The sequence below is a fragment of the Myxine glutinosa genome, chromosome 1 (genome assembly GCF_964187855.1).
Source record: "Myxine glutinosa chromosome 1, kmMyxGlut1.1, whole genome shotgun sequence".
Classification (NCBI taxonomy): Eukaryota; Metazoa; Chordata; class Myxini; order Myxiniformes; family Myxinidae; genus Myxine; species Myxine glutinosa.
Window position 1 is genome coordinate 57,879,500 of NC_136261.1, and position 72,089 is coordinate 57,951,588.

The window sequence follows — 72,089 nt, forward strand, 5'->3', positions numbered from 1 at the left end:
AGATAGACAGTGTAAAAGGTTCACTAAACATACCACGCGGATGCAGCCCAGTGAGCATGTCCCGTACCCAAGTACCACACATCGCACTCAGCAGGATGATCCGCGGGTATGTGGGTGTATGTGGGTGTATGTTGGTGTCTGATGTAAGTCAGGTGTAGATGGGTGTGTTGTGGAATTTGTAGTGGGGGACTCAGGACTCCAATGACCGGACACAGGTTTACAAAAGGTCTGGTTTATTATTCACTTCATTCCATTTACCAAATAATACCGCATTATTCAATGGCTGAGATTAACTCTTTTCCATGGTCCTTTTCGTTCGGCTGATGTTCTTCCGCAGCGCCGTACTCGTTCATTCCATCGTTCCGTCGGGCAGGGCTTCTGAGGACAAGTCTACTTTACTCAACGTTTGCTCTCGTTTATATCGCCAAACTGGACTTAATCTCCTCTCCGCTAATGCCCCGAGGTCATGCCTGTACCAAGTCCTGGTATCAGCTCGCTCCCCTCCTGCTGTGATTTCCATTTACACAGCAGGGGGGGGTGCTCTAGCCTGGGGCCTTGACCAGGTGTTTCAAGAGATTACCATGTTCATACACATTCTGACACTCATTTACAAACTCGTCTTTAACAGAGTTTGCATGTAAAATGTATCTGCTTTGTTACCAGGTTAATTAATAAGTTACCAGTGCCAATTAATAAGTTACACTGAGTTACATTTCCACAATTCCCTCATTTTTTTGTTTTTGTTTATATTAACCATTAATCTAAACATCATTATAAGTAAACAATCAATCACTACTAGTAAACATCATTACAAGTATAAGTAAATAATCAATCACTTTGGTAATCAAATTCCCTTAGGCATACACCGTCATCCTGCAAGAATCACAAAACATTTCGTTGGTCATTGACTCCTTCCATATTGTTCAATCTATTGCATTTGCATCACAAATATATTTTCAAAACAACACTTCACCATCACCAAGATACAACAATTTCACTTCATTTTCAAGTTTTGTAAAGCATCTGCACCATCTGGCAAAAACGTTTGCCTCCACACAAATGTTGACTTTGTTTGAAAGGAAGGGCTGATCACTTGTGTTTGAATCCAGGTATGAAACATTTTCTCCTAATGTCTTCATAGCTCCTGCACGACTTCGTGTAGGATTTCGCTGTTGTGGTAACACTGCGGAGTCATAGACTGACCCTTCTCTCCATGTAGCATTCTTGCCACTTTTTTGCTGTGAACCATAATGATTCCTTGAACAAGGCCTTCACCCAGTTGTAGTCGACTTGCCTCCTCCCTCATTGTGAGTGGGCAGCAAGTATTGGTGTGACGTTGATTGGCCAGCAAGATGTGGAACAGGGATGCCGGATGCATCCACACTGATGTTGGGACCATGGTGTTCAGGTCATTCATGGTCCTTACCAGGAGCAACCAGCAGAATCGTGCACAGCTGTTGTGACAAGGGCACAGCCGTTTTTTGCAGCTCCATGCTGGTTCCCCGGACGTTGGTGAAGTAATAACATATGTCCCCGCATTTCACAGAGGTTGCAGGTAAAATGTCGTTGTCCTGCAACTTCTGATGTGGTGAATGTTCGAAGTCTTCGAACAAGAGTAAGTGATCGCCTTTCTTTCATATGTTGCAGTGTGATCCAGGCAAATGGTCACATAAATTTCCTTGGTGAAGGTAAGCATTCATCTCCAAGTTACACGGGAGAATGTCTTCATCATTCTTTGAGAAAGAGGGTGTATGCCACGATTAACTTCATTTTTTTAGCCACAAATTTTCTTTCTCGAACTTCTTCCCAATTCCGTTAGCAATCCCTCCAAAATGTGATCTCGTCTTATCCTTATGCTCAGTCATATCTGAATCTGCTTTCCGCACACACTGAATCAGATAGGGTACATCTTACCATGAAATCAGCATAATCATGTATATCTTCCGACAGTTTCACATTCAACAATTTGTTGTTTTTCCTTAACACAAAAAGTTATATTCATTTATATGCGTCACACAAATAATATTCAATCAGGTATGTATTTTATTACTAAACTAAGAATAGCATTGTATATGATTACAATCACAAACGGGAATACCTAATTCCCAACAACAATTTTCCCAAACCAACAAATTAAGCATAATGTATTATTACCATAATTCCTCTCCACTTTTTCTTTTCCCTCTTTTTTTCCTAACAGTGTGTCACTCGTGGTGATATGAGTTCATTGATATTGTAATTGACACAACTCATAACATTGTCGTTATGCCATTATCTTAATTCTACTGTTTATGTCGCCATAAAAGTCTTCCTTTTCTGGTTCCACATTTCTTTCCTCATTTGTCACTTCATGCGTTATCATCGTGTTGTTGGTTACCTTATTCAAACACACCGTCACTAAGGCTTTCAAGCAAGCCACCACTAAAACAATTGCCAATATAACTACTAAACCAACAAACAAGTCTGCTACTCCTTGTATATATTCATACCTATGACATAGTTATATGTCGATGACATTTAACATTATATACCAAACTAACAAGCTTCCTAAAAGGTAAATAAAGAAAATCCCTTAATATGTAACATAATCAGATTATTTGTCTTACCCTGATCCCCCTATCTCCCGGGGTTGAACTCAATCCCCTGATCATGAGTGTAGTTGTGATACATTTTTTTTCACTCATGCTGTATTAATATCAGCAGGTAATTGTATGTCATGTAGGCAAATAAATGTCACTATTCCAAGTAGGAATATCACATGTTGAAAATGTAATGTTTATCAATGCAAGGGGTGTTAAAATGTAATTCAAATGACTGTAAATCACGACTATCATTTATCTACCACTGAATGTTCTGCTGGGCTGCTAGGTGCAGCCTCATTTTCTGTGGGATCGTCCACCTTAGCCCCATGTGCTTGTTTGCAATGAGGGGCATGAATCCAACTTTCTATTTTGGGTCCATCTTTTTTTTCTATTCTTATCAATCTCCTATGGTTTATCATTTCGTTCCAAGATACCGCAACCAAAGGTTTTAACCAAAGCTCTACCAAACTATTTCCAATTTGAACAAAAAATGCCAGTGAAACAATGATTCGAAGAATTAACTTCAAGGGGTCAATAAATTTATTCTATAGCCAGATCTAATTTTCCCATCCAATAGTTTGCCTTGCCACATGTCATATTATAACACCTTAATAAACCTTCGAAAAAATGTTTCCCATCTCAACAAATTTCCTTTTTTACAAATAGCCATGTGTAACTTACGTATTTAACTACAATTTCCTCTCAATTTGTTTGGCCTAACTGGCCGCAAAAGTGGCTGCCAGCATGCAGTACCGTTTTTTATCTACCAAGGAAGTGTTCCACACAAGACCTCTACCAAAATGTTGTTTGTAAAAACAAATCTGGGATTTCTGATTACATGGATGCACACTCTCAGGACATTTTCAGGCTGCTGTTAACAATCCACTACGATGACTTAATTCCTTTACCCACAATCAAATAATTAGTACAAATTGAGGATATTATCCCTATCACATTCTTTTATAGATTCATTATGTTGGATCTAATTTTTCCCAATAATTTTCCACTGCTGTAAGGCGGAACAATAGCTCTCATAAGTCTTAGTAATATCGTACTTAATTTGCCCAGCAGAGAATAATTTATTTACTATCCTTTCTCATCTGTTAACCAGTGACTTTGTTTAAACTCCAGAACTGAAAACCCACAATAGTTCAAACCAGCAAAATTTTCTTTACTATTTTCCCATATCATCTATGCCTAAAACACATCCATACATACAGCACAATTTATATGCTGATAAAATTCAAGTTTATATATATAAAATCCATGAGCAGAGTATTCTGGGAAGTCAGTGTAAGACCTCTCCCAAATTTGGATGATTTTGTACTTCCTCATTTCCTTTTATGAAGCTCATATCCATAAATAGATGTTATTCTCATATACATTCTATCAAAAAATGGAATCCCAAAATTACTCACAATTTTACTATTAATTAATGGCTGCTCATAACCCAGCACATCAAATTTTTATATTCCATTTCCCTTGACAAAAGAGATAATGTTCATAATCAAATTATATTTCTATTTTATTTTATGGATTCTCTGGATATTCAATCCCATCCACATATCCCAATCCCATCCACAAATAACTATCCATTTCCAGACAGGCACACTGTCGGTGTCAACAATCTTGTAAGATTGATACACAAAAACACACACACACATGCATTATGCATATTTGTTTGCGTTGGAACCATTATTTACAGATCAAGATGGGTGTCAATTTTATTTTAATTTCATAAAATTTGTCCTTCAATTTTATAAATGCTAATACACAAATAGATCAAAAAGTTTATTCTTAGAAAAACCCCTATAATGTCACATTGAAATTACCCTTTCAGTTCCCACCATAATTTATCCTAATTTGACTACACATCCATTTGCATGTCAGTCGACCACTGACCTATCAATCATGCGGAACACTCGTCCGAAATTCCCACCTGATCATCATGTGACTCTTGTCACTTAGTTTCAAAAATTTGCAAAGCAATTGTTCCAACTTTGTAAATTTAAAATTGTGTGCCCAACATAAAAGATCCAATTTCGGCATTTGGTCAATTATTACTAATTTGTTTATAAGCAAAAGAAAGAATGAATAATTCTTGCTCCGAAAACTTTTCAGACCCAAGAATCATCGACAGTTATTCATGTTTGTCCAGTAATCGAATCTGTTGAGGCCAATCATCATTTGGGATTTGCAGCAATGAAGGCCTAATCATTGTCTGAGGTATCGGTCAGCACTGGTACCCTTGATCTTGGTTTACCCTATTAACTTGTCTTCCTTTTGGTATACGGACATCCTCTTTTCCAATGTCCCATCCGTCCACACTTGAAACACCGGTTTCTGTCGTTGTCTGATCTGTGCACCTGTGCATTTGTATTGCTGGGCTGCATCTCTACATCCCTGAGTTGCCACTGCAATCTCTCGTTGTCTCCTGAAACACGAAAAAATTCTCTGTACCGTCCTTTTTGGGGAGACAACTGGAAATCAGATGGGACAACTGTGACTTTCATTCCTAATTTCGAGGGCAGTTGTGCATTTTTCTCCTCCACTGTATCCTGTATCCTTTTTATTTTAAGTTCTAGTTCCGTTATCCGTTCTTGCTGTTCCCGTTTTCTGGATTCACCATCCCAAAGATGGAATGCAAGCCAGTCTACCGTTAGATTCTGTCTCTTCCTGGCTTTCAATCTTTGTTCCAATCTTTCCAATCGACTTCGCTCAAATGTACCATCTCTTGGAAACTCCTCATCATGTCCCTTTGTCCACAAATACCAATTCTCGACCTGCCTTATAGCTTCTGCACCATAACGGTCGTACATATGATGTGTACAAGTACCTTTTTGTGGAATCTCTGGTTGTCCTTGTGTATTCTTGCAGGCTCCATTTCCCATTCTGCCTTTTATCAAAGTAGCGTTGGATGTGTTGTAGTTTGTTCCTCTAAAGCTTCGCTCGTACCTCCAGGAAGGGTCTCTCCACCTGTTCGCACGGTGATTTCCAGAGAATCTCCCTCAGCCGTGGCTTTTGCACAATCCAATCTCACAGATCAGTATTTGCAGATGAGCCGGAGGGTCAGTATGAAATGGGTGAATCCTCAGGTGTCCGCTCTGTTGACGGGGAAATCACACAATGGTAACCGCACATATATATCTGTATATAAACTCACCACCTTGCTCAATATTCCCAGGTTGTCTCCACATTGTTAATATCACGCAAAGATATCAAAGCTTCTTTCTTGAGACCGCATTTTCATCAATCAAACAATCAATATATTCAATTCAATTTATTCAGTTAAATTTATTCAATTAAATTCAATCAATTAGATTCAATCTCAATTAATTCATCAATATTCATCAATAAATTAAATTAATCATTTTGGATGACTCCTTGCATAAGCCCTTTCCCCAATGATGTCAGGACAGGTCCATCCATTGACCGTCACCTCTGGTTCATACCTCATGTTAATTGATGAATCACCGTCCTGTCCTAGGGTCATATCTGACATATTTCCCCATTTTGCCTGGTCTCCACAAATTTTCTTTGCAACCACTAAAGGCAACTCATCCTTCATTCGTGAGACAGCCAAAATGGATGGCAGATATTAAAGTTCATTGGGAAAAATATCTCATCATTTTTCTTTTAATAGTATCCAAAATCTCTTGGCAATATAAATTTCGTAAAACTCCTGAAATAAGACTGTAAAATTTCTTCAATCATGCTAAATTTTGAAACTCCATCGCTTGTAATACCCAATTTATCCCATAGGGCTTGAAAGTTCTTTCCCAAGTTCATGCAGCATTCTGCATTTGAACCCTATGATATCATTCATAATAATCATCATGATTTTATAGTCATGGTCCTATCATAATCATCTATTTAAAACGAACATTTCCTTTATCACCACAGCTATGTGGTATAATCAACAATAGAATAAAACTGTACATAGCAACAGGCTACCTCATGGCCACTTAGTATACCTATTGACAATAAGTCATAACAATATCGAATAATCATTGAACAATTCAAAAATCGCTTCCACTGCTCCAGCCGCAGCATTCGTCATTTTGTCTGCTCGTCCGCATGACCAAAACGAAATAAAGGGAGCTCAACCATTACACAGCGCTTTTAATGGCGCATGTCATAGAAACTCAACGCAATTTCGACTCGGCCAGAAAACGAGCAAATTTTGCAGGATGTTAACTGGAATTAGTCGTGAAAATATATCCAAAATACTCAAAAATAGACACCCACAAAAATAAACAACAAACCCAAACAAACCCAAGGTCGACCATATTACACAATAAATTACATCATTTCAGCATCGTATTGATTGCTGAAATATTCCAGGGTTTATACACACCTCAAAAGAGGTATGCGTGGTGTTGCCCCCTCCCACGTTTATTCCAGGGTTTATACACACCTTAAAAGAGGTATGCGTGGTGTTGCCCCCTCCCACTTTTAATTCCTCATTAAATTCCTCATTAAATTACTTATTAAATTACTCATTAAATTACTCATTAAATTACTCATTAAATTACTCATTAAATTACTCATTAAATTACTCATTAAATTACTCATTAAATTACTCATTAAATTACTTATTAAATTACTCATTAAATTACTCATTAAATTACTCATTAAATTACTCATTAAATTACTCATTAAATTACTTATTAAATTACTCATTAAATTACTCATTAAATTACTCATTAAATTACTCATTAAATTACTCATTAAATTACTTATTAAATTACTCATTAAATTACTCATTAAATTACTTACATAGTTTCAGCATTGTATTGATTGCTGAAATATTCCAGGGTTTATACACACCTTAAAAGAGGTATGCGTGGTGTTGCCCCCTCCCACGTTTATTCCAGGGTTTATACACACCTTAAAAGAGGTATGCGTGGTGTTGCCCCCTCCCACTTTTAATTCCTCATTAAATCGTTTCCATTTAAAAAACATCGCTTTTACTGCTCCAGTCGCAGCATTTGTCACTTTGTTTGCTCATCCGCATGACCAAAACGAAATAAAGGGAGCTCAACCATTACACAGCGCTTTTAATGGCGCATGCCATAGAAACTCAACGCAATTTCGACTCGGCCAGCAAACGAGCAAATTGTGCAGGATGTTAACTGGAATTAGTCGTGAAAAATATATCCAAAATACACAAAAATACACAAAAATACACTCCCACACAAATAAACAACATTTATTCCGTTCAACAGAACAAACATTTCCTCTATCATGACACGCATGTCTTCAAAATTATATGACCAAGAGAAAAAGTAAAATTAATTAAAACTGCGGGCAGTGATGATCCGGGGACCATACCGCTCCATCCTGATTGGACGAGTGCGTGCTAGAGTCGTTAACAACGACAGTCCAGATCCGATTGTTCAAAATTTCAACTCAATCGATCGAAAAATGAACGCAGGGATGCATTTTAAAGGTGCAGTGGCACTAACTGAGTTGCCACGAATATGGCCACGAAATTGCCAATATGGCCATCACAAAATATTTTCCTTAATCAATTGGCTCATAGCATAACCAATCATATCATTCAACTTCTTCCTGAGTGTGAAGAATATCCAATCATATCATTCAACTTCTTCCTGAGTGTGAAGAATATCCAATCATATCATTCAACTTCTTTCATAAGTGTGAAGAATATCCAATCATATCATTCAACTTCTTCCATAAGTGTGAAGAATATCCAATCATATCATTCAACTTCTTCCTGAGTGTGAAGAATATCCAATCATATCATTCAACTTCTTTCATAAGTGTGAAGAATATCCAATCATATCATTCAACTTCTTCCTGAGTGTGAAGAATATCCAATCATATCATTCAACTTCTTCCTGAGTGTGAAGAATATCCAATCATATCATTCAACCTCTTCCTGAGTGTGAAGAATATCCAATCATATCATTCAACTTCTTCCTAAGTGTGAAGAATATCCAATCATATCATTCAACTTCTTCCATAAGTGTGAAGAATATCCAATCATATCATTCAACTTCTTCCTGAGTGTGAAGAATATCCAATCATATCATTCAACTTCTTCCTGAGTGTGAAGAATATCCAATCATATCATTCAACTTCTTCCAGAAGTGTGAAGAATATCCAATCATATCATTCAACTTCTTCCTGAGTGTGAAGAATATCCAATCATATCATTCAACCTCTTCCTGAGTGTGAAGAATATCCAATCATATCATTCAACTTCTTCCTAAGTGTGAAGAATATCCAATCATATCATTCAACTTCTTCCATAAGTGTGAAGAATATCCAATCATATCATTCAACTTCTTCCTGAGTGTGAAGAATATCCAATCATATCATTCAACCTCTTCCTGAGTGTGAAGAATATCCAATCATATCATTCAACCTCTTCCTGAGTGTGAAGAATATCCAATCATATCATTCAACTTCTTCCTAAGTGTGAAGAATATCCAATCATATCATTCAACTTCTTCCATAAGTGTGAAGAATATCCAATCATATCATTCAACTTCTTCCTGAGTGTGAAGAATATCCAATCATATCATTCAAACTCTTCCTGAGTGTGAAGAATATCCAATCATATCATTCAACTTCTTCCTGAGTGTGAAGAATATTCAATCATATCATTCAACTTCTTCCATAAGTGTGAAGAATATCCAATCATATCATTCAACTTCTTCCTGAGTGTGAAGAATATCCAATCATATCATTCAACCTCTTCCTGAGTGTGAAGAATATCCAATCATATCATTCAACTTCTTCCTGAGTGTGAAGAATATTCAATCATATCATTCAACTTCTTCCATAAGTGTGAAGAATATCCAATCATATCATTCAACTTCTTCCTGAGTGTGAAGAATATCCAATCATATCATTCAACTTCTTTCATAAGTGTGAAGAATATCCAATCATATCATTCAACTTCTTCCATAAGTGTGAAGAATATCCAATCATATCATTCAACTTCTTCCTGAGTGTGAAGAATATCCAATCATATCATTCAACCTCTTCCTGAGTGTGAAGAATATCCAATCATATCATTCAACCTCTTCCTGAGTGTGAAGAATATCCAATCATATCATTCAACTTCTTCCTAAGTGTGAAGAATATCCAATCATGTCATTCAACTTCTTCCATAAGTGTGAAGAATATCCAATCATATCATTCAACTTCTTCCTGAGTGTGAAGAATATCCAATCATATCATTCAACCTCTTCCTGAGTGTGAAGAATATCCAATCATATCATTCAACTTCTTCCTGAGTGTGAAGAATATTCAATCATATCATTCAACTTCTTCCATAAGTGTGAAGAATATCCAATCATATCATTCAACTTCTTCCTGAGTGTGAAGAATATCCAATCATATCATTCAACTTCTTTCATAAGTGTGAAGAATATCCAATCATATCATTCAACTTCTTCCATAAGTGTGAAGAATATCCAATCATATCATTCAACTTCTTCCATAAGTGTGAAGAATATCCAATCACATCATTCAACTTCTTCCTGAGTGTGAAGAATATCCAATCATATCATTCAACTTCTTCCTGAGTGTGAAGAATATCCAATCATATCATTCAACCTCTTCCTGAGTGTGAAGAATATCCAATCATATCATTCAACTTCTTCCTGAGTGTGAAGAATATTCAATCATATCATTCAACTTCTTCCATAAGTGTGAAGAATATCCAATCATATCATTCAACTTCTTCCTGAGTGTGAAGAATATCCAATCATATCATTCAACCTCTTCCTGAGTGTGAAGAATATCCAATCATATCATTCAACTTCTTCCTGAGTGTGAAGAATATTCAATCATATCATTCAACTTCTTCCATAAGTGTGAAGAATATCCAATCATATCATTCAACTTCTTCCTGAGTGTCCTTGTGTATTCTTGAAAGTAATTAATTCCGTAACTCAATATTACCTCTATTTATATATACTAGGGCGTGCCCGCACGTACGTGCTTGCCCGTACGTGCTTGCAAAAAAACACACGTGCAAGCAACAACAAAAACTTTGAAACCATTGGCAGTTACGACCACAGAACCCCCCTCCTATTTACATGCAATGGTTTGGTCCATTCGCAAAGCCAAAACGAACGACCACAGAACCCCCCTCCTATTTACATGCAATGGTTTGGTCCATTCGCAAAGCCAAAACGAACGACCACAGAACCCTCGCCATTAATATCTATTGTAAGCGTGCCAAATCAATAAGTATCAATTTTTTCTATGAGCCGCGACCAGAGAGTGGTTGCTACTCACAAAACACTCGTCGCTAGCTGTTCCATTGTCTGCCGATTCCCACTCTGCTGTTTTTGTCTCATAATCTCCAAACAAGAACAGTACACATTTCCTGTAATTATCTCTCATAATCAGGATAAATTTGGAACAGCCCTTAAACTAACACCAAGCAGATCAATTTTTTATATTTAGGTTGAGGTTTCACACAAACTGGTTAACTAAATAATACAGAATTATTATTATTATTATATCTCCGCCTTGGTGAACAGTTTATGTTTTGTATCCCACTGATAGGCCGGATCTGGATTCGGACCTGAACCAAAATCCAATCATTTCGTCGTGTCACCCATGCTATTTATCTGGCAAATTTCGTCAAAAAAAAAACAGCACCGGTTTTGTTTCACCCAAGCGTCCTGCAAAAACGCTTTGCTTCTCGCAAAACGTCCGCCAATGGGAAGTAAAGGGAGGGAAAAAAACGGGAGCAAGAGACAGGGTGCCGGAATGGACATGAGGGACAATGAGGGACAGTGAGGGAGTGTTGGTATGCAATTTTGATCCAATCGCCATCTTTCATAGTAATTCTGGACCGGCATTAGGTGGGATTGTCTGTCATGAATTTATTTGTTGATCGAACGAGTTTTAATTTGTCTAAATCCGACCAGTCGTTTCCAAAGATATACGCCTTTTTGTCGCAATACCATATTGGAAATGAGGTAAAATATATATATATAAATATAATTCCCTTTCCCGGTTCCCTGTCGCTCGCCGAGCGCCGAGCAAGTTGCTCGCTCGACGAGCAAGTCGAGTGTTTTGAACAAGTGCAAAAAAAAAGAAGTACTTTATACGTGTCGTGTGCGGGTGGGTAAACGAGTGTACCGGCCTTACACGTCCTGGAAGCAAGTGGTCGCAAGGTGCACACTTGCTCCGTTTGCTTCCAGGTCACAGTAAGGCCCTTTAATAACCAGCGCAAAAATACGTATTTACAGAAATCATTTAGAAAAAAAACGAATAAATTGCTACAGTCGTTTATCGAAATCCCATTCGTGATGGCTCACGCCACCTATATCGCGGCATCGGTGCGCAAAGAAGCCCCAGACCACCTGCTCCCCCATGTATGTACACATAACTTCCAAGTTCGTAAATCATATTGGACAAAACAAGACACACTCACCTTTTACTTACTTGTACAATTGATCTCAGCGGTGCCTCCAGATTGTTGTGGAATTTGTAGTGGGGGACTCAGGACTCCAATGACCGGACACAGGTTTACAAAAGGTCTGGTTTATTATTCACTTCATTCCATTTACCAAATAATACCGCATTATTCAATGGCTGAGATTAACTCTTTTCCATGGTCCTTTTCGTTCGGCTGATGTTCTTCCGCAGCGCCGTACTCGTTCATTCCATCGTTCCGTCGGGCAGGGCTTCTGAGGACAAGTCTACTTTACTCAACGTTTGCTCTCGTTTATATCGCCAAACTGGACTTAATCTCCTCTCCGCTAATGCCCCGAGGTCATGCCTGTACCAAGTCCTGGTATCAGCTCGCTCCCCTCCTGCTGTGATTTCCATTTACACAGCAGGGGGGGGGGGTGCTCTAGCCTGGGGCCTTGACCAGGTGTTTCAAGAGATTACCATGTTCATACACATTCTGACACTCATTTACAAACTCGTCTTTAACAGAGTTTGCATGTAAAATGTATCTGCTTTGTTACCAGGTTAATTAATAAGTTACCAGTGCCAATTAATAAGTTACACTGAGTTACATTTCCACAGGTGTATGAGGTGAGACCGTAGAGGCATGAAGATCGAATAGCGCGTCAAATCCACAACGAAGACCTCTGGTTCCACCGGGGTCCACACCCAGGAAGATCTCCCGACCCACCCTTGGAGCACAGAGGTGCGGCCAGGACTCCCCCCTGACGGGAGCTCGCCCAAGCTTCCCCAGGGAAATCCTTGTAGATCTTCGGCGCTCAATCGATATTCATGTTCATGAGGTCTCTTACATGCTGGTGATCTGGGGAAGACACAACATCGTCAGTATCAGGTGGCTCAAACCTATGGCCATAAAACAAAGCATAACGGTCCAAAGGAGGGAGAGCAACTTCCTTTGGGTCAAAGTCGAGATCGTCCGAGGCGATGCTGCTTCCATCGCTGCTATCCCTGGACGAATTCGTAAAACAATCAGATTCGGAACTCAGAGTATCTCCACGATCGAGCTCCTCTCCATCCGGGCTTGGGTTTGCGGTTGGGTCCAAATCCCGGACTGGGTCAGTGGCGTTTGACTCACTGTGAGCTTGTGAGACATAAAGGTGAGCTCGTGAAACATAAAGAGGCAAGGCCTGCATTGAGACATAAACATCAGTCGGGGACCCTTGCAAGTGGCCCACATCATCATTGGTAACATCATCAACGTTATTCTCAGATGGCGTAGGCCTGCGGCGTCGGCGGCCAGCAATAGTCATAGCCTTACACATCGAGAAGAGACGAGAGGAGTCCCTTAGGAACTCGTTGACGTCTGCATGCGACGTGTTGGGGCCCAGAGTAATCGGCCTCCTGGCAGCCTGAAATGCTTTGAGGTCCGCAAAAGTGTAATCAACATCATTATCGGTAATATCAACAATGGAAGAACAATCTTCGGAAGCGGAGATCTCATTGTCGCGGCCCAGTGGCTCGTTCGGGTCGTCGTTCCAGGATCCGCGGTCTGCAGTCACGTCGACGGCCGGTGTGTCATCTGGACCTGCGATCAGCTTGTCGATCATCACCATGGCCTTTTCTGTTGTCGTCTTCAGTGTCCATCCTGTGGAAAACTTTCTCACACACGCAAGGACTAAAGCCTTGATTATTACACAACTAACCACGATTCCAAGAACTATTGCCAAGGCGGTCAATACCCACTTTACTATCGTACCTGTCCACCCTTTGAACCAGTCAGTAAGCCACTGGTGGGAGGCTTCTCGATCCATTCGATCCCTTGTCAATATATGAGCACTTTCCCTTAACCTTATAATAGCAGCACTGACCCCCTGTGAAGGATCAGGAATAAAAGTGCAACATCTACCCTCAATTATCCCACATACCCCTCCTCGTTCTGCCAGTAGCATATCTAACGCAACCCTATTTTGCATAACCATTGTACGCAGGTGGACAACTGTGTCCAACATTTCGTCATGTGCCGTAGCGGTGGCGTTGGCCACACTTTCTAAGATTAACGCAATTTTGTCAATGCGGTAACTGCTCATGACCGTCCCAGCCCATGGGAAGAATAAACCAACGGCCTTCTCCCAATCAGTGCCGTGTAAGGTGGTGGTGTCGTCGTCGTGCCAATAGGTGCTTCGTTGTGTCCTTATGAGTGCAGGGGTATTATGCAAGTGTTGTCGCATTTCCATTTCTGGGAAAACTGATCCTAAATAGCAAATTCCTCCCCAATTATCAGGTAAATACGGGTAAGCTTTGTTCTCGCATACAAACATGGTCCCGTGTGGAGCCACTAAATGAGTGGTCATGCAAGTGCGAAGGTCTGGGATAGTGTTTGTTCCGTTTTCCCCTTCCCATGCCAACTGGAGGTGTGTGAGGTTATGTAAAGGCGAACTTGTAACATTTACTAACAGCATGTGTTGCCCTTTCCTAGGGTCCGCGAGGAGGGTATCTCTACACACGGATTTACCTACCATTATTTGGCCCTTTCCTTCTAAGCAGAGGGCCCCCTTAGCCGGCTTAACCCAAACCGGCGCCGGACGTTCCTCGAAGTGTCGGGACTCGATGGGGGGAGAGTACTGAAAAACTCGTTTACACGCGGTTCCGTCAGAACCTTGGCTTGTCAGGGTTGTACTAAGGCATTTGGTGTCTAGTGGCTTCGAGCACAAATCATTGAGTGATAGAGGTAACACTACCATTGGTATTCCTGCTGTGCTGGTGCGGGGAAGGTGCATACACATCCAACACCGTGTCCTATTCTGTAATGTGGCCATATGCCGTGCGACCTTCCAGTATGTGTTCTCCTCTGGCTTCCTTCTTACTTCCTGGGCAGGCGGGGTTTTAATGACGTAAGCGGCGCAGCTAGGTCGTAAGTAGGGTGCAGTTCCATTTGGGATTATCGTGCGAGGGGGCCATATTCCACATTCGAGTATCATTGTTGTATCCGGGCCAATGGGGGTATAATGCAATAAGAGGGTAGTATTCTCAAGGCCCTTGCCCCATCGATATCCTGGGGCATATCGACTGCTTATGTCCCCAGTGTATGTTCCGTTTTCCACTTTCCTAACCTTAGTCAGGACTAGGCGTGGTCTTGTCATGCGTGCCTGTGGTGTCTTATTGTGTACCACTATAGCTTCCACCCATCTTACAGATAACCAATTAAAGCTTGTTTCCAGGTTACAGCAATTCACCGCTATTTTGTCTCCCCAGCGAGCCGTTATATACTTGACGGGGTAGAGGGGAAATGCTGAATAGTTGTCGGGTCCTGGGTACTTGGGGAGGTCCTTTCTCGATAGCTCAAAGTGCAAGAGCCTATCCTTGGCAGGGGGTTTTCGGCAGTTCCCCAGAATTCCCATCATCATGACCGTCATCGCCGCCCTTAGGAGACTGTAGTGCCCTAGACGGTGCATTGTCTTCAGCAATGTGAGGTGCGGTGTCTTGTGTGGCTTGTGGTGCGGGGATGGACAACTTACAATGGGTGGCGTGGATCCACGAAGGTTTACCCTCGCAGAAGACTGCCGTCGGTGTGACCAGTAGCACCTGGAATGGTCCCTTCCACCGTGGCTCCAATGCAGCCTTGCGGGTGAAGTGCTTTACGAGCACCCAGTCGCCGGTCTGGAAGTCGTGGATGGCGTGGCCTATTGGTTCAGGCAGCGCCTCTCGTACTCGAGCATGGATGCTGCCTGCCACATTGGACAAACCTATGCAAAATCTCAAAAGCATGTCATCCATTACTGGCAAAGCAAGGGTGGACATGTCCGTTGGTGCTGAAACGGGCAAGCTCATAGGTCGTCCCATTAATATCTCGTGGGGGGAAAGACCCGTAGTGCGACCCGGGGTGGAACGGATGCTCATCAACGCAAGCGGGAGAGCCTCTGGCCACCTCAAGCCTGTGTCTGCGCAAAGTTTCGCTAGTTTATTCTTTAAAGTCTTATTCGTTCGTTCCACAAGTCCCGATGACTGTGGGTGGTAAACGCAATGGAAGGACTGTTTAATGCCCAACGCCTTCAGGATGCCCTTGACCACCTGCGCCGTGAAATGGCCCCCTTGATCTGACGAAATTATCTGGGGGATGCCAAATCTGCACATAAAATCCCGCACGAGGCGCTTCGCTACTGTCGGGGCATCGGACTTGATGCATGGGTAGGCTTCGACCCATTTGGTGAACGTATCTACGATTACCAACACATAGCGAAACGACATGCTTGGTTCCAATTCTGTAAAATCGAACTCGATAGTTGCGAACGGCCCACTAGGCGGGGGCCGTCCCCCGTCATGTGCATGTCTCGGCGGCGCCCCTCTATTGTGTTGCTGGCAGACCACGCACGATCGGCACACTTCGGATACAATCCGTGACAGTCCTGGCGCTGCCCAAGTGTAGTTTATCTGTCCCATCACCCCCCTCTGGCACACATGACCATTCTGATGAGCCATGCGTGCCAGCCAAGGCAGTAAGGCCTGGGGTGCTATAGGTTTCCCGTCAAGGGTCCATATTTCTCCTGGCCCGAGGCGTATCGCCCCTCGCTTGAGCCAGTCCTCGTGTTCGGCCGTCGGTGCAGCGTTCTGCAAATTTATGATATCGTCCTTGGTTGGTGTGGCGGGTGGTCCCACAGTCGGTATGTCAGCAATCTGTGCGGATGTCTTCTTTGCTCGTGTCACCATCGGCATGTTGCGTTCTATCTGTTGGTTGGCGGCCTTTCCTGCCGCCTCATCCGCCCTTGCATTGCCCCGGGCAACGTCAGTGTCCGCCCTTTGGTGGCCACGACACTTAATTACCGCGATAGCGCGGGGAAGTAAAATGCTTCGGAGGAGCCCTTCTACCAACGCGCCATTTTTTATCACTGAACCTGCAGATGTGAGAAAACCTCTCATCTTCCAGATGGCCCCTTTATCGTGGACTACGCCGTGAGCGTAGGCCGAATCTGTGTAAATGTTGACGGCAAGGCCTTCCGCCAAGCAGCACGCTCTGGTCAAGGCGCACAGCTCCGCCTGCTGTGCGGAAAATGTAGGTGGAAGACGCCCGCTTTCTACCGTTTCGCTATCCGAGCACACGGCGTACCCGGACAACAGGGACCCGTCCCATGCGCGCCTAGCTGATCCATCGACATAATATGTACAGTCGGGGTATTCTAGGGGATTGTCCTTTAAATCCGACCGCACCGTGGAGACTAGCTGCACAACGTCGGCGCACACATGGGGTTCGCCCTCCTCTGGGGTGGGCATCAGTGAGGCTGGGTTGAGTGTTGTGCAGCGTTCGATCGTGATGTTGGCTGCAGTGATCAGTGCGGATTCGTATTGCATTAATCTAGTGTTAGACAAATGCTGTGTGCTTCGCTGTAACAACAGCGAAGTGACGCAATGCGGTACCCGTAGCGTTACTGGGTGTCCCATGACGATGTCCGCTGTTCTTTCTACTGCGTACCTGGCCGCTGCCACGGCTTGCAGGCACACCAGAAACCCTCGTTCGACCGGGTCTAACCTTTTACTAAAGTAGGCTACCGGCCGCTCCTTATCCCCATGGGTCTGTGTCAAAACTGACTGGGCGAAACCTCCCACGGCGTGAGTGTAAAGGGTAAATGGTTTCGCATAATCCGGGAGTCCTAATGACGGTGCCGTGACCAGCGCCTTTTTCAGCCCGTCGAAACATCGCCTCAATTCATCTGTCCATACCAATTCGTCCGGGGCATTTGATTTGGTCGCCTCGTACAGTGGCTTAGCCAGCAGCACAAAATCAAGTATCCAAGTGCGGCAATATCCCGTCATACCTAGGAAGCGCAGCATTTGCCGTTGCGAGTGAGGGCGAGGCAGCTCCATGATAGCGGTCACCCGTCCAGCATCCAATTCTCGTTTTCCGTGCGAAATGGCGTGTCCCAAGTAAGTTACAACCTTCCGCACAAACTGAAGTTTTGGTCTGCCTACTTTGTGGCCTTTGGCCGCCAAGGCCTTTAATAGGGCCATGGAATCCATTTCGCACGCCTCCTTTGAAGGGGAGCAAATCAACAAATCGTCAACGTATTGCAGCAACACTGACCCTCCCTTCAATTCCACATCCGCCAGGTCGCGGTGCAGCGCCCGGGAAAACAGAGTGGGGCTATCTGAAAACCCCTGAGGTAGTACTGTCCAAGTATACTGGCGCCCCCTATGGGTGAAAGCGAACAAGTATTGTGACTCAGTCGCGATGGGCACAGAGAAAAACGCAGAACAAAGGTCGATAACTGTGAAGTATGTTGCGTCCGGCGGAATTGACATCATGAGGGTTTCTCCATTTGGAACTAGTGGGTGTATGCCCTGTATCACCTTGTTCACCTCCCTTAAATCCTGTACAAACCTCCATTTGTCCTTCGACGGCTTTTTTACTGGCAAAATTGGTGTATTACATGGGCTGTTAGTTTCCACGATAATTTTCTGTTCCACTAGGGATTGAATTACTGGTGCTATGCCTATGTCGGCCTCAGGTCGTAGCTTATACTGTTTTACGTTTGGCAAGCGCATCCCCGGCTGCACTGATATCACCAGAGGTTTGGCGTCTCGCATCCGTCCAACCTCGCCGTCGCTCTTAGGCCATAAATTGTCTGGCACCTCCGCTAGGAGGTAATCTGACTCACCCGGGTCCGTCAGCACTGCCCTCATGGCATAGGTGCCCTTAGGGGGCAACTCTGCTACTTCGAACACTCCATCCCTCCGTTGTGTCTTGAAGTCAATTGAGAACCCTTCGCCATTTTGGAGCCGTTTCAAAGTCCAGCGGCCCCTCTTACACCGATAACCTTGTAAGGGAACTTCTCGTAACCGCCCCACCATCCAACCTACACTTTCCGGCGGCCACCCCTTGGCAGTAGTGAGGGTAACATGGGCGGCCGCTCCTTCGGGGTATTGGGTCAACGCACGCTGACTCGAGGTTAGGACTGCCTCGATACCTATCCCCTCACGGCCGATCCATATCCGTGATAAATGTAGAGGCGTGCGCTCGCCCAGCTTTTCCTTAACCTTCTCTTGATAATTCTCATCCTCGCCCGTTGCATCATAGTACGCAGTGCAATGGGGTGGATTATCCTTTAAGTTTTTTATCGAAATTTGGTGCAGTTGTAGCCAATCTCGCAGAACTGAACTGTCCAAACACACATTATCTATGATGTGCGTCCAAGTAGCCAGAGCCCCTTCATCCAAGCGCCACCAATACGCGGTGGGGCCGGGCCGAGACAATGCCGTCATTACCAAGTCGCGTTTAGATTCCGCGATGTCTACAAAAACTCCCTCCTCTGTACATGAGATTTGACAGCCCAATCGGCACAACAAGTCCCGTCCCAACAAATTTGTCGGGGCGGTAGTGGTCATCAAGAACGCATGTTTAGCCTCCAGCGGGCCGCATGTTACTCGCACTTCCTCAGAAATAGGAAGCGCTTGGGGTAAACCCGAAACGCCCAGTATTTGAACGTTCCTCGCCGTGGGGCGCAAAGAGGGCAGTTGCCCCTTGTTAATTGTGCTGCGAGTCGCACCCGTATCGACGAGAAATTCTAATTGTCTTCCCTCCACGTCCAACGTCAAGGTCGGTTCCTCTGCCGGTGTCATGGTCAAGAGAGGACACTCCTTGGGCGACCCGCCAGCGTCCCGTCAATAGGCCCCTCTATTGTATTGGGGCGGAAACCCCTTACGAGCATTTGGGCAATCACGTATCCAGTGTCCCATTTGCTTGCAATAAAAGCACGGTTCCTGCGGAACCGGTGGTGCGGAGGGCATAGGTCGTCCCTCTACAGCGCCCCTTCCGCCCAGCCGGCGTTCTGGCGGCCCCCTCTGTGACTGGTTTACTGGTTGCCATTGCGGCGGACCCCGAGGCGGGGCCCAGTTCCCCCTTGGTCCATTCTGCATCCCACTATTGGGGGGTGGTCCAGGGGTTTGGAGAAGGGGTCTTGGTGGATACCAATTTTGGGGAGGGGGCCCTTCTACGGTCCAAGTTTGAGGGTTTTGAGGAGGAGCAGGAAGAGGGGGTGGTATTGTCCATTGCTGTCTTATCTCGTCCATATTAATTAGTCCAAAGTCCTCAGCAGTACAACCTTCGCAGTCGTTACCTTCGCGGTGGATCCACTCTCCGTTGGGGAATTGGCCCCTATAGAAAGGCAAACCGCTCCTCCCGTGGTCCTCATAACCCCGGACAGGCCCCCACTTCTGGCACTGTTCGCGTATGTAGTTCTGACTCTGATCCCCTTTTTTATTTTGATTAAATTGAGCCCGTTTCTCCTGGACAAACATTTGCAATATTTCCTCCTTAATATCCTTCTTCTCCTCTAAGGAGGAGCCTGGGCATTGTTCCAGCTTGTCGCATAATTCGTTGGTTGTCATTCCCTTCCAGCCGAAGAGGACGGACTGTACCTGTTTCTTTAATATCGGCCGAAGCCCCTCGATTAAATATTGATTTACCAATGGTTTGGGTAGCCCTCCCAGCTGCATCGGACCCAGTCCTCCCCAGCGCGCGATGGCCTTTTCCAACCTTTCTCAGTAATCTCCAATTTGTTCTCCTGGTTTTTGTTTTATGGCCCCGATTTTTCCCCAATCCGGACCCCCTGCTGGCAACAGCGCCTGCTCAATGGCATCCAGCAGCCGGACCTTCAGTGCCTCCCATTGCGCTTGTGTTATCTGGCCCGGTCCTGCTGCCCTTGGGTTGACCGGCGGCCAGTGTGCTCTTTGTCTAGCCCTTTCCCATACTTTGGGTGGTAGCACGGATACTCCCATATGAGTTACGTCTCGATAGTCGCACTCGCCAGCTAAAAACCAATTCGACATGGTTGGCACTATCTGCCGTGGATCCTCAATAAGCAAATGTTGAATCCTTTCCCGCATTACCGTTAAAGAGGATTCTTTCCATGGTACCCTTTCTCGAACCCCCTGACCTTGAGCATTAACTCCAATAATTTGTACGGGGCACAATGTTTTCCTTCCCTCTATTTCCTGACATTCCAATGGGGTAGTTTGTGAGGTCTCTTTCCCATTACAGCCTACCAGTGAGGGGTATAACCCATCCTGTCCTATCGGTGGCGGGAACCCTGCGATGTCGGTCCCGTCATCTATTCCGTTAGCCCCGAGTTGTGCAAACGGACTTCCCTGGCTCGGGTGGTTCTGGGGTATCTGGGGCGCGATGGTAGCGGGGTTGCAGGGAGGTGGTGGCGGGAGCGCAGAAAGGATAGGTGGTGCCTGAAACCCAGGGACAGGGCTTAGGTCTGGGGCTGGGGAGGGTAGATTGGTCACTACTTCCCCTACCGCGGGGTCTGGGTTTTCAACGAGCGACATCAGTCGCGCGTTGGCCTGCCTCTCTATTTCTTTAATCGCTTCATCCTGCACTTTATTCGCCTGTTTCCTCAGACCCTTGAGTTTTGTTACCTCACCAGCCAAGCTGGCCTGTTTCGACTTTGCGTGTCGCTTCATCGCTTCTTCCTTCCACCAACCAAAGACTTTCCAATAGTCAGGCGGGAAGTGTTTCGTGGCCTTTTCCAACTTTTCTAATGCCTCATACAACACGTCCAATTTTTCCAGCGCAAAAGACCCTCCTTCGGGCCACGGTTCACCTAAATCCTTAGTCAGCGCAACCCATGACTTCCCTGGTCTCGCAGCATCATAGCCATACCTCCGAAACATGAAAAATGCTGGGGTATTTCTAAGCGGTTCACCTGCCTTTACAGTCTTATTACCCATCCTGTTCCCCATCCTAGGAAAATTTAGTTTACCGACGTAGCCTTGTACCCGTGAGGATCGCCCGCCTCGCGGTACAGCCGTCTACCTAACTCTGAGAGGCTCGCAGCCTTGTACCCGTGAGGATCGCCCGCCTCGCGGTACAGCCACGCTACCTACTCTCCTGAGAGGTTCGCCCGCCTACTCAGCCGTTTATCCTACCCTTACTGTACTTTCCTGGCGTCCTACGCCCTTATAATACTTCTAACCTTACTTATAATTCCAACGTCTCCCGGGTAGGCCTCGGATCGGGACGCCGCCCTTATCCTTACCCTCACAACCCAGAGATCTATTACCCCTTACCCTCAGGCGCCCAACGTGGGGCACTTCCCCTTACGTAATGTTACCCTGACGAGTCCATAAACAGTCAGTTGCTCCGGGACCCAAGCGGTCCGTATTTAAATTTAGGTTCGTGGATCAGGTTTGAGCAGGGAACGGAACAAACGGCACCCGAGCAAGAGAGAGTGGGTTACAATTTGGACTGACCCCCAGGCTGAAAAGGAAAAACAAAAGAAAACCACAGCTCACCTGACCCGGATCAATTGCCAGCTGGTCTCACCACTCACTTGCCTGGGACCGCGTCCCGGACTGCACAGACTGATCCCACCGCTGCCACCACTTGTCGGATTGGGACTTAGAACTTGGGACTCAGAAGACTCAGAGAAAGGAGCAACGGATATATTTATTAGAACTCGATACACAAGCTTGCGGAGAAACAGGATTAAGCAGGAAGCTCACATGAAATGACCAACACTACAACAAGATGCTCTGAAATAATTCGATTAAAACTTGCTTTATATAAGGAATATCGGGTGTGGTTTTAGCTCACAAGATACAGAGACAGAATGGGCTCATTGGCCCTCCCACCATAGTCCCATCCTGTTGTTCAGTTAGTTAGAGGAAGCTCATCCAAGGCCACTCATAGGTTAGCTCAGATAAGGAGATGGTCAGCCATATGTGGCAACATGTTTACAACTTTCTGCATAGAAGCCTTGGTTGGGAAAGTACAAAGGGAGGGGACACTCATAAATGTGTCAGCCCACAGGATATTGGCAAAGTTATGAAGCAGGCAGAGAGATAACAGCGGCAACCAAGGCCAGGGAAGGGGAACAAGAGATTGTGCCCACGCAGGCCAAGAGCTCACAAGCACAGAACTCCTTATTAGGATATTACACATCCTCAATGCACAAGAAAGGACTAAGCATTATAAAAGAGTACAGCAATCAGTCAAAACAAAACATATAATTGGTTATACTTGGCAATTGGTAAAGCAGCAAGGATCAACAAAGGGGGAGGGGCATTACAGCTCCCTACATATATATATATATATATATATATATATATATATATATATATATATATATATATATATATATTGTTACGGACACGACTTATTAAGATGTTATGCTGGGCCGAGCGGAATGGCCGCCGTGTTCGCACAAGTTACCCGATTATACTCGAACGTTGGCCGAATCGCGCTACGCTAGATCAATGAAGGAAAGGACACAACGGCTGGGTTAAATGACACGACACCAGGGGTACAGTTCTCAAGACCTCCGGAGGAGGATATAATATGGGATATGCAGAACGTTTTAGATTACACGGCACAAGAGGTACAGCACAGTAAGGTGGGCACTTATACACAGTCTTATCTTAATCCCGACAGACCACAGACAAACGGGACAAGACTGACTCACACAGGGATTGATGGCTGGGAAGGACAGGCAGTCGATAGCTCAAGGTGCACCTTGGCTCAGGGGCAGAATCGACCCGGTCCGGTCCAGAGATGCGGGGAGGTATCGTCGTGCTGGAGGTGGCGTCCTTTTCTCTCCAAGCTGAGGCGCATCTCACGTCACCTCCGGTAAGTGGCTGCGTATATCCAGCGGGGAGTGACACGCCCTCGGCTCGTTAGCTCCGCCCCTGATGGAATCGGTCCGCCGCTTCTTATTGGGTGCGGGGGGGTTACCGGGCTCCGCCCTTGACGAGGAGCTGACAGTCAGCCCCTGTGTGGTAACCCCGTCGGAGCACATGGGCAATGGCGGCTAACCAAGACGGAGTGAGGACGCACACTCCCCGCGCCGCCGCCGCGCCGCCCCCGCTGTTGTTGTAGTTGTTGTTGTTGTTGTAGTTCCATGAGGAAGAGATGCGGGGAGGTATTGGGAGGTCCTAAACTCACTACTGGTGCCATACAATCACATTCTGGTGCAACGAAGAGTCAGAATTAATGGAAACGAGTCCTTAACTGACATAGACTAAGAATAACTAGCAAGATGTCCTATAGTTGTCTATGTGAGCTGCGGTGAACCTGTGCATGACATTTAATGGGGGAAAAAGGGGAAGGTCGGGGCTACAGAGTGTTGTTTACAGACAATGGGACTAGGGAATGGGGGATTGGGGATAGTTGGGGAGTATTGGGGAAATAGGGGAATATTTACAAGCGGATATGGATGGAGGCCAAATCCCATATCCGCAACATTGCACCCTTCTCTACCTCGGGGCATCCCGACCCAATAAATCTTTACCTACGTTAGTGTGGCACTCAGATGTAGTTCCCTCTACTATTAACTCAACCCTGAGTGCGACAGTTTTACAGATGTTCACAAATGAGTAAATATGTCCCCCTGCGACGTTGCACCCTTCTCCTCACAGAAACACACCCACAGGATAACCGAATCGCGGAAAGAATTCTCAAACTAAACATACAGCCGGTAGGAAGCATTATTTACACAAGACTACACTGATATTTACACTACGATCCAGGACCTGTTTTTGGAGGAACACATGCAGATGTTATGCATAGAGAGAGCACGCATGCCAGCATCGATACACCAACCCACGAGTGCTCTGTGGCCCTACGGCCTTTAATAATGTGCAGAGCACCCCATCCAAGCACCAAAAGCACCACCCTTATTCATACAGTCAGCACCATCCGGTGCACCAATAAAGTGCTCAACGTCACCGGTGGTGTCGCAGCCGGCCGATGTTCTGCCGCTGGTCTTGCCTTCCTGAAGTGCACTCGGCCTTCTGGCTTCTTTCAAAAATAAAGAAAGGCGCCAACCGCGTCCATTTCTGTATTGTGGCCGTCAGGGGGCCAACTAAAAGTGGTTCACCTCTATGGCATAGGTGCCACGTTGACCCAGAGGTCCATCCACGGGTGGTGCTTGCCCGCAAAAGAACTGCGGTCCATTGTGGGTGGCCACAAAAATTGCGGTCCATATGGTGTATCGATCCAGGCAGCAAGCAGCGAAAGTACAGGCCCACAACTGCGGAGCCAGCACCTCTCTCTCCTCTCTCTCTGACCCAAAGCCAGATCCTCAGAGGTGGGAGACAAAAGAAGAGACAAGTGAGTAAGGTGGTAAGGGCGCAAAAGTGCACGCAATACAAGATGATGCACACTGGGGGCACATGGGAACCAGGTGAGACAGGTACGTTCCTACTGTACGCCCCCCCCCCACCAGGTAACCTACATTGCCCCTCCCTTACCCCTTATTGTATCCACAAAACACAACACTACCCATAAACATCTACTTTACACATCAAACAAACGTCCCTACTGTCTTCCCCGTTCCTCCCATAAACCAAATTCGTCTTCTCTCCCTCCTAACCAATCAAATTTGCTATTTCCAACTCTCATCAAAATTTGCCATTTCCAACTCAACATCAAAATTTGCCATCACCAATTCATCATCAGTCCCTCCTAAGGAGGGAGAGATGGAATCACCCCAATGTCTCATCCACGTCGTGATGCGTCTCACAAATCCAAACAGCAATTCTTATTTCCTGCACACAGAACAAAGAAAACACAGGTGTGGAGTCATCATCATCACCTCAGGTAAGTGGCTGCGTATGGTGCGACAGGTTCATCAATCCTAACTATTTCCTAAATGACTTTAACAACTTTACATTACCCGGGGTCTTTCTCCTGCCAAACCATTGGCCCTCTTACACTATGGGTTCTAAAAACCAATTCCCATTGACCAAACTGTGGTGCTTTTCAATTTGGGGTCTCACTCCCCCGATTCAACTCCCTGTGCCCTTGCACAATTTCCGGGCTGAGTCGTGTAGCTCTCCCAGCAGGTCTACCCACCTGCACACTTCCACCACTGTAGTTGCCTCCGAGCTTACCTGCTCCTTACCCTAACCTATCTACCTGGGGAAGGCCCTCTGACGCTCTCCCCACTCGGTGCCCTCTCTGGCACTGGGCTACCCGGGTCCGTCCTCCGGATCCTCGGGCCCCATCCACAACTCTACCGGCTCCCAGAGCCCACCTGCGGCCTCACCTGGCCGACATCCTCACAGTGGTGGAGCGCCCAACCAACTACACACACTAACAGGCTACATGCCCAGCCATTTCCACACACTAATGCACCCATCCAATCACCATTCTGTCACCCGCACCACAGATGCCAATATCCAACCACAATTTACCTGTACCCTCTACCTAACACTTACACTACCCGCCCCGGGTACTCGTGAAAGGGGTCCACTCTTCCCCCATCCACACCTTCGCACCATGCACACCACTCCGTACCACTTACTCCAACTCTCTCCACACCACTCATTCTCTGCTCCATATATTCCACACACCTGTACTTGCACACCCGTGCTCTCACACCTGGTGCCACCTGCACCCTTCTCTCCCCAAGCGCATTCGCGCTGATCCACAACACTCACTACTCATCCACTGCTCCACACACCTGTCCAGTTCTCACACAGCATCATCTCATCTAACTACTCCCCTCTGAAACTTGCGCTTCCCAGTCGTCCCTTTAAACTATTGCGCTCCCACGTCATTATCATCCATACTAATCTACCTGCGTCCCCACTACAGGTATCAGTCACTATCTAAACCTTAACGTTACCTAATGTCATCTTCTAGGGCCCTATCAATATCCTAACCCACCCGGGCTAGTTTTCACTGCCATACACCCCATAATCTATTGCGCATTTGCCCCACTCATGGGAAGGGTGGCAGGGATGCCACCCTTACCCACCGGGCACATCGCTCACTACCAATTTTGCACATCAAATTTCAACAAATCAAAAATTTGCCAATCACTACCCATCATCTGCCAATCATTACTGCCAATCCTTTGCCAATCATCAAATTTTGTTTTTCTCTAATTTTGGGTCCAAAACACTAACCTCATCACCCAGTCTACTCACTAATGCCTCTCGGTGCGCCAATTCCTGTCCAAAGCCCGGCTTCGTACAGCCAAGCCATGAATGCGGGTTGTTTGGTGCCAGCGGCTGGATACGTCCCGCATTCGGTGCAGGGAAGGAGGTTTACCCGGGCTGAGATCCCACGCACCATCTCGGCACAGAGCCATCCCATGGCCCGATCTCGACCTGCCGGAATGCCTCAACAAAAAGTGGTCGCCATGACGACCCTTCCTATCGGGCTGCCAGCTCCGCCTAGTGGAGCACGGACGCGGCCGTTCAAAGCGAGGCCCGGCACGCACCGAAGGCCCGATTCGGCTAAAAGTCGACCTAACCGCTGCTCCGTTTAACGTCGATGCTTCACCTGCATGCTTACACCCCGCAGCCCGTTCCTTGCTCACACATCCAGCCGTCTCCATGCTCCTCGTACCTTTCCTTACACACCCAGGTACTCTCATTCCACTCACAGACTTGGTCACACACCTGACCACCGAACACCTTGGCACACATTCGTCGCTCGCACACCTCACCAACACACCTCTTCGCGCCCCCTCCTCGGTCACCTCCTCTGTGACAATCACAGGTGTGCTCTCACTCGCACACCCAACCACGTGCCTCACTACCAATTCCAGCGTGCATTCCCACTCACGCTCTACCATTCCAGGTGTGCATCCTTCCATTCTAGGTGTACATCCTCGCTCACCTGTCACAACCAACTCACGCTCCTTGTCACTCTCACTACTCTCACCACCACTCTTGACAACGCACTCACCCTTACTCCCGACAGCGCACTCTTTCCTCATGCACCCGTCCGTTACACACCCCTCTCGCGCACACTCTTGCACACACTCTCCCGTCACACCCTCTGTAACACTCACCACAGGCGTGCATTCTTCCTTGCCTTTGACAGCGCACTCTTTCCCCATGCACCTGTCCGTCACACACCTTTCTCGCGCACACTCTTGCGCACACTCTCCCGTCACACCCTCTGTAACACTCACCACAGGCGTGCATTCTTCCTTGCCTTTGACAGCGCACTCTTTCCCCATGCACCTGTCCGTCACACACCTTTCTCGCGCACACTCTTGCGCACACTCTCCCGTCACACCCTCTGTAACACTTACCACACCGCGCTTCCATGTGCTCCCTCGCACATGCGCTACGACCGACTCACTCTCGCCAGCACCCTCACTCCTTGCCACGCACTTTTTCCTCACACACCCCAGAGTCGGACTTTCTCGCACACCTCCTTTTTCGCACACCAGACCTGTTGCACACTTCACCAACGGCCTCTCACGAACACCCGGGTCCATCTCGACCCCCAAGCTTCTTAAATCCCCTGGCACATCATACGCACGACCATATTGGTCACCACTTACACCGGGTCCTCTTCCTCTTCGCTTCTCCTCCATCACCTGCGAATCCCTCATCCGGTTAATGAGCACATCATCACGATCCAAACACAGACTTTGGACCAATTCTTTTATCTCCTCTTTTATCTCTTTCTTATCCCCTCTCCGTCGCTTCTTAATTTCGCTCACCCCTTCTTCCACTTCTTCTAATTTCTGCTTCACCTCTTTTATTTCCCGGTACATCTCCTCTAGTTCGTCCTCTAAGGCTACCTTGACCGTTTCCATGTGCGTCCTCACCTGCCGGTCCTTCGTCTCCATTACCTCTGTCACCTCGTCCAACCTCGTTGTCAGTCCCTCACGTACCATCTGACATTGCCTCTTCGTTGCTATCAAGTCGTCTTTTAGTTCTTTCTGTGTCGCTTTTAACCCTCCTAGTACCGCAGTGTTCCTTTGAACCTGCTCCATTACTTCTTTTTGTCCCTCCGTCAGCTGTTCCACCTCCTGCGTCAGGTCCTCTATGCCCCCTTGTAACTTTACAGTCCCCTTTCTCACCTCCTTCTCCATGTGCTCCTTACAGTGCCTCACCTCCTCGCGCACTCCTCCGACCTCCTCACTCACTCCTCTTCTGATCTCCTCTCCCATCACTTGCATCTCCTGCCCAGATGCCACCCTCATCTGCTCCATTTCCTCCCTGTGAGCATCCAGTTTAGTTTCTACCCCCGTTCTGACCCCCTCTATCTGCTGCCCCATCTGTTTAACTTCCCTTTCCGCTTGGTCCCTCATGTCCCTCAATTTGCCTTCCATACTGTTTTCTAACCCCTCTAACCCATTTTTCACTCCCTCTATCTGATTCTCCTGGGCAGCCATTCTATTTTCTACCCCCGTTAACCCCTCCTGTATTTCCCCTAATCTATTGTCTAATTTCCCAAATTTCTTGTCTAATCCCTTAAAATTATTGTCTAACCCCTCACCGGTACCCCTCGCTTCGTCCCTCATTACCCCCATTTGCTCACTCTGAGCCTCCATCCGGTTCCCCATTACCCCCATTTGGCCCTCCAATCGCTCACCCTGAGCATCCATCCGGTTCCCCATTACCCCTAATTGCTCACTCTGCAGTTTGAGGGACGCCTGCATTTGCGCCATAAATTGCTCCATGAGGGCCTGCATTTGGGCCATCCCTCCCACTTGTGCAGCGGGTGCGGCCGCCGTAGCGATGTGCGAGGTGCCATTTTGCGCGCCCGCAACCTCGTGCGCGACGACGCCATTTTGCGACCCTGCTACCCTCACTGCTTCGCTCTCCTCATGTCCCTCAATTTGGTCCTGGATCGACCCTGCCTCACTCTCCTCTACCGGAACCCAGCCGTCTTGATCTGCCATAGCGCGACTTTCAAAATTCGGGTTTTTATTTTTGTAAAACAAAATCAAATTTCGCCGTTATAATTTCGAGCGCGTGAAACGCGCTCCGGATCGAATCCCACTTCCCGACACCAATTGTTACGGACACGACTTATTAAGATGTTATGCTGGGCCGAGCGGAATGGCCGCCGTGTTCGCACAAGTTACCCGATTATACTCGAACGTTGGCCGAATCGCGCTACGCTAGATCAATGAAGGAAAGGACACAACGGCTGGGTTAAATGACACGACACCAGGGGTACAGTTCTCAAGACCTCCGGAGGAGGATATAATATGGGATATGCAGAACGTTTTAGATTACACGGCACAAGAGGTACAGCACAGTAAGGTGGGCACTTATACACGGTCTTATCTTATTCCTGACAGACCACAGACAAACGGGACAAGACTGACTCACACAGGGATTGATGGCTGGGAAGGACAGGCAGTCGATAGCTCAAGGTGCACCTTGGCTCAGGGGCAGAATCGACCCGGTCCGGTCCAGAGCTGCGGGGAGGTATCGTCGCGCTGGAGGTGGCGTCCTTTTCTCTCCAAGCTGAGGCGCATCTCACGTCACCTCCGGTAAGTGGCTGCGTATATCCAGCGGGGAGTGACACGCCCTCGGCTCGTTAGCTCCGCCCCAGATGGAATCGGTCCGCCACTTCTTATTGGGTGCAGGGGGGTTACCGGGCTCCGCCCTTGACGAGGAGCTGACAGTCAGCCCCTGTGTGGTAACCCCGTCGGAGCACATGGGCAATGGCGGCTAACCAAGCTGGAGTGAGGACGCACACTCCCCGCGCCGCCGCCGCGCCGCCCCCGCTGTTGTTGTAGTTGTTGTTGTTGTTGTAGTTCCATGAGGAAGAGATGCGGGGAGGTATTGGGAGGTCCTAAACTCACTACTGGTGCCATACAATCACATTCTGGTGCAACGACGAGTCAGAATTAATGGAAACGAGTCCTTAACTGACATAGACTAAGAATAACTAGCAAGATGTCCTATAGTTGTCTACGTGAGATGCGGTGAACCTGTGCACGACATTTAATGGGGGAAAAAGGGGAAGGTCGGGCTACAGAGTGTTGTTTACAGACAATGCGACTAGGGAATGGGGGATTGGGGATAGTTGGGGAGTATTGGGGAAATAGGGGAATATTTACAAGCGGATATGGATGGAGGCCAAATCCCATATCCGCAACAATATATATATATATATATATATATATATATATATATATATATATATATATATATATATATATATATATATATATATATATATATATATATATATATTGTTGTGGATATGAGAATTGTGTTTTTTTATTGTGTAGTACATTGTAAAATATCACCCTCCTTCCTCCAGTTGTGTATAAAGGTCAAAAGGGCGTCCCTTAATTAGGTCATATACAATCACGTTAGCCAATCATAGATTTCCTGCTTGTTGGTAGTTATTTCCTTATTCTGTGTATTAGGTTAAGGCTTTGTCTTCCTAATTAATACTCCATTGCACCGAATTCAAATAGATAGATCCCCTTTCATTTTCATTCCCAAAGCCCCATTCCCAAAGCCTCTATTGCCAACTGCATGCGCCGCCATTGCCCTTGTGCTCCAACTCGGAAAAGAAGAAGGGCGTGGCCCGCACACCATCAAGAGGTGGAGCCAAGAAGCCCCTACGACCAACCAAGAATGAGTGGGTATGGCTCAAGAGGGCGGGGTTATAAAACCCGTTGCATCAGCCCCCACCGAGAGTTGCGCCAGAGACGGCAGATGAGTGGAGACTAGCCGTCGGAGAGAGAAGGGAGACACGTCCTGAGGTGAGCCAGAGAAGCAGCTTTGGCTCCACCAGCAGTTTTGGCTCCACCAGTAGTTTTGGCTCCACCAGCAGTTTTGGCTCCATCAGCAGCTTTGGCTCCACAAGTGTTATGTTTCAATTTAGTGTTATGCCATGGTATATTGCAGGAAAAATACAGTTTAATAATACTCTATAAACTCATGTGTCTGTATTACGAATTATACTAACTGGTCTATACACAATACGTCATATTTAAGACAAAACCGCTTTAATTCAGGCATCACTACTTGCATGTCAGTATTACTGTAAGTATAATGTGCGACTTTGTATACTTGTGTTTAAAATTCAGAGACTAAATTTGACATTCAATAACAACTTTAGAAGACAGTAAATAAACTACATGTACATGATGTAAACTAATCTACATCGTACATACAGACAGGAATTATTGCGCGAGGGCCTTTCTACTACAGTCTGGATATCGGTGACGGTGATCGGCGACGATGCGCAAAAGATACTGTTTTTGTTCTTCGTCACATGTGTGTAATTTGTTGTATTCCGTGATCAACGCCACTCCGCGCTCGGCAATGTCATTTACAACCTTCATTTCACTCATAATTGCTCTCGCTCTTTGATACGCGTCATTGGTCTCCCAGTTATCTGGGTCTATCTCCAAAAATGATGAAGACAAATTCAGAGCCTTAAAAAATCGGTTTGTATTTGATGTAACAAAATCTTCCAAACTTTTGTCTGCAATTACTTTGTGGTCAATTACAGCTTTTTTACTAGGCTCTACTCCTTCGTCACATGTCTTTATTGCAGTCACCATCTTTCGTTTAGTGTCTGATGACAAAGAATTATCAAAGAATGCCAACGCGATAAGCTCCTCTCCCAGGTACCACAAATGACGCAACATCTTGTTCACTGCGGCCTTCGCCATCTCTGAATTAATATCCTTGTACTGATCGAGTTGTTTGAGAAATGCGAGATCCTGAGATGGTGCAAGAATCGGCGATGGGGCGACAAACCAAGCTTTCGCGTACACTCTCACAACAAACACACAGATATTGCGCAAAGCGACATCCTCCCTTTTAGTCAACGTGAACTGTTTTCGGTACATCCAAACTTTGAGTGCATAGATGGCTTTCGCCATCCACCTGGCACGATGAAGGGCACCAGGAGCCATGATTTTGATGCCACGAAGAGGAACTCCACCCAAGAATATGATGGTCAACTCAAGGAGCTCTCTGTAGTCGTCACGATGTTGCTGTATTAACAATTGTTCATTGGCGAAGGTTATTATGGCATCTGCTACGTCTGTCACATGCTTTAAAGCCTCGTCGTCAGTTGTACATTGTACATCATCTTTAGCAATGAATGACCATTTCGTTTGAAAACGCTTGAAGAGTAGAATGTCCGGACCAGTCGAGGGACCCATCGCGCATGAAAATATCGCCTCGAGAACTATCTCGTGAATATGATGACGGCAGGCCAAATACAACAAATCTTTGCCCAATTTCTGTTCAAGCAATATGCACGTGCCCAAACGACATCCTGTGTTGGAACGGGTAGTATCGAAGCACATCGCTGCAACACTATCCGATATACCCCAGTCATCTATTGTTTCCTTCACTGTTGTAGCCATTACTTCGCCTGTGCCTGCTCCGAGTTTAGGTACAGCCAATAGTTGATTGACGTCTGCACCGCTTACAAGTATCGGAAGACGGTCTACGGTTTCTTTTCCAGTAATGTCGCATAACATTTTCCCATCCCAATGAACGACCAATGGCACAGATGGCGCAAAGTCATCTTTCAACCTGCTCGCGACATTTTTCCTGAATTCAATTCTTTTGCGACGAATCGTTGAGCGACTGCATACTACATCTTCCAAATTTTCGCCTAGACTTTTAACTGCTGTAGCCACAATATACGTTGCACTACGGTCACTGACTTTTGTACGATCAAATACGATAGCTAGATCCGGACTTAAAATAGTTTTACGTCTCTTCCGCTCGGATTCAGTTATTTCATACGTCGTACTGGTACATGTGTTCGTGTTGTCCTCCTCGCTGCTTTGGGAATCTTGCAAGATCGAACTCTGACTATCTTCTTGCTTTCGCATACTTTCTTTAGTGAAGAGTGATTTCGCGGCAGATTTGCATTTAGCTGTTCGTTCTTCTTTTCTTGTTAATGTCGCGTCAACTGAACCCATGCAGCCTCGCCGTCCTGTTTCACGTTGCGCCAAGAGAAACTGTATATCCTCTTCTATTGTCATCATCTTCAAGGCATTGTGGAAGTGTAATTCAGTGTAACTTATTAATTGGCACTGGTAACTTATTGGTTGACCTAGTAACAAAGCAGATGCATTTTACATGCAAACTCTGTGGGGGACGGGTTTGTAAATGAGTTAGGAATGTGCACGAACATGATGGTCTCTTGAAACACCTGGTCACAGCCCCAGGCTGGAGCACCCCCCTATTGTTTGATAAATGGAACTCACAGCAGGGGGGGCTAGCTGGCGCCAGGAAGGCGACCGGTGACGTCGGCGGAGAGGAGATTACGAGTTCAGCGGACAGAGGATTAAGTCGAGTTGGTCCATTTATGCAGGAGCTGCGGCTGGAGTCGAGAGTACTTGCTACGTGAAGCGCTGACCGAACGGGAGTGTCGGATGGAGAGAAGGACCAGCGAAAAGAGTTAACCTGATCCATTATATTATGCGGTATCATTTTGGTAATTGGATGAAGTGAATACAGTTTAATAAACCAGACCTTTTGTAACCTGTGTCCGGTCTTTGGAGTCCTGTGAGTCCCCCAGTAAATTCCCTGACAATCTTGGAGGCACCGCTGCGATCAATTGTACAAGCAAGTCTTCTTTAAAAGGTGAGTGTGTCTTGTCTTGTCCAATATGATTTACGAACTTGGAAGTTATGGGTACATACATGGGGGAGCAGGTGATCTGGGGCTTCTTTGCGCACCGATGCCGCGATATAGGTGGCGTGAGCCATCACGAATGGGATTTCGATAAACGACTGTAGCAATTTATTCGTTTTTTTTTCTAAATGATTTCTGTAAATACGTATTTTTGCGCTGGTTATTAAAGGGCCTTACTGTGACCTGGAAGCGGGCGGAGCAAGTGTGCACCTTGCGACCGCTTGCTTCCAGGACGTGTAAGGCCGGTACACTCGTTTACCCACCAGCACACGGATAAAGTACTACTTTTTTTTGCACTTGTTCGAAGCACTTGACTTGATCGGCGCTTGGCGAGCGACAGGGAACCGGGAAACGGAATTATATTTATATATATATATATTTCCAATATGGTACACCGGCCACAACGATTTTAGCGATTATCCGAGTTTTTTTAACGATTTCTGTAAATACGTATTTTTCCTGCGCTGTGTAATTCTTCTGACACGCGCCACGAAGAAACGCACCACTGATGTGCATGAAGCGACTTGTTTGCCGGTTCGGTAAGGTCCGTCCGTACACGTGTACAATCGTGTACACCCGTTTTAAATAAATAATTTTTTTCAGTTTTCCCGCCATGCCTATAAATTCATGACAGACAACCCCCCTCATGCCGGTCCAGAATTATGATGAAAGATGGCGATTGAGAAAAAAAAAATTGCATCAAATTTTGTCCAGGTCCATCAAGAAGCCTTTGAGACATGCTTCACGGTTGAATAAAAAACCACCGTTTAGAGTACTTCTTTTTTTTGTTCAAAGCACTCGACTTGGAGCCAGCGACTTGCTCGGCGGGGGATATAATTTTAGATATATATATAGTACGGGCATGCCCTAGTGAGAGATAATTACAGGAAATGGTGTTTGTGAGTAACAACCACCCTCTGGTCGAGGCTCATAGAAGGGGTGATGCTTACTGATTCGGCACGCTCACAAAATATGGGATTTTAAATGGCAGAGATGCCACGAAAGATCAGGAAGGGAAGGAATGGAAAATTTGTCAAGGTTTGAAATTAATCGGACAAGGGGGTCCCAAGGTATGGTCACCGTACTCGCAGGTCGTTCGTTTTGGCTTTGCGAATGGACCGAACCATTGCATGTAAATAGGAGGGTGGTTCTGTGGTCGTTCGTTTTGGCTTTGCGAATGGACCGAACCATTGCATGTAAATAGGAGGGTGGTTCTGTGGTCGTTCGTTTTGGCTTTGCGAATGGACCAAACCATTCCATGCAAATAGGAGGGTGGTTCTGTGGTCGTTACTGCCACGTGGTTTCAAAACTTGCTGTTGGAACTTGTTGGAACTTGTTGTTGGAACTTGTTGTTGGAACTTGCTGTTGGCACTTGTTGGAACTTGTTGGAACTTGTTGTTGGAACTTGCTGTTGGAACTTGCTGTTGGAACTTGTTGTTGGAACTTGCTGTTGGAACTTGCTGTTGGAACTTGTTGTTGGAACTTGCTGTTGGAACTTGTTGTTGGAACTTGTTGGAACTTGTTGTTGGAACTTGTTGTTGGAACTTGTTGTTGGAACTTGCTGTTGGAACTTGCTGTTGGAACTTGTTGTTGGAACTTGCTGTTGGAACTTGCTGTTGGAACTTGTTGTTGGAACTTGCTGTTGGAACTTGCTGTTGGAACTTGTTGTTGGAACTTGTTGTTGGAACTTGTTGTTGGAACTTGCTGTTGGAACTTGTTGTTGGAACTTGTTGGAACTTGTTGTTGGAACTTGTTGTTGGAACTTGTTGTTGGAACTTGCTGTTAGAACTTGTTGTTGGAACTTGTTGGAACTTGTTGTTGGAACTTGTTGTTGGAACTTGTTGTTGGAACTTGCTGTTGGAACTTGTTGTTGGAACTTGTTGTTGGAACTTGTTGTTGGAACTTGCTGTTGGAACTTGCTGTTGGAACTTGTTGTTGGAACTTGCTGTTGGAACTTGCTGTTGGAACTTGTTGTTGGAACTTGCTGTTGGAACTTGTTGTTGGAACTTGTTGTTGGAACTTGCTGTTGGAACTTGCTGTTGGAACTTGTTGTTGGAACTTGCTGTTGGAACTTGCTGTTGGAACTTGTTGTTGGAACTTGCTGTTGGAACTTGTTGTTGGAACTTGTTGTTGGAACTTGCTGTTGGAACTTGCTGTTGGAACTTGTTGTTGGAACTTGTTGTTGGAACTTGTTGTTGGAACTTGCTGTTGGAACTTGTTGTTGGAACTTGTTGTTGGAACTTGTTGTTGGAACTTGCTGTTGGAACTTGCTGTTGGAACTTGTTGTTGGAACTTGCTGTTGGAACTTGCTGTTGGAACTTGTTGTTGGAACTTGTTGTTGGAACTTGTTGTTGGAACTTGCTGTTGGAACTTGTTGTTGGAACTTGTTGGAACTTGTTGTTGGAACTTGTTGTTGGAACTTGTTGTTGGAACTTGCTGTTAGAACTTGTTGTTGGAACTTGTTGGAACTTGTTGTTGGAACTTGTTGTTGGAACTTGTTGTTGGAACTTGCTGTTGGAACTTGCTGTTGGAACTTGTTGTTGGAACTTGCTGTTGGAACTTGCTGTTGGAACTTGTTGTTGGAACTTGCTGTTGGAACTTGTTGTTGGAACTTGTTGTTGGAACTTGCTGTTGGAACTTGCTGTTGGAACTTGTTGTTGGAACTTGCTGTTGGAACTTGCTGTTGGAACTTGTTGTTGGAACTTGCTGTTGGAACTTGTTGTTGGAACTTGTTGTTGGAACTTGCTGTTGGAACTTGCTGTTGGAACTTGTTGTTGGAACTTGTTGTTGGAACTTGTTGTTGGAACTTGCTGTTGGAACTTGTTGTTGGAACTTGTTGTTGGAACTTGTTGTTGGAACTTGCTGTTGGAACTTGTTGTTGGAACTTGTTGTTGGAACTTGTTGGAACTTGTTGTTGGAACTTGTTGTTGGAACTTGTTGTTGGAACTTGCTGTTAGAACTTGTTGTTGGAACTTGTTGGAACTTGTTGTTGGAACTTGTTGTTGGAACTTGTTGTTGGAACTTGCTGTTGGAACTTGTTGTTGGAACTTGTTGTTGGAACTTGTTGTTGGAACTTGCTGTTGGAACTTGCTGTTGGAACTTGTTGTTGGAACTTGCTGTTGGAACTTGCTGTTGGAACTTGTTGTTGGAACTTGCTGTTGGAACTTGTTGTTGGAACTTGTTGTTGGAACTTGCTGTTGGAACTTGCTGTTGGAACTTGTTGTGGGAACTTGCTGTTGGAACTTGCTGTTGGAACTTGTTGTTGGAACTTGCTGTTGGAACTTGTTGTTGGAACTTGTTGTTGGAACTTGCTGTTGGAACTTGCTGTTGGAACTTGTTGTTGGAACTTGTTGTTGGAACTTGTTGTTGGAACTTGCTGTTGGAACTTGTTGTTGGAACTTGTTGTTGGAACTTGTTGTTGGAACTTGCTGTTGGAACTTGCTGTTGGAACTTGTTGTTGGAACTTGTTGTTGGAACTTGTTGTTGGAACTTGCTGTTGGAACTTGCTGTTGGAACTTGTTGGAACTTGTTGTTGGAACTTGCTGTTGGAACTTGCTGTTGGAACTTGTTGTTGGAACTTGTTGGAACTTGTTGTTGGAACTTGTTGTTGGAACTTGTTGGAACTTGTTGTTGGAACTTGTTGTTGGAACTTGTTGTTGGAACTTGCTGTTGGAACTTGTTGTTGGAACTTGTTGTTGGAATGTTTTGGGGACATTCGAATGTCAAGTGAATCGAATGAGAATTCAGGAATTATTTCATTATTAACGATTAATGAAGTACTTATTTAATTAATTACATTTCCTATTACATTACAGTAATTACATTACAGTAATTACCTGAGGTAATTACAGTAATTACAGTTCCGGTAATTACAGTAATTACAGTAATCATTACAGTAATTGCAGTAATCTTATTACAGTAATTACATTACATTAACTCAGGCACCTTTTGAGTAAGGAAGCTGATATTTGGACATGACACTGACCGAGTGATATGGCTGTCAAGGAAAAATTTGATTTATTGGTTAATCATTTAATAAATTAACTCGTTGATTTATAAATGACTTATTTAATTAAAAGTCCTCAGAGACACATCTTCGGATGAAATACTTGCAGATTGGTTATGCTATGAGCCAATTGATTAAGGAAAATATTTTGTGATGGCCATATTGGCAATTTCATGGCCATATTCGTGGCAACTCAGTTAGTGCCACTGCACCTTTAAAATGCATCCCTGCGTTCATTTTTCGATCGATTGAGTTGAAATTTTGAACAATCGGATCTGGACTGTCGTTGTTAACAACTCTAGCACGCACTCGTCCAATCAGGATGGAGCGGTATGGTCCCCGGATTATCACTGCCCGCAGTTTTAATTAATTTTACTTTTTCTCTTGGGCATATAATTTTGAAGACATGCATGTCATGATAGAGGAAATGTTTGTTCTGTTAAACGGAATAAATGTTGTTTATTTGTGTGGGTGTGTATTTTTGGGTATTTGGATATATTTTCACGACTAATTCCAGTTATCGTCCTGCAAAAGGTCTGCTTGTTCTTTTCCTTTGAGTCGTAAATTCCTGTTGAACTCTCATTAAAAAAGCGGAATTAAGTACGCTGTGTGATGATGGAGATCCTTGATGACGAATCAGGAATAGTGAATGAGCAGACAAATATCACGGATGGTACACCAGATAGGGAAAATGTAGATGAAACCCCTTTTGCTCAGGTGCTGTGTAGCGCTGCACAAAGATCCATATGAGCGGGGCCTGGGTGCTGTGTAATTAGTACACAAAGAACCAATTACTAGGGTGCTGAATAAACACAAAGATCCATTTTTGGAGCTGGTTCTCCCGGTGCTGTGATTTATTCAAAGAACCAAATCTTGCAAGAATTAAGATATGATTTGTCGACATTAGAAATACTTTAATATATTGTTGCGAATATGGAATTTGGCCTCCATATCCGCTTGTAAATATTCCCCTATTTTTTCCAATACTCCCCAACTTTCCCCAGTCCCCCATTCCCTAGTCCCATTGCATGTAAATAACAATCAGTAGAGCCGACCTTCCCCTTATTCCCCCATTAAATGTCGTGCCCAGGTCCACCGCACCACACGTAGACAACTTTCGGACATCTTCCTAGTTATTCTTAATCTATGTCAGTTAAGGCCTCGTTTCCATTAATTATGACTCTTCGTTGCACCAGAATGTGATTATATGGCACCAGTAGTGAGTTTAGGACCTTCCCATACCTCCTCCCATCTTCTTCCCCAAACAACAACAACAACTACAGCTACAACAACAACAACTACAACAACGGCGCGCGCGGGGAGTGTGCGTCCTCCCTCCGGCTCGGTTAGCCGCCATTATCCATGCGCCCCACGGGGTTACCACGAAGGGGCTGGCTGTCAGCTCCTCGTCAAGGGCGGAGCCTGGTAAACCCCCCCGCACCCAATAAGAAGGGCGGACCGATTCCATCTGGGCGGAGCTAACGAGCCGAGGGCGTGTCACTCCCCGCCGGATATACGCAGCCCCGCGCCGGACGTGACAAAAAGATGCGCCCCCAGCTTGAGACGACAAGACGCCACCTCGAGCGCTGAGAGACCTCCTGCATCTTTTGGGCCGCGCCATCCTGTCCCTGAGCACAAGGTGCACCTTGTGCTGGCCATCGAATACCCGCTTTCCTCGCCATCAATCCCCGTGTGAGTCAGTTTTTGTCCTGTTTCTCTGTGGTCTGTCGGGAATAATATAAGATTGTGTCTAAGTGCCTGTCTTCCTATGATGTACCTCTCGTCCCTGTAATCTAACCTTCCGCCTTAATATAACCTCCTCCGGAGGTCTTGAGAACTGAACCCCTGGTGTCGTATTGTGTCATTATAACCCAGCCGGGTGTCTTCTCTTTCCTATTGAGCCAGCGTAGCGCGGCTTCGTCGACGTTCGAGTACAATCGGGTAATTTGTGCGGACACGACGGCCATTCCGCTCGGCCCACCTTAACATCAAAGTCGTGTCTGTAACAATTGGTGTCAGGAGTGGGATTCGAACCCGGGACTAAATTTATTAGGCCCAAATTTTGGGAGGGAAAATCGATTCGGAGCGCGTACTGCGCTCGACGAAATTATAACGAAAAAAAAAAATTGGATTTGTTTTACGAAACTCGAATTTTGCAAGTCGCGCTATGGCGGATCAAGACAGCTGGGGTCCGGTAAAGGAGAGTGAGGTAGGGTCGATCCAGGACCAAAATGAGGGACAGGAGGAGAGCGAAGCAGTGAGGGCGGCAGGTTCGCAAAATAGCGCCGTCACGCACGAAGAAGCGGGCGCGCAAAATGGCGCCTCGCTGATCACCGCGCCAGCGACCGTGGCAGCGCCCCCGATGGATTGGGGCCTTTTTTTCATACAAATGAAGGCCCTTATGGCCCAGAATAGCGAGAAAATGAGGGAGGAAACGAGGGCTAATAATGAGCGATTGGGTGAGCGGTTGGGGAACCGGATGGATGCTCAGGGTGAGCGATTGGAGGGCCAAATGGGGGTAATGAGGGACGAAGCGAGGGGTACCAGTGAGAAGTTAGACAATAATTTTGAGGAGTTAGACAAGAAAATAGAGAAGTTAGACAATAATTTTGAGGAGTTAGACAAGAAAATTGGGAAGTTAGACAATAATCTTGAGGAGTTAGACAACGGGATAAAAGAAGTAAAGAATGGGTTAACGGGGGTAGAAAACAGAATGGCCGCTCAAGAGAATCAAATGGAAGGGATGCAAAAAGGGTTAGAGGGGTTAGAAAACAGTATGGAAGGCAAATTGAGGGACATGAGGGACCAAGCGGAAAGGGAAGTTAAACAAATGGAGCAGCAGATAGAGGGGGTCAGAATGGGGGTAGAAGCCAAACTGGATGCTCACAGGGAGGAAATGGAGCAGATGAGGGTGGCATCTGGGCAGGAGATGCAAGTGATGGGAGAGGAGATCAGAAGAGGAGTGAGTGAGGAGGTCGGAGGAGTGCGCGAGGAGGTGAGGCACTGTAAGGAGCACATGGAGAAGGAGGTGAGAAAGGGGACTGTAAAGTTACAAGGGGGCATAGAGGTCCTGACGCTGGGAGTAGAACAACTGACAGTGGGACAAAAGGAGTTGGGGGACCAGGTAAAGAAGAACACAGCGGTAATAGGAGGTTTAAAAGCGACACAAAACGACATAAAAAACGACTTGATAGCGACAAAGAGGGAATGTCAGATGGTACGTGAGGGACTGACAACGAGGCTGGACGAGGTGATAGAGGTTATGGAGACGACGGACCGGCAGGTGAGGACGCACATGGAAACGGTCAAGGTAGCCTTAGAGGATGAGCTTGAGGAGACGTACCGGGACATAAAAGAGGTGAAGCAGAAATTAGAAGAAGTGGAAGAAGGGGTGAGCGAAATTAAGAAGCGACGGAGAGAGGATAACAAAGAGATAAAGGAGGAAGTAAAAGAATTGGTCCAAAGTCTGTGTTTGGATCGTGATGATGTGCTCATTAACCGGATGAGGGATTCGCAGGTGATGGAGGAGAAGCGAAGAGGAAGAGGACCCGGTGTAAGTGGTGACCAATATGGTCGTGCGTATGATGCGCCAGGGGATTTAAGAAGCTTGGGGGTCGAGATGGACCCGGGTGTTCGTGAGAGGCCGTTGGTGAAGTGTGCGACAGGTCTGGTGTGCGAAAGAGGAGGTGTGCGAGAAAGTCCGACTCTGGGGTGTGTGAGGAAAAAGTGTGTACCAAGGAGTGAGTGTGCTGGCGAGAGTGAGTCGGTCGTAGCGTGTGTGCGAGGGAGCACATGGGAGCGCGGTGTGGTGAGTGTTACAGAGGGTGTGACGGGAGAGTGTGCGCAGGAGTGTGCGCGAGAAAGGTGTGTGACGGACAGGTGCATGAGGAAAGAGTGCGCTGTCAGAAGTAAGGAAGAGTGTCCACCTGTGGTGAGTGTTACAGAGGGTGTAACGGGAGAGTGTGCGCGAGAAAGGTGTGTGACGGACAGGTGCATGAGGAAAGAGTGCGCTGTCAGAAGTAAGGAAGAGTGTCCACCTGTGGTGAGTGTTACAGAGGGTGTAACGGGAGAGTGTGCGCGAGAAAGGTGTGTGACGGACAGGTGCATGGGGAAAGAGTGTGCTGTCAAGAGTAAGGGTGAGTGCGCTGTCAGGAATGGAGGTGAAAGTAGTGAGAGTGACATGGAGCGTGAGTTAGTTGTGACAGGTGAGCGAGGATGTACACCTGGGATGGAAGGATGCACACCTGGAATGGTAGAGCGTGAGTGGGAATGCACGCTGGAGTTGGTGGTGAGGCACGTGGTTGGGTGTGCGAATGAGAGCACACCTGTGATTGTCACAGAGGAGGTGACTGAGGAGGGGGCGCGAAGAGGTGTATTGGTGAGGTGTGCGAGCGACGAATGTGTGCCAAAGTGTTCGGTGGTCAGGTGTGTGACCAAGGCTGTGAGTGGAATGAGTGTGCCTGGGTGTGTAAGGAACGGTACGAGGAGCATGAGCACGGCTGGATGTGTGAGCAAGGAACGGGCTGCGGGGTGTAAGCGTCCAGGTGAAGCATCGACGTTAGACGGGATAGAGTTTAGAACGACTTATAGCCGAATCGGGCCCTCGGTGCGTGCTGGGCCTCGCTTTGAACGGCCGCGTCTGTGCTCCACTAGGCGGAGCGGGCGGCCCGAGAGAAAGAGTCGTCATGGCGACCACTTTTTGGTGAGACGTGCCGGCAGGTCGAGATCGGGGCATTGGATGGCTCCGTGCCGAGATGGTGCGTGGGATCTCGGCCCGGGTAAACCTCCTTCCCTGCACCGAATGCGGGGCGCACCCAGCCGCTGGCACAAAACAACCAGCATCCATTGCTTGGCTTTACGAAGCCGGGCTTTGGACAGGGATTGGCGCACCGAGAGGTATTAGTGAGTCGACTGGGTGATGAGGTTAGTGTTTTGGCCCCAAAATTAGAGAAAAACAAAATTTGATGATTGGCAAGGGATTGGCAGTAGTGATTGGCAGATGATGGGCAGTGATTGGCAAATTTTTGATTTGTTGAAATTTGATGTGCAAAATTGGTAGTGAGAGACCCCCGATGTGGTGGGATGGCAAATCCACCATCCTTCCCATGAGGGGGGCAAAGGAGCAATAGCTTATGGGGTGTATGGCAGTGAAAACTAGCCCGGGTGGGTTAGGATATTGTGTGTAGGGATCTAGAAGATGACATTAGGTAACGTTAAGATTAGTTAGTGACTGATACCTGTAGTGGGGACGCAGGTAGATTAGTGTGGATGATAATGACGAGGGAGCACAATAGTTTAAAGGGACGACTGGGAAGCGCAAGTTTCAGAAGGGAGTAGTTAGCTGAGATGATGCTGTGTGTGTGAGAATTGAACAGGTGTGATTGCACAGGTGTGCAACTGGACAGGTGTGTGGAGCAGTGTATGAGTAATGAGTGTGTGGATCAGCGCGAATGCGCTTGGGGAGAGAAGGGTGCCGGTGGCACCAGGTGTGAGAGCACAGGTGTGCAGGTACAGGTGTGTGGAGAGAGTTGGAGTGAGTGGTACGGAGTGGTGTGCATGGTGCGAAGGTGTGGATGGGGGAAGAGTGGACCCCTTTCACGAGCACCCGGGGCGGGTAGTGTAAGTGTTAGGTAGAGGGTGCAGGTAAATTGTGGTTGGATATTGGCATTTGTGGTGCGGTTGCAGAATGGTGTTGTGAATGGGTGCATTAGTGTTGTGGAAATGGCTGGGCGTGTAGCCTGTTAGTGTGTGTAGTTGGTTGGGCACTCCACCACTGTGAGGATGTCGGCCAGGTGAGGCCGCAGGTGGGCTCTGGGAGCCGGTAGTTGTGAGTGGGTGCCTGAGGATCCCGGGTGTGGATCGGGCAGCCCAGTGCCAGAGAGGGCACGGAGTGGGGAGAGAGCCAGAGGGCCTTCCCCAGGTAGTTAGGTTAGGGTGAGGAGCAGGTAAGCTCGGAGGCAACTGCAGTGGTGGAGGTGTGCAGGTGGGTAGACCCACTGGGAGAGGTACACGCCGCAGCCCAGAAATTGTGCGAGGGCACCGGGAGATGAATCGGGGGAGTGAGACCCCAAATTGAAGAGCACCACAGTTTGGCCAATGGGAATTGGTTTTTAGAACCCATAGTGTAAGAGGGCCAATGGTTTGGCCGGAGAAAGCCCCCGGGTAGTGTAAAGTTGTTAAAGTCATTTAGGAGATAGTTAGGATTGATGAACCTGTCGCACCATACGCAGCCACTTACCTGTGGTGATGATGATGACTCCACACCTGTGTTTTCTTTGTTTTGTGCAGGAAATGAGATTGCTGTGAGGATTTGTGAGACGCATCACGACGTGGATGAGACATTGGGGTGATTCCATCTCTCCCTCCCTAGGAGGGACTGATGATGAATTGGTAATGGCAAATTATGATGTTGAGTTGGAGATGGCAAATTTTGATGAGAGTTGAAAATGGCAAATTTGATTGGTTAGGAGGGAGAGAAGACGAATTTGGTATATGGGAGGAACGGGGAAGACAGTAGGGATGTTTGTTGATTTGTAAAGTAGATGTTTATGGGTAGTGTTGTGTTTTGTGGATACAGTAAGGGGTAAGGGAGGGGCCATGTAGGTTACCTGGTGGGGGGGGGGGGGCGTACGATAGGAACGTACCTGTCTCACCTGGTTCCCATGTGCCCCCAGTGTGCATTACCTTATATTGCGTGCACTTTTGCGCCCTTACCACCTTACTCACTTGTTTCTTCTTTTGTCTCCCACCTCCGAGGATCTGGCTTTGGGGTAGAGAGAGAGGAGAGAGAGGTGCTGGCTACGCAGTTGTGGGCCTGCACTTTCGCTGTTGGCTGCCTGGATCGATACACCATATGGACCGCAATGTTTGTGGCCACCCACAATAGACCGCAGCTCTTTTGCGGCCAAGCACCACCCGTGGAAGGACCTATGGGTCAACGTGGCACCTATGCCATAAAGGTGAACCACTGTTAATTAACACCAAGTGCACCACAAGAAGAGCAAGAGACACCTGCAGGGTTAGGGGTTGTCGAATTTATTTTTATTCCAATGAACAATGGTGACTGCACCGATTGGTGGTGGGGTGGTGCTTTTGATGCCCGGGAAGGGTGCTCTGCACGTTATTAAAGGCCGTCGGCCACAGAGCACTCGTGGGTTGGTGTATCGATGCTGGCAAGCGCGCTCTCTCTATGCATAACATCTGCATGTGTTCCTCCAAAAACAGGTCCTGGATCGTAGTGTAAATAGCAGCATAGTCTTGTAAATAATGCTCCCTACCGGCTGTATGTTTAGTTTGAGAATTCTTTCCGGATTCGGTTATCCTGTGGGTGTGTTTCTGTGAGGAGAAGGGTGCAACGTCGCAGGGGGACATATTTACTCATTTGTGAATATCTGTAAAACTGTCGCACTCAGGGTAGAGTTAATAGTAGAGGGAACTACATTGCGTGCCACACTAAAGTAGGTAAAAATTTATCGGGTCGGGACGCCCCGAGGGTAGAGAAGGGTGCAATGTTGCGAATATGGAATTTGGCCTCCATATCCGCTTGTAAATATTCCCCTATTTTTTCCAATACTCCCCAACTTTCCCCAGTCCCCCATTCCCTAGTCCCATTGCATGTAAATAACAATCAGTAGAGCCGACCTTCCCCTTATTCCCCCATTAAATGTCGTGCCCAGGTCCACCGCACCACACGTAGACAACTTTCGGACATCTTCCTAGTTATTCTTAATCTATGTCAGTTAAGGCCTCGTTTCCATTAATTATGACTCTTCGTTGCACCAGAATGTGATTATATGGCACCAGTAGTGAGTTTAGGACCTTCCCATACCTCCTCCCATCTTCTTCCCCAAACAACAACAACAACTACAGCTACAACAACAACAACTACAACAACGGCGCGCGCGGGGAGTGTGCGTCCTCCCTCCGGCTCGGTTAGCCGCCATTATCCATGCGCCCCACGGGGTTACCACGAAGGGGCTGGCTGTCAGCTCCTCGTCAAGGGCGGAGCCTGGTAAACCCCCCCGCACCCAATAAGAAGGGCGGACCGATTCCATCTGGGCGGAGCTAACGAGCCGAGGGCGTGTCACTCCCCGCCGGATATACGCAGCCCCGCGCCGGACGTGACAAAAAGATGCGCCCCCAGCTTGAGACGACAAGACGCCACCTCGAGCGCTGAGAGACCTCCTGCATCTTTTGGGCCGCGCCATCCTGTCCCTGAGCACAAGGTGCACCTTGTGCTGGCCATCGAATACCCGCTTTCCTCGCCATCAATCCCCGTGTGAGTCAGTTTTTGTCCTGTTTCTCTGTGGTCTGTCGGGAATAATATAAGATTGTGTCTAAGTGCCTGTCTTCCTATGATGTACCTCTCGTCCCTGTAATCTAACCTTCCGCCTTAATATAACCTCCTCCGGAGGTCTTGAGAACTGAACCCCTGGTGTCGTATTGTGTCATTATAACCCAGCCGGGTGTCTTCTCTTTCCTATTGAGCCAGCGTAGCGCGGCTTCGTCGACGTTCGAGTACAATCGGGTAATTTGTGCGGACACGACGGCCATTCCGCTCGGCCCACCTTAACATCAAAGTCGTGTCTGTAACAATATGTAACGATTTTGTAACGATCATCCTGCAAAAGGTCTGCTCGTTCTTTTTCCTTTGAGTCGTAAATTCCTGTTGAATTCTCATTAAAATGCGGAATTAAGTACGCTGTGTGATGATGGAGATCCTTGATGACGAATCAGGAATAGGGAATGAGCAAACAAATATCACGGATGCTGCGGCTAGAGCAGTGGAAGCGATTTTTGAATTGTTCAATGATTATTCGATATTGTTATGACTTATTGTCAATAGGTATACTAAGTGGCCATGAGGTAGCCTGTTGCTATGTACAGTTTATTCTATTGTTGATTATACCACATAGCTGTGGTGATAAAGGAAATGTTCGTTTAAATAGATGATTATGATAGGACCATGACTATAAAATCATGATGATTATTATGAATGATATCATAGGGTTCAAATGCAGAATGATTGCATGAACTTGGGAAAGAACTTTCAAGCCCTATGGGATAAATTGGGTATTACAAGCGATGGAGTTTCAAAATTTAGCATGATTGAAGGAATTTGACAGTCCCATTTCAGGAGTTTTACGAAATTTATATTGCCAAGAGATTTTGGGTACTATTAAAAGGAAAATGATGAGATATTTTTCCCAAAGAACTTTAATATCTGGCATCCATTTTGGCTGTCTCACGAATGAAGGATGAGTTGCCTTTAGTGGTTGCAAAGAAAAATTTGTGGAGACCAGGCAAAATGGGAAAATATGTCAGATATGACCCTAGGACAGGACGGCGATTCATCAATTGACATGAGGTACGAATCCGAGGTGACGACCGATGAAATTCGATCTCAGTCAATCGATGGACCTGTCCTGACATCATTGGGGAAAGGGCTTATGCAAGGAGTCATTCAAAATGATTAATTTGATTTATTGATGAATATTGATGAATTAATTGAAATTGAATAATTGATTGAATTGTTAATTGATTGAATCTAATTGATTGAATTTAATTGCATAAATTGAACTGAATAAATTGAATTGAATATATTGATTGTTTGATTGATGAAAATGCGGTCTCAAGAAAGAAGCTTTGATATCTTTGCGAGATATTATCAATGTGGAGACAACCTGGGAAAATTGAGCAAGGTGGTGAGTTTATATACAGATATATATGTGCGGTTACCATTGTGTGATTTCCCCGTCAAACAGAGCGGACACCTGAGGATTCACCCACTTCATACTGACCCTCCGGCTCATCTGCAAATACTGATCTGTGAGATTGGATTGTGCAAAAGCCACAGCTGAGGGAGATTCTCTGGAAATCACCGTGCGAACAGGTGGAGAGATCCTTCCTGGAGGTACGAGTGAAGCTTTAGAGGAACCTGGAACAAGCTACAACACATCCAACGCTACTTTGATAAAAGGCAGAATGGGAAATGGAGCCTGCAAGAACACACAAGGACAACCAGAGATTCCAAAAAAAGGTACTTGTACACATCATATGTACGACCGTTATGGTGCCGAAGCTATAAGGCAGGTCGAGAATTGGTATTTGTGGACAAAGGGACATGATGAGGAGTTTCCAAGAGATGGTACATTTGAGCGAAGTCGATTGGAAAGATTGGAACAAAGATTGAAAGCCAGGAAGAGACAGAATCTAACGGTAGACTGGCTTGCATTCCATCTTTGGGATGGTGAATCCAGACAACGGGAACAGCAAGAACGGATAACGGAACTAGAACTTAAAATAAAAAGGATACAGGATACAGTGGAGGAGACAAATGCACAACTGCCCTCGAAATTAGGAATGAAAGTCACAGTTGTCCCATCTGATTTCCAGTTGTCTCCCCAAAAAGGACGGTACAGAGAATTTTTTCGTGTTTCAGGAGATAACGAGAGATTGCAGTGGCAACTCAGGGATGTAGAGATGCAGCCCAGCAATACAAGTGCACAGGCGCACAGATCAGACAATGACAGAAACCGGTGTTTCGAGTGTGGAAAGATGGGACATTGGAGAAGAAGATGTCCGTATGTCAACAGGAAGACAAGGTCATGGGGCAAACCAAGATCAAGGGTACCAGTGCTTACCGGTACCTCAGACAATGATTAGGCCTTCATTGCTGCAAATCCCAAATGATGATTGGCCTCAACAGATTCGATTACTGGACAAACATGAACAACTGTCAATGATTCTTGTGTCTGAAAAGTTTTCAGAGCAAGAATGATTCATTTTTCTTTTTGCTTGTTAACAAATTAATAATTAATTGATCAAATGCCAAAATTGGATCTTCTATTTTGGGCACAGCAATTTTAAATTTACAAAGTTTGGAACAATTGCGTTGCAATTGTTGGCAAACCAAGTAACAAGAGTCACATGATGATCAGGTGGGAATTTCGGACTATTGTTCCGCACGATTGATAGGTCAATGGTCGACTGACATGCAAATGGGTGTGTAGTCAAAATTTGGATAGATTATTGTGAAGGCAGAAAGGGTAATTTCAATTTGACATCATAAGGGTTTTCTAAGAATGGACTTTTGGTTTATTTGTCTATAAGCATTTTGAATTTGATTGACAAATTTTATGAAATTGAAATAAAATTGACACCCATCTGATCTGTAAATAATGGTTCCAACGCAAACAAATATGCATAATGCATGTGTGTGTGTGTTTTTGTGTATCAATCTTACAAGATTGTTGACACCGACAGTGTGCCTGTCTGGAAATGGATAGTTATATGTGGATGGGATTGGGATATGTGGATGGGATTGAATATCCAGAGAATCCGTAAAATAAAATAGAAATATAATTTGATTATGAACATTATCTCTTTTGTCAAGGGAAATGGAATATAAAAAAAAAATTTGATGTGCTGGGTTATGAGCAGCCATTAATTAATAGTAAAATTGTGAGTAATTTTGGGATTCCATTTTTGATAGAATGTATATGAGAATAACATCTATTTATGGATATGAGCTTCATAAAAGGAAATGAGGAAGTACAAAATCATCCAAATTTGGGAGAGGTCTTACACTGACTTCCCAGAATACTCTGCTCATGGATTTTATATATATAAACTTGAATTTTATCAGCATATAAATTGTGCTGTATGTATGGATGTGTTTTAGGCATAGATGATATGGGAAAAGAGTAAAGAAAATTTTGCTGGTTTGAACTATTGTGGGTTTTTCAGTTCTGGAGTTTAAACAAAGTCACTGGTTAACAGATGAGAAAGGATAGTAAATAAATTATTCTCTGCTGGGCAAATTAAGTACGATATTACTAAGACTTATGAGAGCTATTGTTCCGCCTTACAGCAGTGGAAAATTATTGGAAAAAATTAGATCCAACATAATGAATCTATAAAAGAATGTGATAGGGATAATATCCTCAATTTGTACTAATTATTTGATTGTGGGTAAAGGAATTAAGTCATCGTAGTGGATTGTTAACAGCAGCCTGAAAATGTCCTGAGAGTGTGCATCCATGTAATCAGAAATCCCAGATTTGTTTTTACAAACAACATTTTGGTAGAGGTCTTGTGTGGAACACTTCCTTGGTAGATAAAAACGGTACTGCATGCTGGCAGCCACTTTTGCGGCCAGTTAGGCCAAACAAATTGAGAGGAAATTGTAGTTAAATACGTAAGTTACACATGGCTATTTGTAAAAAAAGGAAATTTGTTGAGATGGGAAACATTTTTTCGAAGGTTTATTAAGGTGTTATAATATGACATGTGGCAAGGCAAACTATTGGATGGGAAAATTAGATCTGGCTATAGAATAAATTTATTGACCCCTTGAAGTTAATCCTTCGAATCATTGTTTCACTGGCATTTTTGTTCAAATTGGAAATAGTTTGGTAGAGCTTTGGTTAAAACCTTTGGTTGCGGTATCTTGGAACGAATTGATAAACCATAGGAGATTGATAAGAATAGAAACAAATATGGACCCAAAATAGAAAGTTGGATTCATGCCTCTCATTGCAAGCAAGCACATGGGGCTAAGGTGGACGATCCCACAGAAAATGAGGCTGCACCTAGCAGCCCAGCAGAACATTCAGTGGTAGAAAAATGATAGTCATGATTTACAGTCATTTGAATTACATTTTAACACCCCTTGCATTGATAAACATTACATTTTCAACATGTGATATTCCTACTTGGAATAGTGACATTTATTTGCCTACATGACATACAATTACCTGCTGATATTAATACAGCATGAGTGAAAAAAAATGTATCACAACTACACTCATGATCAGGGGATTGAGTTCAACCCCGGGAGATAGGGGGATCAGGGTAAGACAAATAATCTGATTATGTTACATATTAAGGGATTTTCTTTATTTACCTTTTAGGAAGCTTGTTAGTTTGGTATATAATGTTAAATGTCATCGACATATAACTATGTCATAGATATGAATATATACAAGGAGTAGCAGACTTGTTTGTTGGTTTAGTAGTTATATTGGCAATTGTTTTAGTGGTGGCTTGCTTGAAAGCCTTAGTGACGGTGTGTTTGAATAAGGTAACCAACAACACGATGATAACACATGAAGTGACAAATGAGGAAAGAAATGTGGAACCAGAAAAGGAAGACTTTTATGGCGACATAAACAGTAGAATTAAGATAATGGCATAACGACAATGTTATGAGTTGTGTCAATTACAATATCAATGAACTCATATCACCACGAGTGACACACTGTTAGAAAAAAAAAAAAAAAAAAAAAAAAAAAAAAAAGGGAAAAGAAAAAGTGGAGAGGAATTATGGTAATAATACATTATGCTTAATTTGTTGGTTTGGGAAAATTGTTGTTGGGAATTAGGTATTCCCGTTTGTGATTGTAATCATATACAATGCTATTCTTAGTTTAGTAATAAAATACATACCTGATTGAATATTATTTGTGTGACGCATATAAATGATTATAACTTTTTGTGTTAAGGAAAAACAACAAATTGTTGAATGTGAAACTGTCGGAAGATATACATGATTATGCTGATTTCATGGTAAGATGTACCCTATCTGATTCAGTGTGTGTGGAAAGCAGATTCAGATGTGACTGAGCATAAGGATAAGACGAGATCACATTTTGAAGGGAGTGCTAACGGAATTGGGAAGAAGTTCGAGAAAGAAAATTTTTGGCTAAAAAATGAAGTTAATCGTGGCATACACCCTCTTTCTCAAAGAATGATGAAGACATTCTCCCGTGTAACTTGGAGATGAATGCTTACCTTCACCAAGGAAATTTATGTGACCATTTGCCTGGATCACACTGCAACATATGAAAGAAAGGCGATCACTTACTCTTGTTCGAAGACTTCGAACATTCACCACATCAGAAGTTGCAGGACAACGACATTTTACCTGCAACCTCTGTGAAATGCGGGGACATATGTTATTACTTCACCAACGTCCGGGGAACCAGCATGGAGCTGCAAAAAACGGCTGTGCCCTTGTCACAACAGCTGTGCACGATTCTGCTGGATTGCTCCTGGTAAGGACCATGAATGACCTGAACACCATGGTCCCAACATCATTGTGGATGCATCCGGCATCCCTGTTCCACATCTTGCTGGCCAATCAATGTCACACCAATACTTGCTGCCCACTCACAATAAGGGAGGAGGCAAGTCGACTACAACTGGGTGAAGGCCTTGTTCAGGAATTACTATGGTTTACAGCAAAAAGTGGCAAGAATGCTACAAGGAGAGCAGGGTCAGTCTATGACTCCGCAATGTTACCACAACAGCGAAATCCTACACGAAGTAGTGCAGGAGCTATGAAGACATTAGGAGAAAATGTTTCATACCTGGATTCAAACACAAGTGATCAGCCCTTCCTTTCAAACAAAGTCAACATTTGTGTGGAGGCAAACGTTTTTGCCAGATGGTGCAGATGCTTTACAAAACTTGAAAATGAAGTGAAATTGTTGTATCTTGGTGATGGTGAAGTGTTGTTTTGAAAATATATTTGTGATGCAAATGCAATAGATTGAACAATATGGAAGGAGTCAATGACCAACGAAATGTTTTGTGATTCTTGCAGGATGACGGTGTATGCCTAAGGGAATTTGATTACCAAAGTTATGATTATTTACTTATACTTGTAATGATGTTTACTTGTAGTGATTGATTGTTTACTTATATTGATGTTTAGATTAATGGTTAATATAAACAAAAACAAAAAGATGAGGGAATTGTGGAAGTGTAATTCAGTGTAACTTATTAATTGGCACTGGTAACTTATTGGTTGACCTAGTAACAAAGCAGATGCATTTTACATGCAAACTCTGTGGGGGACGGGTTTGTAAATGAGTTAGGAATGTGCACGAACATGATGGTCTCTTGAAACACCTGGTCACAGCCCCAGGCTGGAGCACCCCCCTATTGTTTGATAAATGGAACTCACAGCAGGGGGGGCTAGCTGGCGCCAGGAAGGCGACCGGTGACGTCGGCGGAGAGGAGATTACGAGTTCAGCGGACAGAAGATTAAGTCGAGTTGGTCCATATAAGCAGGAGCTGCGGCTGGAGTCGAGAGTACTTGCTACGTGAAGCGCTGACCGAACGGGAGTGTCGGATGGAGAGAAGGACCAGCGAAAAGAGTTAACCTGATCCATTATATTATGCGGTATCATTTTGGTAATTGGATGAAGTGAATACAGTTTAATAAACCAGACCTTTTGTAACCTGTGTCCGGTCTTTGGAGTCCTGTGAGTCCCCCAGTAAATTCCCTGACAGCATCCTGGTGGGCAATATCGAACAGATTATCCAGACTATCCGCAAATTGTGTCTCTTTCAATACGAGTTTCGCTGAGCGCTTCGCCTTGTTTTCTTTATTCTTCTTCAATTTTTTCCATTGTTCGACAATTTGTTCTATCGCCCGTATTACATGATAACGCTGTCTGTGGGGAATTCTTGCTTTTTGCCAGAAGGGCAGAATTTCATCCGTAACTACAGTCACGCTCTCATGTAGAGACTTTTTATTTGTAAGATGATGATGATGATGGAACAAGACGGAAAGTATCTCGCGCTGAGACGGTAATTTGGCGCCTTTCAGTTCAGCTGAACGTGGTCCGATTAGCCAGATCTCTGTAGAGCACCTGGACCTGGACATCTGAAACAGAAAAGATAGCATGACTATTATTAAATTATCCAAACATAAACATTACATTTACAAACATTCATCAGATATTATGCGTTATGAATTGACACAATTTGAAATTAAAACATGATTTTTGTACTGAAATCGGTTGTAGCCAATATTAATTATTATACTTTGGACTATTTATGGATATTAATAAAAAATTCTTCTAAATATATTATGACAAAATAATAAAATATTTAAAGTTTAACTGTAAGCAGTATTAAATTGTTAATATAGTATAAAATACACATAACACTGTATGACATGCTTTATTTTGTTAAACTATTATAATTGCTTACCTTCATATATGTTGTTAAACAATCACGTGCAGAACTGTATTTTGATCAACAAATTTAGCCAAGAATATTATAATCACTTCAAAATTCAATATCACAACCTATAAGACTACAGCCACCAGAGATTAAAACTATAACAACATAGTATGGTAGAAAGACAAGTGTCACTGAGAATAATTCTACAAACTACTTCAACATGCTCACTTTTGACTTCTAGAGGGCAATTAGTTTATCACTGTTGGATAGCTGTAACACTACATACACCACCTTGTAACTATCACCAGATGGCATTTTTATGACTCAATTATGTAGCCCTTATCTCATTAGTGGCATGTTTATTAGGAGTGTGGTGCCGCCAATTTGTGAGATTGTGAAGCTCCAGATGACACCGTTATAGTATATGTTTAACCTTATTGCGTATATATGGTGAAACTTCAAAACATGGTAGCACCATCTAAATATCAACCAATCTTCTTGAAATTTCACACATATTATCTCCTCATCATGTGTAACAAGATTATAGGGTGAGACATAAACATTTTGAAATTTTTTTTTTGTTGGACCACACTAATATATATACATATATATATACAGACTTGGCATTTAATAGGGAATTTTTTTTTTTTCTTGACTTGGGTTTACTTTCTTAACTCAGTATATCAATCTGGTGAGTTTATTTTGCACTTTGGCGATTTATTTGTTAAAAGAACCATGTCACTGATTGTCTGTTGTAGCAAGAAGTCAACAGCAGGATTATATCACAGGTGGCGTGGTAAAATGTACGGACAGGTGGTCTGTCAACTCGACAATGCTGTTTGTCATGGAGTGGTGGCTTTACGAAATTACGGCATGAAACAGCGTGCTATTGCTTGGCAGTATGGCATCACTAAAGGTCAGGTGTCAAAGATCCTGAATGAAATGCTCAGAGGGGTGTCCCTACTCCAATACCGAGGCCAGGACGTCCCTGCAGAACCACAAGGAGGGATGATCGCCAGCTGCACCGGTTAGTCCGCAATGGCCATACCAAGTCAGCTAATCGGCTTAGGGCTGAGTGGCAGCAACTGACAAATGTGCCTGTATCCAGAAGGCTAGTCAACCAACGACTGGTTCAAGCAGGCTATCGTGCCAGGCATCCCCTGAGAAAGCCACGCCTGACCAGACAACACCACCAGCGCCGATTGCAGTGGGCCAGAGAGCACCGTCAATGGCAGCCAGGACACTGGAATCACGTGATCTTCAGTGACGAGTCTAGATTTCTGGTCTTTCGTCAAGATGGCTGTGTCCGAGTGCACAGACAAGTGCATGAAGCCTACAACAAAGATTGTATAGTGCCAAGAGTCCAAGCTGGAGGTGGTGGAGTGACCGTTTGGGCTGCTTTTCATGCAGGGGGCAAAACTGACCAGGTTGTTCTGAATGGAAACCTGAACCAGTTCAGGTACAGGGCCATTCTGGAAGAAACATTGCTTCCATTTGCCCATGCAGCCTTTCGAGGAAACTTTGTCTTCCAAGAGGACAATGCACGGCCTCATCGTGCTCGCATGATCCAACACTTTATTGCTGACCGTGGTGTAGAGCATATGGAGTGGCCTGCCATGTCCCTGGATATGAATCCGATAGAGAACTTGTGGGCAGAATTAACATGTCAAATCGACCACTTGGACCAGCAGCCGACCTCTGTGCATGAAATGCAGCATGCTATTGTCACTGCATGGCAAGCAATTCCTGTCCAAACCTTGGCAAATCTCGTGAACAGCATGCCTCAACGTGTACGTGCTCTCCTGAATGCTCATGGGGGTTACACGAAGTACTGAACTATAATTTTACTGTCCGTAATCCCAGTCGTAATTTAACTTTTGTTTTTGTTGAAATTTTTTTTGGCTAATGTGCAAAATAAAGAGATACTTCTGGAAAACGTACAGAAGTTTAACACAGTACTGTCCATGAATTGAGTTCGATATAAGTTTACTTCACTTTCAAGGATCAATTTATTTGTTTCGAAATGTCAAATGTGGTTTTTGTTTCTTTTAAAGTTCACATTAACAAAATCTAGAATAATTTCAACATAATTCCAATGAACTTTTGGTTCTAAGACATCTTGAAAGGTAAGTTCACCCCCACAAAAAAAATATTCCATATTAAATGCCAAGTCTGTATATATACACACCTCATGGGGGCACTGCGCGGCGCGGCGGCAGAGGTGCTGACAGCCTTACCACCGGGTGCTATCACCCTGCCAGCCCTCCGCGCGGCCTTAATTGATAGATTCGGCATTGAACAGCAGAGCGAGCCCCCCCCCCCCCCCCCGCCAGCGCCCGGGAAACTAGAAGGTCCCGAGCATACAGGGCCGTGTTCGATAGCAGGGGATGGTGAAGCGCCCTTATTGGCATGACAGGTCATTCATTGTGGCCAAATTGGTACAGGTAGCTTTACAATTCGGTGCAAAATTGCCGGCGTGGGAGTAGACGCCGTAGTGGACACAGGAGTAAGCGCCACGATCATCAGCCCTGTGATCCTCAATTCGAGTGCAGACGGCTGGGATAAAATCCAGCGTCTGGAAAATTATAGTTTGCAGCTGGCTAACGGTGTAACGGCCCCCATCATAGGGTGTGGTTTTGTAACCCTCAAGTTAGGGTCAGTAAAGAGGGAAATAGAAGTTTGGGTGGCGGAGGTGTGCAACCCATGCTTAATAGGGTTGGATTTGTTGACTGCCAGCGGTTGTAAAATCGATTTGTGCCAGGGGACCCTGCAAGTGGGAGTAGAAGAGCTACCATTGGAGGGGGTGAGCACGACTGAGAGGACGGAGCTGGAGGCCTCCGAGGCCGTGACCATCACTCCAAGGGACGAGGCCATAGTGCCGGCCCGATGGTTAGCTCGCCCAACATGGCAGGAGTCCTGCGGCTTAGTCGAACCGGTGGCAGCGCAGTCCATCCCGGGTTTAATTGCGGGCCGCACCCTTGTAAAAACGGACGGGCCGGTGGTGGCCGTCCGAGTAATTAATATTCGTACAGAACCACGCACTATAGTAAGGGGCACGAAGATAGCCGGCTGCACCCCAGTTAACGAAGTCGCGCCAGTGAGGGACGAGAACGTCCAGCCGAGCCGGCCCCAGCGGGAGCCTTCAGAAAGAACTAGGAATTGGCCCGATCCCATTTGTGAGATGGTAAATCGTAGTAGTGTAGAGTTGGAGGGTACCCAGAGGGAGGCCTTACACAAATTAATTGAATCCCATTTGGATATCTTCTCCTTGTCCTCCGAGGATATTGGATGTACGGGCCTGGTGAAACATCAGATCCACACCGGTGAGGCCCGGCCTATTCGTCAGCCCGCCTGACGGCTCCCTTGGAGCAAGAGGGAGGAAGCTGACGGGCAGGTAGAAAAATTGCTCGATTCAGGTATCATCGAGCCCCCGGGAAGTCCTTGAATGTCACCTGTTGTGCTGGTCAAAAAGAAAGATGGGACCACGCGTTTCTGCATGGACTATCGCCAGCTGAACAACGTGACACTCAAAGACTCATATCCCCTGCCATGAATTGATGACACCCTTGATGCCGTTGCGGGCTCAAATTGGTTCTCAACTTTGGACCTCAAGAGTGGGCATTGGCAGGTGGAAATGGATAGGGCAGGGAAGGAGAAAACGGCATTTTCCACAGGGAAGGGTCTGTATCAGTTCACTGTGATGCCGTTTGGTTTGTGTAACGCCCCCGCCACCTTTGAGCGATTGATGGAGCATGTACTGGGCGGCATGCCATGGTAGTCATGCCTGGTGTACCTGGATGATGTATTGGTGCATGCTAAAACATTCCCCCAAGCCATAGCTAATTTTTACCAGGTGTTTGGGTGCCTTAGACAGGCAGGGTTGAAATTGAGTCCAAGCAAATGCACTTTGTTTGCAAGAGAGGTGGCCTATCTAGGTCAAGTTATCGGTCGCGAGGGGGTAAAAACAGACCCAGGCAAAATTACGGTGGTAGAGGAGTGGCCCGCACCACATACCATCAAGGAGGTGCGGGGATTTTTGGGACTCTGCTCCTTCTACCGGCGTTTTGTGGCAAAATTTGCAGAGTTGGCCCGGCCCCTTCACCGGCTTACAGAGAAGGGGACGAGATTTAATTGGACAAGGGAGTGCCAAGATGCCTTCCTAGCATTGAAGGGGTGGTGTGTTTGACATCCGCACCCGTTCTAGCATACCCCACTAGTGATGGGACATTTACCCTGGACACGGATGCAATCCAGGAACGATTGGGCGCAGTTTTGTTCCAGACACAGGAGGGCGTGGAGAGAGTGATTGCGTATTATAGTCGGGCCATGAGTTGGCCCGAGCGAAATTATTGCGTCACTCGCAAAGGGTTATTGGCTTTGCTGGCTGCCATGAGCCATTTTCCATCCGTACTTGTACGGGCGGAAATTTCTGGTTCGAACTGACCATTCATCCTTGCAATGGCTCCTCCAGTTCAAGGAACCTGAGGGCCAAATTGCAAGGTGGTTGGAAAAGTTGCAGAAGTACGATTTCAGTGTGACCCATAGGGCCGGGAAGGCCCATGGGAATGCCGATGCACTCTCTCGGCGTCCTTGTTTGGGGGAAAACTGTAAATTTTGTGCGAGACACGAGGAGAGGGAACAATTGGCAGATTCCACCCCTACCCTCGTAGTCCGTGCAACACGGGTGAGAGGGCCAATTTTGCCACTAACCGCAGATGAAGAATTTGGAACATTGGCTTGGAGCACGGCCCAGCGGGAGGATCCCGTCCTGGGACCGGTGTACGAATGGGTTCGATTGGGACAAATACCTAATGGGGAAGAGGTCACCCCCCTCGGGGTGCCAACAAAGGCATATTGGGCTCAGTGGCAAACCCTGGAATTGAAAGATAACATCTTGTATCGCAAGTGGGTGGAGGTTCCCTCAAAGAGACTCTTCCTGGCTGGTGATAGTCCCTGATAAATTTAAGAACATCATATTACAGCAGGTGCATGGTACCCGCTCCGGCGGCCATTTGGGCAGGACAAAGACTACATCTCGGGTCCGCCGGAGGTTCTATTGGGTAAATATGGGGCGCGACATACAGGACTGGTGTCGGAGATGCGACGCCTGGACTGCCAAAAAGGGACCAGCATGGAGGATGAGGGCCCCCCTTCAATTACACCAGGTGGGGGCCCCCCTTGAGCGGGTGGCTATGGATATTCTAGGACCTCTACCCTGCACCGCCAAGGTAACAAGTACATCCTCGTTGTAATGGACTATTTCACCAAGTGGCCGGGGGCCTATTCCCTCCCCAACCAAGAAGCCGGGGTGGTGGCACAGGCCTTTGTGGAAGGATTTGTATGTCGGCATGGGATTCCAGAGGAGCTGCACACTGACCAGGGCCGAAATTTTGAGAGTCAATTGTTAAAAGTCGTACCCAGCTGCTCCTGGACTCCGTGTCCTTTCCTCTTGACAAGGTGGAAAAGTTTCTGTCAACCCTCGACTCTGATTCTGCAACTGGACCTGACGGCATCAGCCCACAGGTCCTAAAATCCTGCTCTGCTGCTCTGTCTCACCCTCTCTCTGTTCTCTTCACCCTCTCTTTTGCTCAAGGTCAACTGCCATCTGCTTGGAAATCAGCCAACATCAACGCTTTGCACAAAAAAGGTGAAAAAACAGATCCTAGCAACTACAGACCAATCAGCCTTCTCCCAATTATCAGCAAAGTCATGGAATCCATCATTGTTTCGGATATGAAATCTTTCCTCTTCTCCAATGGCTTGATCTCCAATCATCAATTTGGTTTCAGACCAGGTCACTCTACTCTGGACATGCTGCTTCTGCTGTCTCAACAATGGATGGAGGTCCTCAATGCCAAACAGGAAATTAGAGCTGTCCCCCTCGACATATCACGTGCCTTCGATACGGTCTGGCACCCCGCCCTGCTCACCAAACACTCCTCCTTTGGTATCCATGGAAATCTCCACGCATGGCTGGCGGACGTCCTCTCTGGTCGTAGTCAACGTGTGGCCCTGAATGGGTTTCTCTCATCTCCTCTTCCTGTTCAGGCTGGAGTTCCCCAAGGCAGTGTTCTGGGCCCTGTGCTTTTTCTGGTCTTCATCAATGATCTCTCTGACTCTCTTGAAAATCCTCTCTATCTCTTTGCTGATGACTCCACTCTCTGCCGCTCCATGCCTCTTCCCTCAGATCGGCAGTCTGCAGCCTCCTCACTCTCTGAAGACTTGGACAAAATCACAGACTGGTCAAACAAGTGGAACATGTCTTTCAATCCTGACAAATCTCACACTCTTACTATGTCTCTCCGAAAAGATCGACTGGACAACCCTCCCATCTACTTTCTCAACAATCCTCTCCAAGAAGTTCTGTCGCTCAAGCTTTTGGGTCTCACTATCTGCCATGATCTTTCTTGGGAAAACCACATTTCCAAGCTGGCCTCCAAAGCCAGTCACCGACTGGGCATCTTCCGTCGTGCGAAGTCCTTCCTCAGCACACCTGAGCTCCTCACCACATACAAGGATTTCATCCGCAGCTCAATGGAATACTCTTCTCCCCTATGGGCCGGTGCTCCTGCCTCACACCTAGCTCGGCTTCACGCTGTTGAAACCAAAGCTTTCAGAATTATTGGAATCTCCCGCGATGAAGCTATCTCTGAGGGCCTTTCACTCACTCACCGCAGGCAGGTAGGTGGTCTTTCTGTCTTCTACCGACTCCTCTCCGGCCTTGCACCCCCAGCTCTCTGTGCTCTGTCCCCCAAATATTCCTACAGGTCGCACAAGATCTGCCAGCAACCCTCTGATGGTTAAACTGCCGAAATCTCGGCTCTCTGCTCACCTTCACTCTTTCATTCCTCTTTTCTCCCACCTCTGGAACAAACTCCCTCACTCCCTTCAATCCCACTCCTCCCTCCAGGTCTTTAAAACAGCTGTTCACCACCATCTCTTATCTTCCCCCATCCAAAACCTTGATCTTTTCTTCCCCCGCTAATTCACCCCAGATCCACATTGTTTGAAATTCCAACTTCTTTCCTGGAAGTCCTGGCAGTGTCCATATGTTTTATACCTCTCCCACCCCCCCCCCCTTCCCATGCCCCCCCCCCGCCAAAGCCCTCGCCCTCTCTCAGATCTCTCGATGTCTCCATGTCTCTCGGTCCCTGCTCTCAAATGTTGTGTTTTGTGTCCTTCCCCCTCTCTCCCCATCTTGTCTACCGCTCCCGATGTTATATGTTTTATGTGTCGGTTTGTCTTTCTGTGTGATTAATGTTCGCTCTTTCACGAGCCTCGATCTTGTATTCAAAAAAAATAAAAAATAAAAATGTGTGCAGACTCCTGTTAATTCTGAAAACAAGGACAACGCCCTTAAGACCACAATCTGACGGGATGGTGGAACGGTTCAACCGAACCTTGATCCAACAATTGGCATTGTTCTCCACCACCTGTCAGGATGACTGGGACGAACATCTCCCGTATTTGTTAATGGCCTACCGAACCAGCCAGCACGGGGCCACCGCATGCAGTCCAGCGTTGCTTATGTTTGGGCGGGAGTTTCGGGCTCCCGCCAACTTGCTATGCGGTCCCGTGCCAGACACCACTGATATCCCGCCGAGCTAGGGCTATGCACGTCACCTGGAGGAAGGCATGGAGAGGGTCCATGCCTTCGCCCGCCACCAGCTCCAGCTGGCGGGGGCCAAGATGTAGCGCAGGTACGACCACCGGAGCCAGGGGAGTCAGTACGCTCCGGCGATGAAGATTTGGTTCTTCATTCCCCGGAGGCGGAAGGGTAGGTTCCCCAAACTCACCTCTCCCTGGCAAGGCCCAGGGCTCGTCCTGTCGCAAATCTGTGACGTGGTCGTTAAGATCAAAATGGGGCCACGAGCCCTCCCTCGGATCATCCAGACTGGCCGGTTGAGACCCTACACCGGCGAGCAGGCGCCCTCATGGATCGCCTCGGCTCTAGATGCCGAGGCAGGACCCAGTACCTCCCATCACGGGGGCTCATAGTGCAAGAGGACTGGGGTGTGATAGTGGGAGATGATGCCCGATGTAGAGGGATGGTAGCTCTACCATCCCTCACATCCTTTTCGGCACATGAGCTATAGACTTATGGGGCTTGGCAGTGTAAGCTCGCCGAGGGCGGGTTAGGATAATGGTTAGGTACCTAGAAATGACTTTAGAAAACTTGAGATTTAAGTAGTGACATTGCACAAGTAGTGGGGACGTAGAGAGATTAGATGGATGATAATGACGAGGGAGTGCTTAGTATAAGGGATGACGGGAAGCACTAGTATTAGAAGGGAGTAGATAGCTAGATGGTGCTGTGTGTATGAGCTTGAGGTTTAGGCGGAAATGAGGCATTGTGAATGGAAGTCCTTGTAGTGCTGGTGAGCAAATGAGGCAATACTCAGAGGGATGTGTGTGTGTGTGAAAGTGTATGAGTGGAGTATTGAGAGGTGTGTCATTGTGTTGAGTGATTGATTACATGGTGAGCAAGTGGAGAATGGTTGTGTGGAATAAATGGCGTGTGGAGTGAGTAGTCTGGAATGGGTGGTGTGGAGTGCATGGTGCGAAGGAGTGAATGGGGGGAGGATGGGCCCCTTCACGAATACCCGGGGAGGGTAGTTTAAAGTTAGGTAGAGGGAGTAGGTAAATTTGTTGGATATTGGCATCTGTGGTGCGAGTAGTTGCAAAGTAGTGTTTTGTTGGGTGCATAAGTGAAGTGGAATGGCTGGCCGTGTGAGCCTGTTAGTGCGTGTGGTTAAATGAGCACTCTGCCACTGGTAGTCTGTCAGCCTGGTGAGGCCGCAGGTAGGCTCTGGGAGCCAGTTAGAGTCCAGTTCAGTAGAGTTCAGCGGGGCCCGAGGATCCTAGGAGAGGAACCGGGTAGCCCAATGCCAGAAGGGGCATTCACGGGGTGAGAGCGCCAGGAGGGCCTTCCCCAGTTATGTCGTCGCGAGGAGCAGGCAAGCTCGGGAGCTCGACTTCAGTGGCGGAGGTGCGCAGGTAAGTAGACCTGCTGGTAGAGCCACACGACCCAACCCCGAAATTGTGCGAGGGCACAGATTGAAAAATGGGGGGAGTGAGACCCCAAATTGAGAAAGCACCACAGTATGGGCAATGGGAATTGGTTTTTAAACCACATAGAGTAAAGATGGCCAATGGATTGGCAGGGCAAGACCCCGGGTAGTTTAAAGAGTTAATGTCAATTCGAGTATAGTTAGGAGAAAATGTCTTCACACCATCCGCATCCACTCACCAAGGTGATCGGACTCCACACCAGGGTTTGTGAACAGTTTGGAATGTAAGACGCATCTTGACGTGGGTGAGACATTGTATGTGATTCGATCCCTTCCTTCTTGGGAGGGATTGGGGACGAATTTGGTTTAGGGGAGATATGGGGGACAAGAGGAATTGGTAAATTTGTAAATTGTGTAAATACGGGGAAGGGCAAGAGTAGTGTAGGCTGACATGGGGGGTGACGTACGAGTAGGGACGAGCTTTCTCAGCTCGCTCTCCCGCGCCCTTCATGTCGCATTGCCTGGTTATGATGTGTACCCTTGTGCCCTTGCCCCCGCTAACCTCTGCTTTGTCTGCCACCCCACTCATGGACCATGGTCTTTTGTGCGAGAGGAGTGTGCAGGTGCCCTGAATTGTGCGGCCGCACTCTTGCTGCCTGCACCCTGCTGCCTGCCTGCCTGCACTGATAAACCATATGGACCACACGTTCTGTGGCCTGGCACCTTTGCTGGGACAGACCATTGCTGCCAGCAGTACCTGGCTTGCGGACCACTGTTTTAAGTGGCATCAATGCCCAGCAGTCGGACCACCTGAGTTGGCCCTGCTTGCCATAAATAAAAAAGCAGACGCGGTTTGTGCCCTTTTTATCAATTAAAACATCAAGTAAGAAGATCAAGCCAAGATCCATTGGCCCAGCAGACAAGGACAAGACGTCATCATTTATAACTTTGAAATGTGATGACTGTGCATGTCGGGTGAAGGTGCTTTTCATGCAAGTTTATTTTTATTATGGTGCATTTATTGTGCATATGGGTGTATGGTGTATTGGTGCAGTGCATTGCAATTGGCATGTCCTCTTTTCAAAACGACTTCTTTTCCCCACAAAAGACAGGTCCTGTGTTGTAGTTGTAAATAATTAGTAGCGTCTTGTAAATAACATGCTCCCCACCAGCTTAAATGTTTAGTTTGAGAAGCATTCCTTAATTCGGTTAATTGTGGGCGTGAGTTAGTTAGGTAGGACACAACGCAGCAGGGGGGACATATCTAGTGTTAAAACTGTCGCACTCAGGGAGTAGGTTAAAAGTAGAGGGTAACCACACCTAAGTGTCACACTAATTGTTAAAAGATAGTCCTGACCCAGGTATTGTTTTGGCTCGGGCCGAGCCTGGCAAAAGGAGAGGTGCAGTGTTGCGGTTTTGAGAACCCACACTTGTAAATAAATATAACATCATTGAAGGTTAAAGGTAGCACCCCATATGTAGGCCACAAGCAACACGTAGGTCACCATAGGACATCAGTTATTCCTTAGTATGTGTTTAGATAAGGCCATTTTCCAATAGTTAAATCTGCGTTGCGTCAATCAAATAAGAGTAGGCCCTTTCATCCATTTTGCCGCCTCCCTCCAAGTGACGCCATTAATCGCACTCTCCAGTCTGTGCCCCATGGCCCCTCCAAATTTGGTACGCTCCTTGGCCGCAGCCTTCGCTGCCCTTGAGCTTGCTCAACACCACCATAAGCCACGAGGTGAAGCCCGGAAAAGGGGGCGGAGCACCAGGGAGGAGGTGTGGCCACGTCACCCAGCCGTCAGGGCGGGGCCGGTAAGCCATAACCAGCCAACCAGGGCTGTAGTGACATCGCCTGACAGGGCGTGGTTGGAGCTTGCGGAGCGATCGCTGGCTTGACTTATAAAAGCCAGCGCACAAAGCCCTTGTAGAGGACTGTCCAGGACTCTCGCTGAGGACTTATCGTTGTGGAGAGGACTTGTTTGAAGCGTGCTTGGTAAAAGGACTGTGAGGAGAGAACTCGCTGGCGCTGTGCACAAGAGGACTGCAAGGAAGCGCGCTGATTACAGGACTTGCACAATTTGCAGCATGATAAAGGACTGATCGTTGTGGAAAAGCGCTGATGGTATTACAGAGGACTGTTGTGATTATGAAGGACTCGTGAGTATAAGGACCTTGGGGAGGGGGCGTTTGGCACGAGTCGTGCGCATATTACGTACGCGAGTATACCAGCCTACCCCCATCATTATAATTGTCCGTTCGCATTGCACTATGGAGAGCTGCCTGCCGGGTTTCGTCTGCTGGACCAGAGCCGGACTGGAGCCTGGACGCGTTGGTGACCTTCCAACCTGTTCATCTGCAATCCCCATGTGAGTATCTTTGTGTGAGACGGGCCAGTTTGTCCAGGGAGTAAATTAAGACTGTAATTAAGACTGCCCGGTGTACTTTTCCTTCCTCTGTCTTTCTTGTTCGTTCCTTTCGTTTCCTCTTCTTTTTGGACATTTGTTAATAAATTGCCCTGTTCTTTCTGGTTTCTCCTTAATCCGATCGCATCAGTCTTTTCTCTAATTGGGTAAGCGTGGCACGATTGCAACCGCTTAGAATCAGGTCTAGTCACTTGTTAACAGCTCGGATCGCAGATCGCTATCCGCTCGGCGTTTCCACCAATATCCCTGATTCGAGCGGGAGTTATTCCCTCGTTTCCGGTCGGCGTTAGTACTTAGGTATTAGCGAATCCCTCGGCCTAACAAACCCTCCCTAACGCCGCGCCAGGAAGGAAGTTATAACTTCCAGGGTCGCGTCGGCCAGATAAGAGGACAAGGGGATTAACCCCCCCCTCCCCCTTGATAAGGGGAGAGCCGACGTTTGAGATCCGTAACAATATATATATATATATATATATATATATATATATATATATATATATATATATATATATATATATATATATATATATATATATAAATATATATTGTTACGGCCCGCGGATAAGATGTTGTGTTTGCCGAGCGGATGGCCCCGCGGTCGTACAGTTACCCCGACTAACCCGATTCCCGAACGTTGGCCGGATCGCGCCACAGATATTCAATAGGGAAAAGACTAAGGCGACACGGATGTGAAGAAGAAGCAGACAAAAAGGTTGGAAATACGAATGTAATTTATTTGCTATTTTCAGGCTCAAAAAAAACCAAGGAGAAGGAAAGATAAGAAAATAATATACAGAAGATATTAGAGACACAGTGAAAATCGCTAGCTTATCTAAACAGGCTTAATTAATACCCAGGACAGAACAAACAAAACAAACTCACGTACACAAGAGGATGGAAAGGCAGGAATCGTTTGGAGGGATGAGCAGGTGGAATCACAGGGCACAACGAGCAGGTCCACTCCGGGCAGGAAGCGAGGAGCCGGCAGCTCCTTGTATTCGGCTTTAGCCTTTACACCGCACACCGGCAGGGTCACTCGCTGCCCCGTCAAGGCTTCACGCGGCTGGTTGAAGCGGCTCTCTGCAGAACTCTTTCTTTGCACTTCTGGACTTGGACTCCTCTCCGTCTCTGGTGCACTTCTGGTTTCGCACTTCTCGCAACCCTTTCTTTTCACTTCTCACTTGGCCTCCTTCTCATCACTCCTTGGTGCACTTCTCTCCACCGACCACCCCTTGCTTCTTGCGCGCGCGCCTTTATAGCGCCTCCGGTGATTAAGCCGCCGGCCTTCAGGACACGCCCATCGGTGTGCTCACCTCGGCCCTGGTTGGTCGCGTGACCCTCTGGCTCCGCCCTTGATGATGACGGGCAGGCACGCCCGTCTTCCCCAACCCGAGCACATGTTCAATGGTGGTTTTGGAGGGGATGTAATTTGCAATCGAGGCTTGGCAATGATGAAAGGGGAAATGGAGGTTGTGGGAATGGGAATGATGAATTAAGGGAATCTATATATTTCACTTGGTGCAATGGAGTGTCATCTTAATGGGAGACAAGGCCTTACCCTAATACACATAATAAAGATATAACTATCGAACAGGGGTATTCTATGATTGGCTAACGTGTATGCTTTATGGACTAATTATGGGACGCCCTTTGACCTTTACACTACGGAGGTATTTACAAGGAATCATTACATTTTACAGAGGGTGATATTTACAACAATTTACTATACAATACAACACAATAAAAAAACACAATCCTCATTTCCGCAACACTGCACCCTCCTCCTCTTAGGCACGGCCCGGGCCTATAACTTTAACTTAGTGTGACACGTAGGTGTAGTTCCCTCTACTTTTAACCTGACCCTGAGTGCGACAGTTTTAAAACATAAATAAATATGTCCCGCTGCTCCATTGCACCCTACCTAACAGACTCATGCCCACAGCTAACCGAATTGTGGAATGGTCTTCAAACTATACATTTACGGTGGGGGTGCATTATTTACAATGACTCTACTTTTATTTACAATACGCAACCCAGGACCTGTGATTGTTCTTTTGGGGGGGGGGGGGGGGGGGAGAGACAGTCTGCTCTGCATCGACGCACCATGAAAGCACCCAAAATGCACCAACACACCCTCAAGCACCAATCGGTGCACAGTCATCATTGTTCAATAATAAAAAATAAACCAACAACCCCTAACCCTGCAGGTGGTCTCTTGCTCTTCGGCTCCCTCTGCTGGCTATTGCTTTCTTCCAGATGTTGTCATTTTCTTTCATTTTATTACTGGCGGCCTATTTGAACTGAAAATGAAATGCACCCAACGTGTCCATTTTTATTTATTTAGGGCCCACAGGGCCGACTAGTGTGGTTCACCTGTGGGGCATCGGTGCCCTGTGGCCAAGGTCCGCCAGCAAGATCTCAGGCCTTCATGGCCAGTTCCAGCAGAGGGGCCATGCCCCAACCCATGGGGTCCATAAGTGGTGCTCGGCCACAGACATGTGGTCCATAATGTGGTGCATCGATGCAGACAGCTGGTTCTGGGAGTTCCGGGTGCACAATGGCGGACTCACGCACGCTCCCCTCGGCGCCCAGTGGCGCACAGGTCCTCATGTGGGAGACAAAAGGGGGAGAAGACAGATGAGCGAGGGGTAAGGTCACAAGGGTACACATCAAACAAGGCAATGCAAGGCGAAGTGCGTACGGAGAGCGAAGTGAGAAAGCTCGTCCCTACCATACGTCACCCCCCCTTGTCACCTACTCTACCCTTGCCCTTTCCCCCTATGTACAAAAATCTACACATTTACAAATTCGTCACTAATGTCACGTCTTCCCCATATTTCCCCTACACCAAATTTGTTCCCACAATCCCTCTAACCAAAATTTGCCATCACCCAATTCATCATCAATCCTCATAAGGAGGAAGAGATGGAACTACAGCACAATGTCACACCCACGTCATGATGCGTCTCACAATCCAAACATTTGCATCATAAAAATAACAAAAACCACCTGGCATGGTGTGGAGGTACGTCATCTCAGGTGAGTGGATGTAGATGGTGCGAGGAGACTTCAATCCTAACTATCCTCTAAATGACTTTAACACACTTTACACTACCCGGGGTCTTTCCCTGCAAAACCATTGGCAATCTTACTCTATGCGGTTTTAAAAACCAATTCCCATTGACCAAACTGTGGTGCTTCTCAATTTGGGGTCTCACTCCCCCGATTCATCTCCCTGTGCCCTTGCACAATTTCTGGGCTGGGTCGTGCAGCTCTCCCAGCAGGTCTACCCACCTGCACATCTCCACCACTGTAGTTGCCTCCAAGCTTACCTGCTCCTTACCCTAACCTATCTACCTGGGGAAGGCCCCTCCTGGCTCTGTCACCCCACTCGGTGCCCTCTGGCACTGGGCTACCCGGGTCCGTCCTCCGGATCCTCGGGCCCCATCCACAACAACTCTACCGGCTCCCAGAGCCCACCTGCGGCCTCACCTGGCCGACAGCCTCACAGTGGTGGAGTGCCCAAACCAACTACACACACTAACAGGCTACACGCCCAGCCATTTCCACAACACTAATGCACCCATCCAAACACCATTCTTTCACCCGCACCACAGATGCCAATATCCAACCACAATTTACCTGTACCCTCTACCTAACACTTACACTACCTGCCCAGGGTATTCGTGATGGGGGTCCACTCTTCCCCCATTCACACCTTCGCACCATCCACTCCACTCCATAGTTTCCACCATACTCACTCCACGACCATCCATTCCCATACTCCATATATTCCATACCATTTATTCCATACAACCATTCTCCATTCACCTGTTGTTGCACACCTGTGCAATCACACCTGGTGCCACCTGCACCCTCCTTCCTTCCTGGACCATTTGGTCAGCACAACTCACATCACTATCGCTCACTCATACACTGCTCCATACACGTGTTCAGTTGCACACCTGTGCAATCACACCTGTTCCTCACACACTTTTCACAATACACTTCTGAATACACCTCCAACACTCACACAGCATCATCTGAACTACCTGGTGCCCTGCTAACTTAGTGCTCCCCATCTTCCCTTTAAACTAAGCACATACCACGTCATTATCATCCACTCTAATCTACCTGCGTCCCCACTACAGGTATCATTGTCACTATCTAATCTTAACGTTACCTATTGTCATTCTCTAGGGCCCTACACATTATATCCTAACCCTCCCGGGCTAGTTTTCACTGCCATAAACCCCATAAATCTAGTGCTCCTTTGCCCCCGCTGTGAAGGATGACAGAGTTGCCATCCCACCACATCGGGCATCTCCCACAACCATCCCCCCAGTCCTCTGATGCTACGAGCCCCCGTCGCAAGAGGTACTGGGTCCTGCCTCGGCATCTAGAGCCGAGGCAATCCATGAGGGCGCCTGCTCGCCGGCATAAGGTCTTATCCGGTCGGCATGGACGATCCGAGGGGGGGCCCGTGGCCCCATTTTGATCTTAACGACCACGTCACAGACTTGCGACAGGATGACTCCCGGGCCTTGCCAGGGGGAGGTGAGTTTTGGGCACCTGCCCTTCCGCCTCCGGGGATTAAAGAACCAAATCTTCATCCGCGGAGCGTATTGACTCCCCTGGCTCCGGTCGTCGTACCTGCGCTTCATCTTGGCCCCCGCCAGATGGAGCTGGCGGCGGGCGAAGGCATGGACCCGCTCCATGCCTTCCTCCAGGTGACGTGCGTAACCCTCCCTCGGCGGTGTATCCGTGGTGTCTGGCACGGGACCGCATAGCAAGTCGGCGGGAGCCTGTAGCTCCCGCCCATACATAAGCAACGCTGGACTGCATGCGGTGGCCCCGTGCTGGCTAGTTCGGTAGGCCATCAACAGGTACGGGAGATGTTCATCCCAGTCATCCTGACGGGTGGTGGTGAACAATGCCAGTTGTTGGATCAATGTTCGATTGAACCTTTCCACCATCCCGTCAGATTGTGGCCGCAAGGGCGTGGTTCTGGTCTTTCGAATTGACAGGAGTCTGCACACATCTTTTAATAATTGGCTCTCAAAATTTCGTCCCTGATCGGTGTGCAGCTCCTGTGGAATCCCGTGCCGACATACAAATCCTTCCACGAAGGCCTGTGCTACCACCCCGGCTTCTTGGTTGGGGAGGGCATAGGCCTCCGGCCACTTGGTGAAATAGTCCATTACAACGAGGATATACTTATTACCTTGGCGGGTGCGGGGCAGCGGTCCTAGAATATCCATAGCCACCCGCTCAAGGGGGGCCCCCACCTGGTGTAATTGAAGGGGGGCCCTCATCCTCCGTGCTGGTCCCTTTTTGGCAGAACATGGCGTCGCATCTCCGACACCAGTCCTGTATGTCGCGCCCCATATTCACCCAATAGAACCTCCGGCGGACCCGATATATTGTCTTTGTCCTGCCCAAATGGCCGCCGGAGAGGGTACCATGCACCTGTTGTAAGATGACGTTCTTGAATTTTCAGGGACTATCACCAGCCAGGAAGTTCTATCAGAGGGAAACTCCACCCACTTGCGATATAAGATGTTGCCTTTCAATTCCAGGGTCTGCCACTGAGCCCAATACGCCTTTGGCTGTGCCCCGAGGGGGGTGACCTCTTCCCCTTTTGGTCTTTGCCCCAATCTGACCCATTTGAACACCGCCCCCAGAACGGGATCCTCCTGCTGGGCCGTGCTCCATGCCAAAGTTCCAAATTCTTCATCTGCGGTTATTGGCAAAATTGGCCCTCTCACCCGGGTTGCCCGGACGACGAGAATCGGGGCAGAATCGCCCAATTGTTCCCTCTCCTCGTGCCTCGCACAAAATTTGCAGTTTTATCCCAAACAAGGACGCCGAGAGAGTGCGTCCGCATTACCATGGGCCTTCCCGGCCCTATGGGTCACATTGAAATCGTACTGCTGCAACTTTTCCAACCACCTTGCAATTTGGCCCTCCGGTTCCTTGAACCGAAGGAGCCATTGCAGGGAGGAATGGTCAGTTCGAACCGAAAATTTCCGCCCGTACAGGTACGGGTGGAAATGGTTCATGGCAGCCAGCATAGCCAATAACTCTTTGCGAGTGACACAATAATTTCGCTCGGGCCTACTTAAGGCCCGACTATAGTAACCAATCACTCTCTCCACGCCCTCCTGTGTCTGAGACAAAACTGCGCCCAATCCTTCCTGGCTCGCATCCGTGTCCAGGGTAAATGTCCCGTCACTAGTGGGGTAAGCTAGAAGGGGTGCGGATGTTAGACACCCCCTTCAATTTT